Source organism: Euleptes europaea, chromosome 11 (genome assembly GCF_029931775.1).
Source record: "Euleptes europaea isolate rEulEur1 chromosome 11, rEulEur1.hap1, whole genome shotgun sequence".
Lineage (NCBI taxonomy): Eukaryota > Metazoa > Chordata > Lepidosauria > Squamata > Sphaerodactylidae > Euleptes > Euleptes europaea.
The window spans coordinates 35,814,991-35,887,079 of NC_079322.1; the positions used below are offsets into that span (position 1 = coordinate 35,814,991).

A 72,089-nucleotide genomic window follows, 5' to 3' on the forward strand; every position below is an offset into this window, starting at 1 on the left:
TAGAGCTGAGGCAGCGCAATAGACAGGATCCTATAGCCCAAAGAAGCGTCATACTTCAATATATTTCAGTACAGAGAAAACTGCCTGCCTTATTGCTCTGAAGGGTCATGCCTCAGTCACAAACATTACCAAACGGGTATTTGTGGTGTTCTCCTTTTTATCCCTATTTCATTTTGTCACAATACAGAAGGCTGTTTCAACCAGACAAAAAGAAAGGGATTTTTTTGGTACATATTTTTATTAGCACAGTAACAAATGCAGACTTAGGTAGCCCACAACATACAACCAATCCACTGAGTGACTCCTATTCCACGCCTTACAGTTAAACAGCTTAAGGTATTTCACTACAGGTTGCTCTAAGTAAGTCCCAGTTAAGACCTTTTTTTTCTTTCACAAAGGTAACCTGGCATAGAAAAATTAATACATGAACTACTTCCCCTATCCTAGGTGAGGCAACACGCCGCCGCACCTTCGTATTTCCGTATCCGTGACACAGCGGTCTTTAAAGGTTCTGTTAAATACCAAACTCTCCCAAACTCCCATGGGGGAGGCAAATATTCCCGACATCTTTATACAAAATAAAACCAAACTTAAAAAAAGAAGAAGCCCATAGCGAGTATTCTTGAAGGAACTTTTACATAAATGCCAAATATATGTACCTGTACAAAATTAAGCTGTTTTAATCTTTTACCTATCACAAGTAACCAAACACCCCCTCCCTCCCACCCCTCCAATTGTCAAAGTAGTTTACATTCTTCTTGGTGCTATAGCAGAGCTACTATTGCTGAACTAATGACAGTCTTAAAATATGCTATTCCCAATTCTAGCTGTCTACTGTAGCAAGATACCTTAAGTTACAACAACAAAATCTTAGGAAATAAAAGACTGAATAAAATCTGTTATAGAAATACCCTACTCTTTTATCAGTTTCTCCCCTTCCCTGTCCCACCCCTTCAAAATCATAAGCAGCTCTTTCCATCACAGACGATTTTTCACCCAAGGGTTTGACAAAATCCAGTTTATGTAGCGTATCTCTTGGTCCACTGTCTGGCCATTCTGTCATGCTCTGCTCTGTTAGTCATATACTGAGTCGCAATACTTCCAACCAGCGGGTCAGCTGCAAAGAAAACAAAAGAGACATCCCTGCTAGTTGTAGGGCAGGAGATGTTGAGGCAAGGGGAGGGAAACGGCCAGAGATGAAGGCTGATGTGACAGGGCCTCCAAAAGCACCCATTGTTGATTTACAAGTTGACAGAAGGGCATTAGAAGCCCAAGTTTATGCACATTTACTCAAAAGCCCAGCCCCATTATATATTAAATGGGGTGTGCTTCCAGGTGCGTAGATATGCAAGGGATTGCCACCTAAACATATCTCGGAGATATGTTTCCGGGATATGTTTAGGTGGCATTTTCCGAGATATATTTAGGTGGCAAGCCCTTGCACATTTACACACCTGGAAGCACGCCCCATTTAATATATAATAGGACTGGGCTTTTGAGTAAATGTGCATAAACTTGGGCTTCTAATGCTCTTCTGTCAACTCACTTGGAAAAAACAAAATGAAGTGAAACAGGTATTCCCTCAAAGAGAAACCAATGCTCACACTCCTGCTTATACACTGAGGCTTTTCAGGTTCTGTTTCTGCTTCTTAGGCTATAGAAAATGTAAATGTGCACAGATTCTGCTTCTTTTGAATTTCTGCTATATATTTTTATTTTCTAGTGGTACAGCTTTGCTATACCTGTTTGCCCGCTGGACTCTCTAACTTTGCCACATGTTGGGCATACACTTGTGGCATGAGCTGAGGGCGAGCGTGCCACCTACAGGGCTCCTGAGTAAGATGTGCTCAGAATCATGAGCTGGGTGAGGAGAGAGTAGCGGGGTTGGCCAATGGCTTGTAGGGTGTCGGGAGGCAAAACGGGGGCATTTGAGGGATTGCAGTGGGACGGAGACGTGATGGGAAGAACGAGAGGCGGTTGGAACAGGTGTTTTAGCCATGAAGAGGTTTTTGCATGTGGTTGTGGTCTTGGAAACTAAGGTCATTCCATTACAAATATTCCTTGAGAGATTACAGAAGAATGACCTCATTCAGAATCCCAGAAGCCCTTGCCTTTTGCATACAGCAACTTTCCTTCCACAAGATACAAACACGTCTGCCTCTGTAAGCAAAACTATGAAAACTGAGGTCTGTGCTGATCTAACACAAAGCAGTCTTGCAGGTCATTTGTACAAGGATGGGACAAGTGCAGCCTGAAGAATCATAATCACCCCTGCAACCCCTTTTTCCCGGTTTTGGAAGCCTTACCAGGGTTGCAGTCTGTGAGAAGTGAGCAGATGGAAAGAAGAACTTTAGAAATGGTTAATGCTGGACTCCAGTTGTCTTTTAAAATGTCCAAGCAGATCACTCCTTGGCTGTTAATATTACAGTGATAGATTCTTGTTCGAAAGGTAACCTACAAGAGAGAAAGAAACACACAGAAGTTGTTACCGCCTCGGTTCAACTAGAAATTGACCCTGACTTAAGCAGCTTCCATCAGAGGTTTTCCAAACAGGGCTAAAGCTTCAGCACTTCTCACTTTAACAAATGGTCTCCTTTGATTATGTCTGAGTTTGTGTGTGGATGATAAGTACTATTCTGCCCCTGAAATACTGATGTTTTCTGTAGTGCAAGAACAGAAGAAAAAAGAAGGGGAATAGGTTGATACTTGCATACAACTCATGAGGTAGACATATACAGCCCAGCATAAAAACCTAAGACTATCCTACCAGATGGTGTTGTAATTGGTAATATATACAACCTGTCACATGCCTGGTTTGTTGTATATTGCTTGTATATATAAATATATTTGTAATGTGTGTGCATGTTTTATATATGATTTAAAGACCACTGAGGAAGGCCACATAGGCCGAAAAGCATATATATGATGAAAAAAAATATATATCCCCTCATCCCAACCTTGGGTACCCAACTTCCATTTTCTGTAGTGCAAACATTATGTTTTCCTGTCCTGTTACAGATTCTAGCTTTAACATATACGCACATACTCTGCACACATAGGCCCATGTCAGGATGGAATGCGGGGGAGAGAGAGAATGAATGCGCGATCTGCTGGTAATGCTGGCACCCTTAAGTCTTTGAAAAACCTATAATCTGTACATAGCCCATCAAAAGAAATATCACTACTCCGTTAGGCATTGGTGAGGTCACAACAGTGAGATACAATGAGCCCAGTTCAGGCTGTCATGGCTAAATAAGAACACTCAAACCAGCTCAAGGAGATAAAAAGGTTTCCTAAAGCACACAAACAGCAGAAAGGAATGGGATAAGTTTAAATTTGGAATAATTTAAAAGCGATTTGTTTATCAAGCTTATCAAGGCGCAAGCAGATAGCATGCTCATGGAAAAGTCTCATCTTTGCTCCAATGCAGGTTCGTATGAGTAAGGTCTCAAATGAATGAATAAAACCTAGTGCACAAAATCCTTCACAGTACAAGGAGCTATCATCCCATCCCTCCTCTGCATGTCTAAGGCTTTTATCCCCCACTCCCTATGCCAGCATGGTGTAGTGGTTAAGAGCGGTGGTTTGGAGTGGTGTTTTCTGACCTGGGTCTGATTCCCCTCTCCTCCACATGAGCAGCAGAGGCTAATCTGGTGAACTGGATTTGTGTCCCCACTCCTCCACATTAAACAAGCTGGGTGACCTTGGCCAAGTTACAGTTCTATTAAGAGCTCTCTTAGCCCCACCTATCTCACAGGGTGCCTGTTGTGGGAAGGGAAGGGGATTGTAAGTCTGTTTGAGCCTCCTTTAAGTGGTAGAGAAAGTTGGCATATAAAAACCAACTCTTCTTCTATGCAAGAATATGTGGGCCACTGGACCACAGGGGAAAACTTGCGTGCAGACCTGGCAGTGTATGAAGACAGCCAAAAAGTCCCTGACTCTTGGAAAAAAGAAAGATGCAGCAGTAATTATGGAAGAGAGTGCTGATTTGTCTCTGTCTACTTCACAATTCACAGTAATATTTATGCACAGAGCTGGCGCTTGTCAGAAGTTCACTGACCAAAGAGAACAGGGGGCCTTGGAAAACTTTGCAGTCATTGTGGCCTATAAGAATGTCTGTTTGGAGTATCCATTAGTTCTGCTTCAGATTGTATGATACCACATGGATCTTTGGTGAACTCTTCTGACAAAAAAGGAAGTCAATCTGTACTACTTTGGTTCCGCCAAGAACTCCCTTTCAGAAAGCCACCTCAGAAGTGATCATCTCTTTACCTGAACCGGTTTCCCACATGCTTGGCCATTGGGAGCCTGTCAAAAGCAAAGCAAATGTCGCTTTCTGGTGATAAGGAAGACATGTAAGGAAGCTCACTGACCATCATAGCTGATGTGAAGCAATACCATTTAGAGTGGGGGTGTGTGGATGGCAGTCTATGCTGGGGCACTAGAAGGTATGTGATTATGTCTTGGAAGTACCTATAACTTTGGCCAGCTGGCCCTATTTATTGAATTGAGAGAGTACATGTCTAGAACACTGTCCAATGTTACAAACAATTCAGTGGGCCGATGTATAAATTTCTCCATTTTTTCAAAGAGCAGTCACCACTTTGTGTTGAGAACATAATTATCACAAGGTACAAAAGAAGTCAAAAGCTTCAAAAATACATCAGTTTTGCAAATACACTCAAAAGCAGACCAGGCTTTTCAACTGTACTGAATCTTTTACCCTTCTTTACTGAAATCTGAAATAGTACCGCTGCCTGCATGTATCTCTACTGAAGTAATTATTGAACCCTACACCAAATAGAGAAATTAAATTTCAAGTTTTAATTTCCTACTTGGTATAATTTATGGCGCTATTACTGTCCTAATAATTTTATTACTCGTGTGATAACTATTATTCTTCCTTCGCAACTAATTAGAAAAGGGAGCAGGATTCAATAAGACTGACTTTCTACATTTATGGCAAACTGCTGCCCTCCAGTGTCAACTGGTTGTATTACACCAAATTCATACGGAAGGTTTAAAATTGCAAGGGATTCGTGCAGCGGCCGTCTGCCATTATTTTTGCCAGTGCCCCGACCTAGATGGCCCAGGCTAGCCTGATTTTGTCAGATCTCAGAAGCTAAGCAGGGTCAGCCCTGGTTAGTATTTGGATGGGAGACCACCAAGGAAGTCCAGGGTTGCTGTGCAGAGGAAGGCACTGGCAAACCAGCTCTGTTAGTCTCTTGCCATGAAAACCCCAAAAAGGGGCCGCCGTAAGCTGGCTGCGACTTGACGGCACTTTACACACACACAAGGCTGCAGAAGAATTGCATAGCTTAGAATGCTCTGCACCTGCTTTTTTAATATATATATTATTGTTTTTATAAAGGGATACAAAAGGTAAAAACAAGATGCAGGGGATTGAACCTGGGACTTTCTGCATATCAAGCAGATGCTCTACCACTGAGCCACAGCCCCTCTCCATGGTTCATATCTGGGGTGTTAAAGAAATAAATATTGATGTTTACTACATTTCATGCCTTTCCCCCTGACTGGAGTGTAACATCTGCACGATTGTCTGTGTGTGTTAAGTGCTGTCAAGTCGCTTCCGATTCATGGCGACCCTATGAATCAACGTCCTCCAAAATGTCCTATCTTTGACAGACTTGTTCAGGTCTTGCAAATTGAGGGCTGTGGCTTCCTTTATTGAGTCAACCCATCTCTTGTTGGGTCTTCCTCTTTTCCTGCTGCCCTCAACTTTTCCTAGCATGACAGTCTTTTCTAGTGCCTTCTCATAATGTGACCAAAATATGATAGCCTCAGTTTACTCATTTTAGCTTCTAGGGTCAGTTCAGGCTTGATTTGATCTATAACCCACTGATTTGTTTTTTTGGCAGTCCATGGTATCCGTAACACTCTCCTCCAACTCCACATTTCAAAGGAGTCTACTTTCTTCATTGTCCAGCTTTCACACCCATACATAGTAATAGGGATTACAATGGCATGAATTAACCTAATCTTGGTGGCCAGTGACACATCCTTACCCTTCAGAATCTTTTCTAGCTCCTTCATGGCTGACCATGTCTATACAGGTGGAAATGAGAAGTCTCTGTGTCGTATCCCCTCGCCAACTGTGTCTCTATTTGTGCCTCTTCCAGAGGTAATGGTACTCCACAAATTCATACTGTCCTCATAAATATGAATCCTGCAGGAGGCAATCTGGAGTGGAATTAAGAACCCATCTCACCCTACTTCCCTGCTGCTCCCAAAACAGGTTTTTCAAAAAGGGGGGGCCACCAATGAACATCCTATTAAACATGTTTGCACATAACCTGCCGTTTGGACCCAAGAGCCTTGAGTTTGTGCTTTCACAGGACACCGCTCATGCCTACAAAGATGGCAGAACGTCTTTTGTGACAGCACGGACATATTTGTAGGTGGAAATGCAAATGTGCCAAATGCAGCCATCATGTCATGTCTGAAATGCCCTTAAGGCTACTGCATGCCATTTCACTTTTATTCCAGACAAAATAAGTACAGGGCACTGAGAACGAGAAGACTATGCTCAGACTTCTAAATGAAGCCACCTTAACACCTGTTTTACTTGAAATCTGTGCAGCAAAGAAACAGTTGGATATTTGCATTATATGTAACAGGAAAATAACTCGGATGACTTTGTCTGTGAAATGTCTCTGAAATCTGGCTGGACCTGAACAGTTAGCTGCACAAATTATTTTTATAAGATAGAAATGGGGTTGCCAGATGTTCAGGAAGTTTCTATCTTGTACAGCCTTCAAGCTAACTTTGATCCTGGATGTAGAGTGTCCAAGAATAAAACCAACACAACTTTATAGGGATTTCTGGCACTTGAGCCCTGCTTCCTCCAAGTTTTCTTTTCTCTATCAAGGATTATGTTACTGGTTTAGAGCGGCAAGACAAAAGAATCCCCCCTCCATTTTCCAGCTACGACAGGAAGAGCTCCATAAGTATAATGTCTAAAGCCTTGATATTCTCCCAGTGACTCAGGAGCCATGCGTGGCACTTTGACATGCCACCTGTGGCTCTTCTAAGCCCTGTTCCCTAAGGTGGCATCTGCCACGTTTCAGGAAAGTGGACAAGACCCTTGCCTGGTGGGTCTTGTGGTTGGAAGAGTTCCTCCTCAATTCCCACCATGAAACAGCTGCCACTAAAGGAATGGGTAATCTGCGAGCCTTTCCTAGGTGCGCGGAATATGCCAGGAGGGGAAGTAAATGGGGCTCTTTGGGTTGATGGTAATGACATCATTACTAGCATGGTGTAGTGGCTAAGAGTGGTGGTTTGGAGCGGTGGAGTCTGATCTGGAGAACCGGGTTCGATTCCCGGCAGACGCTAATCTGGTGAACTGGGTTTGTTTCCCCACTCCTACACCCGAAACCCGCTGGGTGACCTTGGGCAAGTTACAGCTCTGTTAGAGCTCTCTCAGCCCCACCTACCTCAGAGGGTGTCTGTGGTGGGGAGGGGAAGGGAAAGTGATTGTAAGCCGGTTTGAGTCTCCCTTAAGTAGTAGAGAAAGCCGGCATATAAAAACCAACTCTTCTTCTTCTGTGAGCTGCAGAGTAAGTACTACTGGTTTAAAGCAGCCTTAGGTAGAAAAACCCTACCACTAACCTCAGAGAGAATAGCAAAGGCAGGGTGGGTTTGAGGGGGGGCATTTATTTAGATATATCTCACAATTTCCTGCTTTTCAGGTTGCTATAGAAATCACAGAATTCTGTGTATATTTCAAAGTCCAGAACTCAGGGGATGCTGTACTGGCTATTTCCAGTGGTCTCCCCCTGCAGTTATTAATCAAAGGAATTGTTTTACTGGAAGGATGAGGAGGATGTCTTCATCATTATAACTGTTGTTGAAACTTTTTATTTGATGTCATGTGTTCAGCAGTAGCACAGAAAACACAAGCTTTCATAAGCGTCCTCTGCGACACAAGTGCAGCCAACCTGGCTCTTGATACATAAAGCACCAGCCCCATTAAAATGAATGGATTCTGGTGGACCCAGAAGTAACTCTGATCAGAATTCATTGGATGAAGGCGAAGCAGTATAAAGCTTGGCTCTTTTGACTTCCCATGCTGTGCACCAATTTGTGTCAACTGGAGCTGCCTTGCAAACAGGATATAAAAAACGTATCTACTCAGAGTGCTGAAGTCTTCTACATTTGGCCCATCATCAACATCACCCCAGCAGCCCAGAACCGCACAGACAATGGCTCCAGGTTACATGAGGGATACTCCAACTGTGCCAGACACATTGGCACCAAGTTGTGACTCCTATGGCTGGCTGCATACTGTAGCAAAGTCAGTGTTACTACCGAACTACAGAGAAGCCTCTGAAAGACATTTAGGACTCCCCCCCCCAAAAAAAAAACGAATGGAAAGAAGGCAGGGTTTGACTGAAACACACCAATGGGGAGGGACTAATGGCATAGGAGGTGAGGTTTAGTAGGTAGCAAAAAGTATCGTCCAGTAGATCATCATCAGATAAGGGGGGAAATCATAATAAGAAAGAATGGAGAACGCTCCCTTTTCAGATGTCAGAGGATGCCTCCACCTACAGCTTTTTAGCTGTCATGATCAGTCACGAAAAGTATCTGTCGAACTGCATGCAGAAGGGTATGATGCAAGGGTGCTGGCAATCCTGAAAACAGACGGGCATCAGCCAACTCATTCGACTGGCCCAACCTACTTCGTAGCTAGTCTGTTTCAGAGATCCTGTCATTCTCCTCAGAGTTCAGGGCAAGGGTGTGTTGCCTGTTGCGATGGGATTTCCCTGCCTTCTCTTTCATATGCGCAGCCTCTCTGCGTTTCCCCACAACTAGCAAATTGCTGTCATCTTTCCTGTGTCAGAGGTGTAAGAGCCAAATTCAGCAAAGAGGTACATTCACAGTCTTCAGTTCCAGGGACTTTACATCTCGTTGAATGGTTTCTGTCACTAATACAATGAATATCAAAATCATTTTTTAAAGCCCAGGCTTTTTCTGTGGAAATAGGAACATGAGAGGAAAGCATATTTTTGATGAGAGCAGCCGATACTCATGTCTCAAGGCATTATAATGCGGAGGACTTGTATAGCTTCTGAACTCCACATTAAGAAAAACTTGTATTTAAGTCAATGGGACTCTAGGTACAGATTCAAGATCACTTAGTGCAGATCAATTTCCCCTTAGCACACTTTAACCATACTTAAAACCGGGGTTGTTAAAACCACTCTTTCAGAACTCTTTTCTGTCTTTGTTTTTTTAAAAATGTTTATAACTCCCTGGAATTTTATTAAAGAGAAAAGTAAAATCCCACATAAGTAATTGTTTCAAAAGCCGACATTTCAAGTATGATACAGCAGAAGCCAGAACCCCTACTTACAAAATAATGAAATGATTTGATAAGTTCTGAATATAGCACACACACACACACACACACACACACACACACACACACAAATCACTCCGCTAGCTGTGGTCAGGTGTCACAAACAGGTTTGTCCGTGACCGGCATGAAGCTGACTCGTTGCCATGTTTGTGCGGCTTTCTCTCTCCTGGAGCTGGTCTCTTCCCCACAAATCTGGGATTCGAAACTCAATTTGTGGGGAAGAGATAAACTCAAAAACTAGTCCAAGTACTCACATTCAAACCTCAAGAGAAGCTGGAGTGTGACGGAAGGTTCCCTTGGTTTGTTTGTGACATCTGATGGCGGCCAATGTTTTGTTACTCATTTTACTACGAGGTGCAAATGACATAACCAGACATTCACAAATTCATACTAAGATTTTAAAAGCCTTTCTCCAAGTCAGTTTTTCTTTCTCAACTGAAAACATTCTTTGTCAAGTACATTGTTTCATTGACCGGGCAGCGGTGTTTCAGTGATGATTAAGTATATACATAGTTTTGCACAGCACCTTTTCTGAAGTTTATGAACCAGCCTGTAAAACCGCTGGGATTTGAATAAACGATGCATGTTATGGAAGTGTTCTTTGTTGCACTGGTGTAAATAACAGGTTAAAAGGGGGAGAAAACCAGCGCCTATACTCAAAAGGTTTTTTAAAAGCACACTGTATGGTAAAATAAATGACGCACATTTGCAAGGTACCCATGTGAATAAAAAGCCTGCAAGATACTAAAAAAAAAAGTCACAAGTGATTGCTAATATTTGTAAATAACGCGACAAATAGCACTTGTCTGATTCAAACTGTGAAACTGGACCTTTGCCCAGCAAAGCTGCTGGAGTTGTAGCAATTCATTTTTCCAAGAGGCAGAAAATGTTAGTGAAGAAGGTAGCGAGACTATTATTAGGCCTCAATGGGCACAAAAATAAACAGATAAATAAATATATATCTGTATACGTCAGGAATGTAGAGAAAGCCAACCATTGTGAACAGGCTACGTCCACCTTTCCCAGCCAAGCAGAGTAAGAACACCAAAAACAAAATGTAACCTCTCCACAAATAAATCCTATATCTCAAGCATATAACACAGCTGTCGTCTTCTATTGAACAGCTGGTCAAAGCTCACTGACATGTATCCAGCTACATAGTTCCTCTGATGGAAACGCACTGCCATTTGTGGGAGAAGGGTCAGCGACTTCTGCCAAAGGCAGACACAGACCCCTGTTGACCCTGAGGGTACACTGACCATCAGGAGCAGAACTGCAGATGGTTCACTGGGCTGCAGCTGAAGGGAGAAGTGGGAAAGTCATGCTCTATACCACGGGTGTGTTCTATAGCCACTAAGCTAATCATCACTCCCAATGGGAACAAGCGGGGATTAAACAGTTTATGGCATTAAACTGAAGGACAAAGGGTTATCAGAAAAGCATCCAGCGAATTCAACTCATGCAAAACTCAAAACAAAACAGTTGTACAAACATTAGCTGTGAGGAACTATTTTATAAGCCTGCTCTTGAAACCACAGCCCTTCCTTGTTGAAATTATCCCATATATCATAAAACCTGTTTTGTAATAAAGGTTGCAGGTAGTTGCACAGATAAGTTCCACACGCAAAAATTGTGCAATGCGTTTTATTAGGGTGAACTAAAATATCGCAAGAGCTTTAGAGTTCTCTCGAACTGTTCATCAGGATTTGATGTTCTGCTCCTCCAATTTTAAAAAATGGGGTCGGTGGGGGAGAAAATGTTTGAAGCCATGGTAGCAACCCCTAAAATTTGTATTCTAGTGAATACCCACCTTAACACAATATGCACTAAACCTGTACATTAGCACTGGCGCTCTCTACTCCCGTGAAGCTACCATCTTCATATGTGATGCCACCTTTGAGCTTATGGGCCAACAGCTGGCAAAAATTGGTAAATCCTGATTCAGTGGCCTGTGCATCTACTGGACGCCACTGTCGGATGTGAGGGCAAGCAATTCCAAAGCCAATAATGGAAATCCCTGGCTGCGCTTACAATAGTCACCCACTGGATTATGAATATATTCACAGAAAGAGAAAGCATTACATAACTAGTGGGACTCATGTACTTCTTTAGAAAAGTCATTAATTGTATAGTACAGAGTACATAGTCACACACATGCTTGCAGAAAAAAATTATTTGCATGGCACGTTTCTTACCTTTGGAGGCTTGAAGGGATATTCTGGTGTAAACGTGATGTCAAGGAAGAAAACTCCACCTTCATAAACAGAACCTGGAGGTCCTAAAATAGTTGACCTCCACTCATAGATATTATCACCTTTGGGGCCAGCACTGGGGATTAGAAGAGAAAAAGGAGAGATTATTGCAATGATTTCACTATGAACTTCATATAGCGCATCATACAGAATTCAGTCCGTAAGGCAGAGACTGACAATTGGCAGCTAATGGGCACAAGGAGTCCTAAGAAGGTTGCCCTTTGGGATATGTTGGAGGTCAAAGAGCTGGAGGGGGAACTGCAGATCACTCCTTACCCACATTAAAATTTAAAACCTTTTTAGTTTCCGGTCACGTTTTGATTGAATTGATCTGGAAGGGTTTCTGGAAAGAGGGAGGGTAGAAATCATCAGATATGATGTGGTTGTGAACCTAGGTAAACCCTTAAATGTCCTATATTACTTTCAGATTAACATCAAGCACTTGGGAAGGCCTCTTTGCTTGCCAAGCAACCACACACATGTGATTCCTACTACTCCCCCCCCCCACCATCTTTCCTACCCAGCCAGCATGAATGTGGCTAAACAGGTAAGTGGTTGTTCTTGTTGGACACCTGTGGGAACCGGAGAATTGCCATCTCCTCTGTCTGGTTAGCTGCTTCAACGTCGGTTTATGGCTTAGGAGAGGAAGATGTGGAAAGGTGTGTGTGTGTAAGAACTGACATAAGTGATCACTGTTCTGATTAGCACTGAACTTGCCTGCTTGTCAATTCAGGGCCAATTTACGTGTTACAAAGTCCACATGGCCACCATAAGCTCTTTTCATTAGATGTGTGCTGGGAGTTCCCCACAGGTAACTTACTTCCCAGGCCTGTACAGTCCCAATTTGGATCAGGATCATGGTGCATGGGGGAAAGGGGCTTCGGCCTCCATTCTTCCCTGACAAAGGGAGTTGCTTTTTGCCCAATTGGGGAAACAAGCGTTTACCCATCAATACATGTATGGAGAGCCATCATGGTGTAGTGGTTAAGAGTGGTGGTTTGGAGCGGTGGACTCTGATCTGGAGAACCGGCTTTGATTCCCCACTCCTCCATATGAGCAGTGGAGGCTAATCTGGTGAACTGGATTTGTTTCCCCACTCCTACACATGAAGCCAGCTGGATGACCTTGGGCTAGTCACACCTCTCACAGCCCCAGCCACCCCACAGGGTATCTTTTGAGGGGAAGGGAAGGTGATTGTAAGCCAGTTTGATTCTTCCGTAAGTGGTGGAGGAAGTCGGCCTATAAAAACCAACTCTTCTTCTTCTATGGTTTCCTAATGGGCAAACAGTTGCTTCCCAGGGCCATTTCAGGTTGAGAAAATGATGTGTGTGTGTGTACGCATGTGTGCTTGGGGGGGGAGGCTTAAGCCTCTTCTCCCCAGGAGCTGTAGTCTGGTCAGAGTAGGACCCACATGTGCCTGGGAATTAAGTTCGCAGCAGGGTTAAGTTCCCAGAACACATCATCAAAAGCCCATGTGGGGGGTATGCAGACTTTGAAACATGTGGATCGTGCTGCTCAGTCGAGTAAAAGGCAATACCTTTTCTGCACTGTTTTGCTTTGAACGTTATCCATGTATACATTAACATTACAGTATGGACCCTCAAACAGTTAAGAATGGTGGAGTGGGGAACAATTACATTTATCTTCATATTATCACTTCATGCAAACATGGTTCTTCATTTTTCTTCAACAGAGCAAAAAGGAAATAAAATTCAATAAAAATTCCTTCCAATGCAAGATGTGTCGATCCAGTGCCAAAACGTCCTAAACCTCTTCAAACTGGGCAATGCTACCACATTCCCCAAAAGGACACTTCATCTCAATGGCAAACAGAAGTCTTGGCATTTCTGGTCAAGCCATCCACAAATCATACCCAAATCATGTCTGCTTTGTGAATCTTTATAAAAAGACACTTTCTAGGAATCTGACACAGAAATTTAGCAGATGGAGCCATCTAATTATCACAGGTAGGCAGAAAACGAGTAGCAGTAGATTATTTGAACAGAGGAAATGTGACTCATGCTGGACAACAGAAGATGAATTACAGCTGTATATATATTGGGAAACAGTACAAAAAATACCTTCACTGAGCTAGGAGACATCCTCCTCCATCAAAGCTTCAGACAGGGAAATGAAGCTCGGAAAAGGAATACTCTAAGGAGCCTCCGTTCCCATCTGCCCCAAAGCCTCATAACACTCCTTGTCTCCTGACTAATTATTTCTCTGCGTCCCATACCAATCCATATATTTGAATGCCTCTCTCTCTTAAGCTACTGGAGGGGAAATGGGCTGTAACGTTACTTTATTTGCATGATCACCCCTGACAGATACCAGCCTAACTGTGCAAACTTATTGAGAAAGAGCTCTCTCGAGTACCCTTAGCCACCCGTCCAAGGAACTGTTCTAAATGGGATTACCAACCTGATAAAATACTGTCATTACCTCAAGTTGCAATTAGGTAATTCTTTTACAATGGAAATACAATGCGGAACAATTTGTTAATATCAATTTATTGCTGCAATGTGAACGGTAAAAGTTGTCAACTGGGATGCTTAACATGGAAATGACTGTCCCTAAATATGGTCTGTTTTCTCTCTGAACCAACTGCAGTTTACTTCTAGTTGTATAAGCGAAAGGCTGCCAAGTGAAAAAAGCCATTGTCAGAAGCACACTCACTCTCTTCTATCCAAATTACAGTTATCAATGCATGCTTGTTATGTACACTTTCAAGAATGAGATCGACTACTGTAGCTATTTAAAAGCTAATATTCCACATCTGTAACATATAAAAGCCAAAAGGTTGATGGGAACATATAGGTTTAAAGCTTTACCCAGCCATAAATGTAGAGGTTGTCTTCAGATATGCCTCAGCTCCACAAAAGTAAAATGGGAGTACTGATCTTTGTCTCAAGGACCTGTTAGAAGTGTTAAATAATCAGAATGGGGTGGGGTGGCAAAATTTTTCAAAAGGTAAGGGCCTATTTTTGCCTTTACTTTTCAGTTTTCCACATTATGATTGCCATATTTAAAAAAAGATTTTATGCAGAAAGAAGATAAAAGAGAAAATGTAAATAAATTTACTCCATGCAACGTTACCAAGACTGAAATTAAGAATACAGATACACAAGTAAACTACTAATTAAAAAAAGCAATAAGCTTTCAGTGGTCCTATTAGCATGGTATTAGCTTTAGTGGAAATATTAAAAAAGGACATCACAGGTAAGATATTACAGGTAAACCTTCTTAAATTTCTTCGCAATAACATTTTTCATACGAACTTCTGCAATGTATGATGCGTAAATACAAAAGGACATTTTTTGCAATTTCATTATGCGCAAGTTAGGCTGAATGTACCATACTATTACAAATCTATTAGGCTTTCAAGCACCTGGCCAATCTAAAGAAAAATGTAAACTTAATCAAGCAAAGGTTTAAAAAAACATTCATTGTGGGTTATTAGGGCTGTCAGATTTTCTCTGTACAGTAATGTGTTATGTTCTCCATCCTCCTCCCCCGCCCCCCGGTTTTAATATGTCTTTTATCTGGTATAAGATTGTTCATGTTTGTGACCCAGTGACAGTTCAATGTTACTTCTGTGAGCATGTGTGTGAAATTATCCTTCAGGAATTTAATCAGCCTCCAGTGCAGTTAATGTTCAAGAGCGTTTGGCTACCAGAAGAACAGCAAGCCCAGACTAAGGGGGTTACCGCACTTTGTATTCCCAGCGATGTATTAAGAATTTGAAAATGTTGTAAAAAACATCGCTTTAAAAGGTTTTTTGGATACCACGGCTTATAAATGGTTGGAAGACGTCTTCACAGCTAAAGGGACCAAGCAAAGTGCGAACGGTATTTTTTATAACGTTTTCAAACTCTTAATACATTGATGGGAATACAAGTGCGGTAACAGCCTACAACTTGGGTCTCAACAGTAAGCTCCTGCTCACTGCCTTCGCCGTGCCAACTGGACAGATGGGGAAGTCTGGGGGACGGAAGAAACAGGACCACATGACCCCCCCCCCTTCCCTAGTTCCTCTTCTCCTACAGCAGGTTTCACGCTGGCAAACCATGAGCCACAACCAGCTAACTTTCTAAAAGAGATTGAGGTTACCTATTTTGTGTCTGCTTCACTTCTACAAACAGGTTTTCTTTCCAAGGAGGCTATGAGTAAATAATCTAGCCAACCAAGACGGGTCAAGGCAGTGCCTTGGGTCGTTCACTTTAAAACGTCATTGCTTGAAAATAGCAATTAAACATTCAGAAGGTGTTGTTGTTATTTTTCACTGGGTCTTATTTTTAGGCTATGCTGAGAAAATCCAAGCAAATAAAGGGAAACACTACCAATAACAGAAGATCTCTAGGCGGCTTTGCTCCGGCAGCCCAAGAGTAACATACCAATCAATCATGTGACAAGCGGAACACAGAACGGAGCAATGTTTTGCCCGCTTTCATTACCTACAGCTCCATGCTGTTCTTCAGTGTCAAGATTAACAAAATTGATGAATTGGCCAGGGGTGAAATTCCCTGAAGCAGTAAGGAGGAAGGGGGCAAAGGCTGTGGAGAGGGCTGTCTGTTTTTATGCCTAAAAAAAAAAAGTCGATTCAGAAATATCATAACATCTAAGACAGCCATCCACCCACTCAACATCGAATTCCTCCAGGCTGATTTCACGACAGCAGAAAGTTCTTTACGCTGTATTGCATACAGCACAACTACTCACAGATATATTTTCCTGGACCGAAAGAGCTTTCCAAACAGCAAAATCTTTCACACGCAAATTAGCGTTAACTCCACTTTCCTCCAGCAGTGGGGACTCAAAACGGCTTACAAAATGAATTATGAACACCAGCAAAATGTAATTTGAATAATAATATACATCATACCTGAAGGACTGTCTCCTGCCATATGTTCTTGTACACCAGCTACAGAGTTTGGGCTGCCACTTGCTGGCTCTTCTCCTACTTAGTGTGGCCAACTTGGTATTGACCAGAACTTAGGCTTTTTCCATCAAGGCTCCCACTCGAAGAAGAGTTGGTTTTTATATGCCGACTCTCTCTACCACTTAAGGGAGACTCAAACCGGCTTACAATCACCTTCCCTTCCCCTCCCCACAACAGACATCCTGGGAGGTAGGTGAGGCTGAGAGAGTATGACCAACCCAAGGTCACCCTGGTGGCTTCATGTGTAGGAGTGGGGAAACAAATCCAGTTCACCAGATTAGCCTCCGCTGCTCATATGGAAAAGTGGGGAATCAAACCCGGTTCTCCAGATCAGAGTCCACCACTCCAAACCACCTCTCTTAACCACTACACCAACCTGGCTCTCCATCTAGATAATTATACCCTGCCTTTCTCACAATGGAGACCCAAAGCTCCAAACCACCACTCTTAACCACTACAAGGACGTTCTCTTGTTGGAGATCTTCAAGAGCTTTTGATGGTCAGAGCAGCCCAGATAGCCTAGCTTAACCTAGGCCCGTCAGACCTTGGGAGCTAAGCAGGGTTGGCCACAGCCAGTACTTGGATGGGACCACCAAGGAAGACTAGGGTTGCTATGTGGAGGAAGGCAATGACCAACCACCTCTGCTTGTCTCTTGAACACATGAACACACATGAAGTTGCCTTATACTGAAACAGACTCTTGTTCCATCAAAGTCAGTATTGTCTACTCAGACCGGCAGCGGCTCTCCAGAGTCTCAGGCAAGGGTCTTTCACATCACCTACCTGCCTAATCCCTTTAATTGGAGATGCTGGGGATTGAACCTGGGACCTTCTGCATGCCAAACGGATGCTCTACCACTGAGCCACAACTCCTCCCCTCTTGCCTGTAGCACCCAGTGGATGGGGTCCCCATGAGTCGGTTGTGACTTGATGGCATGCTCTTCTTCATAGCAGTCATTGGGGGAGGGTGGGAGAGGCAGGTCTTTGGGATTTGTTATTTTATTTTGGTTTCGACTCATAATGTTTTAATTATTATTGTAAGCTCCCTTGAGCCAAGAGGAAAGTTGAGGTAGGTAGGTAGGTAGGTAGGTAGGTAGGTAGGTAGGTAGGTAGGAAGAAAGAAAGAAAGAAAGAAAGAAAGAAAGAAAGAAAGAAAGAAAGAAAGAAAGAAAGAAAGAAAGAAAGAAAGAAAGCAAACCCCATGGGCTCCCAGCACAACCTGAAAGCAGGAGGTGAATCACAAGGGCATCCCAGGTTGGCGCTGGTTCCTCTGGTCCCCAGGGCTGCAGGCTGCAAGCCACAAGTTAAGAAACAAGGGACAAGAACCCTTTGGTTTATGCCTCCAATCAAACCTAGACTCCAAGTGCCTGCAAAAAGGGGAGGGCCAGATGCTCAGCCTAGGTCTCGTTCAGCTGGCTCTCATTACTGATGGGAAGCTGTAGCTCCCTTAGGCTGTGGCATCTAAAACGAGTCAGCGAGGAAGCAGAGCAGCCAAGATAGAATCTACTATTATAATTACCCCTTCTATAAAATGGGACAAGATTCCCCATAAACTGGTTTTGAAGCCACAGCTAAATGCCTGTCATGTAATACCTTTTTCTACAATTAAAAATATACATTGCAGCAAGTGTACATTACGGCTGCTTTCCAGGTTAACTGTTAATAAACAGACTTCACAGCAAAAGAAAAAAAAGAGTAACTCTTTCCAAATTTCACTTCCAGTCAACAGAAAAAATGTTTATTGTGGTCATTAAGGAGATTTTTTTAAATGCCAACTACATGGAAAACAGCAAGAGTCCAGTAGCACCCTAAAGACTAACAAAATTTCTGGCAGGGTATGAGCTGTGTCTCGCAAAAGCTCATACCCTGCCAGAAATGTTGTTAGTCTTTATGGGCTACTGGACTCTTGCTCTTTTCTACTGCTACAGACGGACTACCACGGCTACGCATCGTGATCTATCTCCATGGAAAACAGATAAGTGAAAAGTAAATCATCTTTACGGGCTTAAATCAACTGCATAACAAAAAGGACTGAAGTAAGATCTGCAATACTGAAGGTTGCTGCCATTTCTCCCTTTAAACATTACATGCTTTGTCCACTATACTGTACAGTTGCACAGTTTATAGGCTTGCTGTATTATAATAATGTGCCTTACAGTGCAGTCCTCACAGAATTACACCCTTCTAAGGCCATTTACTTCAATGGACTTAGAAGGGAGCAACTCGGCTTAGGATGGCACTGTTAAATGGTGATGCTGATAGAGTGGGACGATATCTAAATGTGGCCTTACTAGCCAGTTTTCTACTTTGCATCGAAAGGCTGCTATGACCACACACGACGGGTCATGTTACTCTTTTTCCAAGTTTCCACCAAAGATAGATGGGGAGGAAACAGAACACTATACAGGACACAGCCTAATAATTTCCCCTATTACCTCAACCAAGGTTAGATGTTTCAACTTCACTGACATTAACCATGGTTAACATGCATCTGGATGGGGATGCTCCCCTAAGCTAGCATTTGAAACCATTCTAGCCATTGGGTACATTTTTATCCCACCCTTTCTGCAAGCAGCTCAAAGTGGTACAGGTGGTTCTCCCATCCAGATCTCAACTTATCCTTACAACAACTCTCTAAGGTAGGCTATGAAAAGAAAGCGCGACTGGCCCAAGCTCACATAGGACACTCCATGACTGAACAGGGATTTGAATCCAAACCTTTATCTGTTTAGAAAATGAACATGCTGCCTCTCGAGAGACGTGGTTAAGATGGCTCGCAGAGTAAGAACAATATAATATTATGACAATAGCATAACGACCCATAAAAACAATGTAAACGTTCACTCCGCAACCTAAAACAACATTAATAAAACAGTCCTCAGGCTAGAGTAGCATAAAGATAGCTTTAAAAGATGGACCCCCTCAGTTGAAAGCCTGGGTCGAAAGCAATGTTTTGATATGGTGCCTAATGGATAGTAGGGCAGCTGCCAGGCAAGCCTCAAAGGGGAAAGATATTCCAAAGGCAAGGTGCCACCACTGCAAATGCCCTGTCTCTAACTGCCACCTGCCTCACCTCTGCAGGCAGGGGCATAGAGGGCAAAGTTTGGAAAGATGCTTTTACTATATACAGAAGAACATAAGAAAGGCCATACTGGGTCAGACCAAGGTCCATCAGTCCAGCAGTCTGTTCACACAGTGGCCAACCAGGTGCCTCTAGGAAGCCCATAAACAAGACAACTGCAGCAGCACTGCCCTGCCTGTGTTCCAAAGCAACTAATATAATAGGCATGCTCATCTAATCCTGGAGAGAATAGAAGCATTCACTGTATTGAATTGTATATAGTCAACTGGCACCATTCAGAATCTCGTCTCTTTGTTATGATTTCTGAGGTTTAAACAGATTAACAGAAATGACTTCTGTGAAAAGGCCAACACAACAGAGTTTGGATGCAGTTCTATTTCTAAGAGAGCAATCCTAAACAGAGCTACTCATGATCCTGCTCAGGTCTATTCAATGGGGATCACTTGTTAGGATTTCACTGTAAATCATACAGTGCAAACTGATTCATGTTTACTCAGAAGTAAATTGCACTTTGCTGAATGGGGCTTAATCCCGTATAAGTATGCATGGGATTGCAGCCTTAAAAGCTCAGAAAATACAACCCCTTTTGCTGGGGAGGTCAGAAGGATGCTGTATTATTCTCAAGAGTGTACTGAAGCTCTACTTAGTCCGGCAATAATCACTTCAATTTAGAAGCAAGTCCTGGTAAAACGAGTCAGGAGAAATTAATCCATTTAGTATTGGCTCTGAAATAAAAAAATAAAATCAAGCAGTGTCGTTCCCAAAGGGGCTCATAATTCCCTAGCAATGGCTTTTTTTATTTAATTCCGAAAACCTCTAATTTGCAAGAAACAGTTGTGTTTCGTTTTCTCTCTCACTCTCTCATTCGTGCATATATCTATGTTGTGAAATTCAGGAGTTAGAAGTGGATATAATAAATTACCCTCTTTACTCCTGATATATTTTGCCTTATTGTGATGCCAAAAAAACGACCACTCGCCTTCTTGACGTAATTGCTCAGTAAATGAAGGGAGTGGGTTGAGGGCTGGATTATTGGGGGGAAGGACCATGGGCTGAGCCCTTCTACTGGACAGGACTAAGCCTGATGCCGTTGCCCTTCCCCCTGGCAGCATGCTCCTGAATTCTAATTTTTTGAGGCAAACTAGCTCAGATACCAGTGGTTTGTGTCCTACAGCTTTCTTCAGCTTGTCCTCATTTGCAGAATGGTATTCCACTGCGGGGCATATTCCTATGCCACTATTTATATTTTTCTTTATTCAGCTATCTATACCCCTTTTTTCTCCCCAACAGGGACCAAAAAGTAGTGCCACGAGGTACTTTCTGCTCACTCAAGGCCAGCACCTTGCATGAGCAAAAAGCGCCTGGCACCAAACGAAGGCATTCCACAATGGAATCTCACCTCCGCAAAGGAGGACAGGGCTGCACATGCGGAAGGACAGCATAGGTTCCAAGCCATAGTCAGGCACCTCAACAAACTGAGGTTTGTTTCTTTCCCAGTAATGGAGACCATCAGACTCTGGTCACTGGGGGAAGAAATTCTCTGTGACAGATTCACTGACTTATTGCCGCATTTATCAGCTGTGATGCCCACTAAATGGTACACACATGAATACATGCAGCTGCCTTATACTGAATCAGACCCTTAGTCCATCAAAGTCAGTATTGTCTACTCAGACCGGCAGCGGCTCTCTGGGGTCTCAGGCAGAGGTCTTTCACATCACTTACTTGCCTAGTGCCTTTAACAGGAGATGCCAGGGATCGAACCTGGGACCTTCTGCATGCCAAGCAGATGTTCTACCATTGAGCCATGGCCCCTCCATACAACATAGCGAATACCTTACATCTCTATCAGAAACGGCTTGTAGCCTTGTGCTTACCTCACTGTTTTTGCCACCTGGGGCTATCTTCTTGCTCTATAGTCCCCCACTTTCTGCTTTGTAGCAAGATTGCATTGCCCCCATCAATGTCTGCCACCCCACATTGCACAGCAGCTGGACTCTGACCCTATCCTTCATTTCCTCAAGCAAAGGAATGTCCCTGTCTTCATCTCTGAAACATTGGCATATCTTAATATAAACTGTTTCCCTGTTAGCTTACAATAACAATGTACTATGTTTTAATCAATATTTGACCGTACATGCATTAGCAACTGCTAATTTATGCAGCAATGCAGGACAATACAATACAGTACAGTGCCGTATAACCCCCCATCCCCATCCCATGTTTTGAAACAATACATTTACCCTGTGAACAAGAACAAAAAAGGAAGGGGGTTGATGATGTCATTACTTACACTGCAAAAGAAGGGGTGTATGGTGTCCTTAAAATAGCCAATCCGGTTGCACTATACAAAAACACATACTGAGAAATGCACAACCACATTGTTTGCCAAAGACACTGAAGGTGCTGCAAACAAGCCCGAGAGTGACAAAACGTATTTTGCAGAGGTTAATTGTGTTGCTGCAATTCATTTAAAATAAAAGCAATTAACAGCAACAAAAACTCTTGCACAGTAGGCAGGAAAGAAGAAAAGAAACCTTGTAATAAGCACATCATTCGCAACATGTACGTAACTCTTAATAGTTTTTTATTTGTAGCAGCACATCTCTCAGAGCTGTCTTCATTTCCACACGATTTAATAGTCAGGACAAGAAAGCAAGCAAGAGAATTCTTTAACTGTAACGGCTCTCATCTTGGGGAAAAACTGATACAATGAGAGTTGGTTTAGTCATTAAAAACTGTACACATGAGTCGTCCTGTATTTAAGAATAGGAAAGAATAGAGCTTAATACTTTCACTGATAAACTTTTTCCAACACACACTATTAAAAGACCATTCTCTTTGCCAGTCTCTTTGAAGGTGGCAAACCAATGAAGAGGTTTTCTTTTGTTTGTTAAGGATGAGAAAGCAAATCATCCAATGTGTTCTTTTCCACTATAAGAAGTGGGGGAGCCCTTTTCTCATTTATGTTCTTCACACTACTACTTTATTCCTTGGTACTGGTTAAAATCTTTAGTAAGCATATTACCTCATCTGAGAAAGAAGAGCAAGAACTAATCTGAGGAGTTTTCAGACACCACTATAAGCAGCCAAGGGTGCCACTTCCCTACACAGCGGCATAAACTGGGTGCTATCTGAACTCATTGTCAGCAATTAACCGATAAGCTAGCAGAGTATTAGTGAAGTCCAGGCAAGTGATAAAGATCTCAGCAACCCTAACCCAGTTTGTTGCTGGGCACACACACGTCTCCTCCTTCCTTCCCCCCCCCCTCTCCTTGCGCTAGTGTTGCCAGGTCCCTCTTTGCCACCGGCAGGAGGTTTTGGGGGTGGAGCCTGAGAAGGGGGGGTTTGGGAAGGGGAGGGACTTCAGTGCCATAGAGTCCAATTGCCAAAGCGGCCATTTTCTCCAGGTGAACTGATTGCTATCGGCTGGAGATCAGTTGTAATAGCAGGAGATCTCCAGCTAGCACCTGGAAGTTGGCAGCACGAAGGCTCCACAAAGAACACAGTGCAAAAATTACACAAGCACTGAATTATTTACAAGCATTCAACAATGTTTGCTGAGCATTGAATTCATGCCCTATTGAAACCAAAAGAACAACCAAAGTATTACATTCATAACAATGGAGTATCAAATGGTAACAAAACTAGCAATAAAGTACTAGCGCAACTCAAGTCCATGGGCAAAAGCCTCAACAAGTTGCAGGACGTGAGACCAGTCACTTCCCGTTTCACGGTGGCTTCGTCAGCTCTTTTCAGAATGTTTTTTGAGCATTCCATGGCATATTGCACTGTATGCTGCGGCTAAATGGGCATTTTTTGTTCCCAGAGGGATATGTGTGAGCACGTAGCCTCTCTCTCCAGCGGTAGATATGCTTAGTCATTACATATGACTAGAGGGGCATGGGACAACTGGGGATAGTCCCTCCTCCCAGGTAAGGAGGGAACAGTTGGGGTACTCGCACAAGCTCGGCAACAAGTTGAAAATTGACTCACAAAATGATTCGTTTCCAGTGTTTGTTTATTTTACAGCATTTTATTGGCCACCTTCCTCAAAAAGACTCAAGGCAGATTCAGATGGAAAATGGCACATTAACATAATACAATCAATGTAAGTGCTTTTTCATCAGAACCAACCAAACTGTCACAAAACATCATGCAAGCTTTTGAGCTCAGCAGAACTCTTTGTCAGGCAGATGTTACAAAATTTTAAGATATGGATTTTTCAGGACACCCTAAAAAATCTGCCTTCAGCCCTTCTATCTTTTAAAATTTTATAACATCTGCCTGACAGTTATGCTGAGCTCAAAAGCTTGCATGATGTTTTGCATCAGTTTGGTTGGTTTTGATAAAAAAGCACTTACACAGATATTGTTCTTGGTTTTGGATTTTGCATAGACCCATATGGCCAACTGGCCAACTTTTTCTGTGTTAACAGAACAAGCACAAGGAGGCTGTTGGTTGGTCTCGGAGTTCAAAACAGAAGACCGAGGAAAAGGCAGCTAACTAATGTTACGTCAACGCAACAAATATCCTGTAATCTGTACACTGAACAGTAAAGGCAGCCAGTGTGGCTGTTTTTATTAGATGTCAATTCAATAAATATAATACGACCCAACAGAAAATATTCTTGATCTGCCACAAACCTGAGCAGTCCATCCATTACCTCCTATTTTTCTTGAACATGGATGCTATAAAATCTGACAAACAAGCAGCAGTGCTATATTGATGCCAAATAGCCCTAGTGATGCCCAAAAACAGGAAACAAAATGCCTGAATCTTCTCTCTCGTCTTCACTTAGCCTCGCCAGTCAGCCTTTAAAAAAAAATCTATCTCTTAATTTACTTAATAAGATTAGCATATTTAGAGCCGCTTTCGAGCACCAGCTAAGATTCCTTCTGAAACAGCCTGCCATTTTGCCAAGCTTCTATTAGTCACTAGAAGGAGAAGTGCTATGACAAACTTGCCGAACGAGTTGTGTAACTGAACGTTAAATCAGCAAAGTGTTGACACCAATAAAGATTATACTCACCCAAAATAAAACCAGTACAGACATCTACTTTTCTGCAGGATGTTAACATGTAATTTACATATTTTATATAAATCCTGGGGAAATCACAAGCTTGGAATTTGACCCACATCACAAGGAAGAATTAAAATACACTAATTGGAGAGGTCCATGTGAGCATGTTTCTATCCAAAGACATAACAGCTTTTAAGGTTTAAAAAGGAGAATATTTCTTTGCGATGTTAATTTAGGTAGAGTATTTAGGCAAACTGAGGATGAATTAAACTAATACTAAGTGCGGTCTTAAGGATGGTTCCCCGAGTAATGACGTTCTACAGCAATATGGTATTGGGACTGAAAATAAGATAGTGGCTTCAAACACAGTTTTAAACTGAACCAACCTAAAGTATGGCAAGGAGTTTGGCCATTTTCGTAATGTTGCTCATGAAACTGGCTCATCTCTGAAATCCATTGCTGATAATTAACTCATTATCATGCTGATGGCAATCAACAGGTAAGAGCACTTTAACATCACTAAGGGCACTTTCACACGGCCGAAATAATGCACTTTCAGTCCACTTTCAGTGCACCTTAACAATCGTTTGCAAGTGGATTTTGCCAGTTCACACAGTAAAATTCACCTTCAAAGCGCATTGAAAGTGGATCGAAAGTGCATTATTTGGGCTGTGTGAAAGTGCACTAAGACAATGCTCCAACCTGGAAGAGTACAATATTTCACAGGCTGCTCAGACAATGTGCCAGAACAAACCATAGTCTGGAACAGTTCCAACATGTAATTATAAACCCCAATGTAATTCATGCAAAGTAGTTACTTTGTACAAGTTTGCTCAGTTGACTTCTTTTATTCTGTACAGAGTTATGTGAGTATGGGAAGGTTTTGTTGAAGTCAGCGGGACTTACTTCTGAATAAATATGCCTAGGATTGGGCTACCAAATGCAGAAACTTGTATACATGATGCAAGGGTAGAGAGAAACAAGGGCAAGGAACTTTTGTGAGAGATACAGTAAAATAATCATTTTAATAATTCACTTTTGGTGCCATAAAGTTAGCTCTGCTACTATCAGGTCCAGAGTGCAGCAATCCTGGTAGATACACTTGCTAGGCCTGCTTTTTGCAAAGAAAATCACATTGGGATAACAACTTTTTATGCCACATTATATTTATATATTTGGTACCGCATAAAAACTCAAACTGATATTCCAAACGGGATTATCCATTTTTTATTGTGGCTTGAACTCAATAATCTTCTCCCAGTTAATTACTGCAGAGCTCTCCCTCCCTCATGCGCAAAACTCAAGCTAACACAGATAGTGTTAGCGTATTCCTCTTGCTTCGTGAAAAGTTTTGTTCACATCAGGGAACATTTTACTATCAAACCACTGGTAACTTCTCCCCTCTTAAAGAAACAAAATATTTTTGTCTTCAACCTGTTCCACCATCTACTTTCACATCAGGAGTCAGCTTGTTTCATGTGCAACCTTAACACCACAAAGAGAATGAAAATGCAACATGCGTGCCAGTGGAGGCTCTTGTGTTCACATCTGATATTCTAACAGTGAAGTCGGCAAATCTTTGGATACTTAAAAATCTGGTGACTGGAACTGTGAACATGCAAGACAGATCTTTCTACAAACCTAAAAAGGGCCCCAGGCTTGCAGAAAAACCTAAAAGCTAAAAAGATAATAATACATTGGGTGGTTTAAAAAAGCCAAAAATGATAAAAGGAGCGACTGTAGCTTTAAGGAACAGATCCCCTCAATGGCTGTTGCTAGGCAACCACAGACTCCAGGCTTGGTTCTGCCAGTAAAAAGAAGGGGGAGGGGCAGGGCCCTTTCCAGGCCTATTTTGGTCTTTGAGGGAGGACTCACGGGGACCAAGCCTGGCTTGCGTTGCCAGCTCCAGGATGGGAAATTCCTGGAGATTTTGTAGAGAACTCTAAGGAGGGCAGGGTTTGGGGCGCAAAGAGGCCTCAGCAGGGTATAACGCCACAGGGTCCACCCTCCAAAGCAGCCATTTTCTCCAGGGGGGGGCAGATCTCTGTTGTCCAAAGGTCAAATGTGATTCTGGGAGATTTCCAGATCCCACCTAGAAGCTGGCAACCCTAAGCCTGGCAGGAACTACTGGATGACCGGATAACACCTGATTTGCATAACTGTAACAGGCCGGGCTGCTTGCTACTGTTCAACAATACAAAATAGGCACCTCCGTGCCAATACCAATGGTTAGAAAATCTGCAACGGAGTCTCCAGTACAAAAGTAGCAAAAAATTCTTATTGGTGCTTACACATGTAACATCAACAATACAAGAGTGAAAAATACATATAAGAACAATCAAAGTTATATACAGTATGTACAATCTAAGTAAGGTGCAGTCTCAATGCACCAATTGCCATGTTCTTTCAAGTAAATGTTGTATTTTCTTCAAAAGGTCCAATAGCAGGTACTATCCCAAAAGCACACTTTTTGGGAAAAGGTGGGAGACGGCCGTTTCAAATCTTTTCTTCAGCCCCAAACAGTAAACATATCCAAATATTGACCCAATAGTCAAATCTTCCACTCTGTTCTCAGTTCCCCGAGGGATACTCTAAAGTGAAGCTTTAAGAATTTTTTGCTGCTACTGTTCAACAGCAGCCACCCGATGGAAGCCAGTGTTATACAGAGGTTACAGCTTCAGAGCAGGGTCTGCGAGGTTTAAATTCCCATCTTGCTGAGGAAGCTCACTGGGTGATTTTGGACCAGTCACGTACTTTTAGCCTAACCTACCTCTCAAGGTTGTTGTGTGGATAAAAGGAGGAAAGGGTTGAATTCCACAAAACAACATAGGTCATTATGACAGGGTTATTTGTCAATACAGTTTTGCTGCTGCAAGAATTGTAATAGCTAAAATATGGAAGCAAGTGAATAAACCTTTAATTTGGGACTGGAGAGAGAAATTATGGATTTATATGAGGATGGTCAAACTAACGGAATTCCTACATGGAAAGGATTTGGAAGAATTCAAAAAAATTTGGGGCAAGGCCGCCACATATTGGGATAAACTGGCAAAAATGGATTTTACTATTCTACTTAGAGAGTTATAGAAACTAGATTTAATAACTTTATATTTTATTGTTAATATCTTTAAAACTGTTTAGACACTTCTACGGAAGTCGGGTGATGGGTCACTTTTTTAAGGTGGGTGGAGGGTCAAAGGGGTATCTTGGTTTTTTCAATTTTATATACTCTGTAATCGTAAATGTATTGATAAGTTTATATAGATACTCTTTTGTATTTTCTTTTTTTAATGTTTGTTTTTATTTTATGTTATAAAAATAAAAAATAAAAATTTATAAAAGAAAAAGAAAAAAGAAGGAAAGGGGGCTAAAATAAGCCTGTTTGGTCCCCACTGTCGAGAAAGGCCATTGTTTTCCAAGGCAAAGGCTACGGGGGGGGGGGGGAGAGATGGTCAGAGTGGTAAATAAAGATAGGCTGGCTGTTGGGTGGGAAGGAGATAGGGTTGCCAACTCCACTGCTACTGAGTGGTGGGGGCTAGGAGGGTGATGGGGGGCCAAAAGAGAGATCTTGGGGTGGGGGACAGAAAGAGAAAGTGATGGGGTGGGGCAAAACGAGAGAGAAAATGACAGGCATGGAGGAGAGAGAGAGAGGAGAGAGAAAGAAAAGGGATGTCAGGAGAGAGAAAGAGTGAGAGACTGAGAGAAGTAGGGGGAGAGGGGGAGACGCAAAGGTGCGGGAATGGGATCGCTGCTCCCGTAAGTTTCTTGCGGGTCCCCACTTGTATTATGTGTTTGGCATAGGTTTTTAATACATTCATGAAAAACGCATGAATGGACGTCTTATCTAAATTCCAAAGATAACGAACCGTTGCTCATGTGAAATTTCTCTTGGATACTGAAAACTTCCCACAAATGAAGTAGAAATATAGAAAGATCCTCTCCGAGAAGTAGGAATTGTACATTTTAAAACTCCTCTGAGATTCTTTGACATAAATGTCAACGGCAGTAGTCAAACCTTTTAAAATGCATTTACTGCTTCACTCCTTATATTTGTGTGCTCTGGGCAATTAATTTCATAATTTTAAGTGCCATCTAATAAAACGGTAAAATGCAGCAGTTACCCACACTATAAAGTGCCTGCTTCCCTCATCACTTTCTTTCAGAGGAGAACCCATTTCTACCCAAAGAGTGTACTTTAGTTTTACTGTCATGCCCCTTCCCCCCCCCTCCATCTATTAATTCTTGAGAGGCTTTAGGATTTTGTCTGCCATTTTACAAGCCACCTCTATAAGGCTTTTGCAAGCATAGGCATTGCTTGCAATGAATGATTCTCTTCTGAAAGAAATAGTAAGATGGGCCAATGGGAACATATTGTTAAGTGAAGCACAAGGCGGGGGAAATCCAGAATATTGGCAAGCCTCAAAATGCTCATCATGTTGTTTAGCAATCCACATTTACACATTCTGATCTCCAACTGAGTGGCAGAGGAAGGCTAACCGATTCACAAGGCAGCAACCCAGGAATGTGCACTGTAAAGTCCGACACGTCACATCCACATCAAACTGTGGATTTTTCATACTGGAGGGACAGCTCAACTCTCTCAATCTAGCCTTCCTTATGGGACGGGTGCTGGTGATTTAAGCTACATCCATCCCTGTCCCATATTGCTTGGACCTTGGCTTGGATCCAAAGCTCTGTTTGCAGAAAATGGAAGCACTTCTTTTCATGCACTGGAGGAAGGGTGTTGTAAGTTCCTTACCCTCCACTACAACCTCCCTGTGCCACACTCCACAGAGGATCTTACCCTTTGGAATGGTGCTTTAGGGTGTACAACAGATCGCAATCAAGGGGAGAAAACTGCGACGCCCTCCATGCACAAACAAAAAGGAACACATGAAGCTGCCTTATACTGAATCAGACCATCAAAGTCTGTATTGTCTACTCAAGACTGGCAATGGCTCTCCAGGTCTCAGGCAGAGGTCTTTCACATCACCTACTTGCCCAGTCCCTTTTAACTGGAGACGCTGGGGATTGAACCTGGGTCCTCTGCATGCAAAGCAGATGCTCTACCACTGGGCCACAGCCTCCCCCACATCTGCTTCTGCAAAAGGATCTTGCAGCGAACCTGTGGACATTCATTTATATTTACTAATGTTTAAGTGGCTTTGCCTCCTAAATATTTTCCTGTTTGGCATTTAAGAACTCCAACTGGCTATCTTGCATAAGCATGGAGAACTTACCAACATGCCACAGCCCGATTACCAGTATTATAATACCTACTCCCCCCCTCAATCCTGGGGGCTCCTACCTTGGCAGTGATTCAGCAGCAAGGCATGCCAAGACTGGGATGCCTCCATGCAAGGGGCACAGAGCAGTTCTGTGCACGCACAATGATCCCCAGCTCAAAACAATGGAGAAGCAAGATAGTGCTAGGATATAGCCTATGAAGAATTCAAGGAGGTAATGATACACAGCCCGAGGCACTTTCGGATGTCAATGGAAATAGCCCGGCCTCTTGTTCCACATAGCAACTGCTTCAAAACACACAAAGGCAATTATTTGGGAACTTAAGGACCTATATTTCTGAGGATAACAGTTTTGTATTGCAGAACAGCCTGGCAGTGAGATACAAGAACAATCTCTTCTAATGGACTGGAAAAGTCAGCAAGCTGCCAACCTACACCTCCGTCATCAGGCAGCAGGGCAAGGTAACCAACTCCCAGTTAGAGAAAGTGAGCAAAGTTATTTACAGCTGCTGCTTCTGAAGATAATGTAGCCCACAGAAAAGAACCTCAATATCTTGCCCTTGGCACAAATGCAGCCCTTAATGTGGAATGCCTTTTCTGCCTAGGATGACCATAAATGCCCACTCCAGCAACCCCACAATAGAAGATCAGCTGGTGCAAATGTCTTGAACCACTGATTAAGTCACTGTATTTCTGTTAACACTGTGAAACTGGAAACTGCTGATTAGATCAGATTAATCTGAGTGCCAACAATCTTGTGGAAAAAAATTGTGCAGTCATTCAATGAAGCCAATTGAAGCATTTCCTGTTGTTAAATTTGAAGTACAAGGAATGGAAATGTGAAATCTACCTCTACAGCGTTTCTTTCATCACCTTCCACTAAGATAATTCACAGTGGGTAGCTGTGTTAGTCTGTCTGCAGTAGTAGAAAAGGGCAAGAGTCCAGTAGCACCTTAAAGACAAACAAAAATATTTTCTGGTATATGAAGAAGTGAGCTGTGGCTCACGACAGCTCATACCCTACCAGAAAATATTTTTGTTAGTCTTTAAGGTGCTACTGGACTCTTGCCCTTTTCTACACCTTCCACTGTTATCAACTTGGGGGATGCTGAAGATGACGGATTTTTTTGTCATTGCTCTTTATCAACAGGAGCAAAAGGACACTCTATGGCAACCATCTAGCTGAATACACATCTTGCTAAAGAAAGTGAAAGTAGCAGACAGCACGCTATAGTAATTCAACACCTGCACTGCAAAATCAGCCCAACCCAGAATCCCCATGACCAGTTTTATGACATAAAATAGTGAGTAGAAGGGGAATTAAATGGAAAAATGAAAAAGATTAACCACATGATTATCATTTTGTCCTCTGTCAAATGCTTCAACATATCACAACATTTGGAAAGAATCCTTTAGCATTCTGATCCATGAGACATGAAAATGTGATCATCTTGACATAAGAACAGGGGAGGCCACACAGATGAAGAGAAATTCAGAAAGACTAAAAAAGGATTAAGAAACATAGACAGCAGTGTTCCTTTATGGTAATGCTGAAAATGTTTCTTTCCCTTTAATCTTTCCATTTGTAATAAATTGAAGCCATTTGCTCCACTTGAAACAATCTGTTTATCAGTGCAAGATGCTGAGGTAAAGAGGTTAGAAGCTTATTATTTACTTATCACCAGAAACGAAGATGTTTCTTTTCCTGTTATTTTTTGGGCCACCAATTGCTGTTTACAAGGATGCCGCACTTATGGTCTGTCCACTTTCTTAAAGAGTGCTTGAGCAAATAGGTTAGACACGATCATAAGTGTGGGGCTGAGTTTGTAATCTATACTCCTGACTGCAGCTTAAGCAACTTATTCTTTTTGTCAAATTCTAATGTTTCCTTTCCTATTAAGATAACAGAACATGCCCATAAGTGAGCATGTAGCCTCTGCAGCTGTTGACAGGTGCTGATAGCCCTGGGAAGTAAAGGTTTCAATGGCAAATTATACCTAAGGCAGCATGAACAGTTTATATGCACAAAGTGGACAGATCATGTCACTGCAATGAATCCGCTAGAGTTTATGGTGCTACACTTGTATTTCCATTTCTAATGACACACTGTAGTTCAGATAAACGAAAGCCCTGCATTTTAAAATAATTAATATAAATTTTACCTTGTTCTTAGTTTCTGTGGAAGTTTTGTTTGATATGACCAGCCATTTCAGTTTGTATTTTATTTCTAACGCAATGATAAGATTAAAATGCTGACAAGGGAAAAAATACCAGGCTCTTTCAACACACACATGTAAGAGGTACAAGGGGGCTAGTCAGCAGAAGACTGATTCCCCCCACCACACAAACTATGGAAAAAGACTGAATGCCTACATAACTGGCATACATAAGAAGTAAGACTATTGTTTCACAAACTGAACCATAGGGTTATTTGCACACATTACATTTTCTAGTCTATGGATCGTGCCTGCAAGTCTGGATAGTTATGGAAATATAACATGTGAGTTGCCCACCTGCCACCTCATTAGGAGTTCAGAACTGGGTAAAGAATCAATTCACCTTTTAAAAATATTTTAATGTTACCCTCCTTTTTTTTTTTAACTTGCAAATAGAAACAGTGGGTGGTACCTGGCATTTTGTGTATGCAATGTGGAGTATCTCCATGTCCCCCCTGTGCTTGCAGATACTTCTGACCCCTGGAAAGTCCATTCCCACAGCTGCAGGATCCACATGGAAGGGATGGAGTGGGAAGGCACACGAATAAAATTACTCCTTCCTCTTCCACATGCGCAGCTCTGCTGAGGAAAGGGGACATCCCTCTTCACTCCAGCCCCCCCAACCCACACAGCTGCTTCATCACAATCCCATGACCCCAGAAGGATCTTTCCAGGGATCAGAAGGGGCTGGAGGAAAGGAGAGAATGTGGAAAACCTTCTGTGCATGGATGACGGGATCCATATTAATACTGACACTTTTCCAATGTTCTAAATTCACAATTAAAAACAAGGAAAGCCTCATAAATACCAGATCCAGTTTTATATCCACACGGTATTATTCCAATCAGCACTAAAATACCCAACATACCCCCAACAAATATAGTTTTAAACATCTTGACTATTTTCTGTCTGTTAAAAGACACTCTTTTGTTGTTTGTCAGATTAAAAAAGTCTTCAAGGCAAGATTTAGATATCTAGTGTTACAAATTGATCCATTTTACCAGTAAATTGATTCTGCTTGTCTCCTTGCCTTTCATGGCAGTGCCAAAATAGCATTCGGGTGTAGAATAACTAACTGGTTTATTATAAATATTCATTGTGGACAGGATCAGACTTATTCCCTCCCCAATATATGTTCTGGGTATCCCAATGGTTCTTTAACTTTAATCCACTATCAACCACCAAGCATGCAACATCATAATTGAATGCCACCCTTTCCCAAGCCGCATGTTAAAATAAAAGCAGCCCAAATAATGCACTTTCAATCCACTTTCAGCGCACCTTAACGATCGTTTGCAAGTGGATTTTGCCAGTTCACACAGTAAAATCCACCTTCAAAGTGCATTGAAAGTGGATTGAAAGTGCATTATTTGGGCTGTGTGAATGTGCCCTGTGTTTCATGTACGGCACCTAGAACACCTTGTCCTCTTAACAGGACAAGGTGCTATTACAGATAGGGATAGGGAGGGGGGGGGTCAATCTGTCTTACAGACCAATAATGAACACGCTGATAGACTGAACTAGGTGTAGCCATAAGATATTTAGTACCAGGGAGACCAGTCTCTTCAAATCGCACTTTTTTCACTGAGTTGTTGTAATAGTGTCCAGAGTTAACTTTATAGTACTTTAAAACCTCAGAAGCCAAACAACTTTTTCTTAACATGACTAATATAGTTTGTAATAATAACGATAAAAAAAATGAACCACCGTGAGCCAGCACAGCACGCTCAGCATTTTTGGCAATTTGAAATAAGGAGAATAAAATCTCATCAGTAAGGAAATGAAGTGAATCTGAGCACATCACCATTTACTATACGCAGTCAATGGGACCGAGTTTCATTAAGCTCCTGTGATGGCAAAAGTCGTAAAAATGCTACAGGGTCCGTAAAAGGAGCTCTAGAGCAGCCATGGCCAAAAATTTCAAACCCCTTGACATGGTAACCTTTGTTTCAACAGCCTCAAGGCCTAAAACTACTGGACTGCATACAGACCCATTTCAGTACCATATTTACTGTCTGAAGGTGGGAGGAATGTTGCAAAGAAGAAAGTCAGGATGCAAAGGTACAATGCAAAATGTAAACTTGATTAGAATGGGATATAAGGACTCAAGGGAGCCAGCGTGGTGTAGCTGTTAAGAGAGGCAGGACTCTAATCTGGAGAAATGGGTTCAATTCGCCACTCCTCCACATAAGCGGTGGACTCTATCTAGTGAACCGGGTTGGTTTCCCCATTCTTCCACATGAAGCCTGCTGGGTGACCTTGGGCCAGTCACAGTTCTCTCAGAACTCTCTCAACCCATGCAGAGGAAAGGCAATGGCAAACCACCTCTGAACGTCTCTTGCCTTGAAAACCCTACGGGGTCTCCATAAGTCAGCTGTGACTTGACAGCACGCAAAGAAAAAAAAAGACAAGACTAGGGCATGTTCCTTCACAGGACAAGTCTATAGGTATGTGTTATATGCTGTCCAGTAGCTTCTGACTTATAGCGATCCTATGAATAAATGACCTGTAAAACTTCCTATCTTTAACAGCCTTAACTATACTCACTTAATTTATCCAAAGTGTCTTACACCAGCTTGTAAAACAATAACTATAAACAATGCACTCAAAATCTGCTACCAAATAAATGAGCTAGCGTGGTGTAGTGGTTAAGAGCTGTGGTTTGGAACGGTGGAGTCTGATCTGGAGAACTTGATTTGTTTCCCCACTCCTACACATGAAGCTAGCTGGGTGACCTTGGGCTAGTCACACTCTCTCAGCCCCACCTACTTCACAGGGTGTCTGTGGAGGTAATTATAAGCTGGGAAGGGAAGGTGATTGTAAGCTGGTTTGATTCTTCCTTAAGTGGTAGAGAAAGTCAACATATAAAAACCAACTCTTCTTCTCCTCCTCCTCTAACGGGGGGTACCAAAGGCTTCTGTTCTTCAGAGGGGCAACAGCTGGCCTGCCTTCCCAGTCTGAGTACAGCGTACAGTGATATTGCATACCTGCATAGCACTGCCTCAAATGGTGGGCTAGGGCAGTCGGTATTTATTGCGGGGGGGGGGGGAGCTCTGGTTGATGACATCACTGTTTCAAAAAAAAGGTCAAAAAAGGTCAAAAAAAGGTCCCAAAAAAAGGTCAGGAGCTCTGCTCCAGCCCAGCCTGACTTGACTCCATCTCTGAGGTGGCACAAGGGAGCCGCTATGTCAATCAAAATGGTCTGGCATGGCACAATTGGGCATGGGTACCATGCGCTGCCTAGCCCTGCCTAGCACACAGCCTCAGAGTAATTATTTATTTAGAGAATGTATATGCTGCATCTCCAGAAAACTGCTAAAGGAGGCTCACAGGTTTAAAAAAACACCATAAAACCATATAAGTAATAATATAAATTATTAGATACAAATAATTGAAAACAAGCCAGGGACATGAAGACAGCATGATACAAACATTGAGCGGCCTAAGCAAATTCAATAAAACAGTCCTCAGGCTAGAAGCAGACCCTATAAACAGCGGAAATGATAAACCCCCAGTCAGCCACGAAACCACAGCAATAAGCAGCCCCTTACTCCCAGCCCAGCCAACCTTTCCTGAAGGAGACGATGATTAATGTTATCAGATGCTGCTGAGAGGCCAAGGATCATGAAGGTAGGCAGAGGAGGTGGCCAACTGGACGTGTGGGGCTGACACCTCTCTGAAGAATGCATCCTTCCTGTCGCTCTCTCGGAGAAAAGCAGTCATGGCAATCAAATATCAGCCATAGCACAAACCAGTCCCAAACACAGGCCTGAATATGAAATAGCTGACTAAAAGTACCTCGATAGCTACACATCAAGCCAACAACAGAGAAAACAATTCAGCTCGCTAGTGCCAAAAGCTTGGTTAAGCAGGGCAGACTTCATCTAACATCGAAAGATAACAACGGTGTCAGCCAAATGTCTCTCTGGAGGGAGATCTATAACTGAGGCACAGCCACATAAAAGGGTCTGTCTACTTGTCCCCTTACCACTTCTGATGACTTTTAATACTGAAGACCTTTTCAGACTTGTAAATGTGGAGAATGAATGCATGCAGGGAGAGAGTGGGCTTCAACCCCTTCCCCCAACCTATGCAAGTTGGTTGGGATATATGCCTATGTACATTTAAGCGTGCATTCACAGGGCACCTGGGTGAGAATCCTGAAATCTTCCCCCTTCCCTGGAGTTATTCTCCCCGCTCAGAATGTCTGAAAGGAGCTTCATCTTTAGCTTCTTGTGCAAATTTATCAAATTGTAAGGACCTTAGAGCAGTGTGTCCCATTTATTAATAAAATGCCTGTAATCAGACTATGGACTGCTGTTTCACAGACCAATGAAAGGGATAAGGGGTAGAATCATAGAATCATAAATTCTACCCTGGGTGCTGGAGATCCTATTACTCTGGCTGGTGACATCCAAGTATGCATCAGGAGAAATAAAATGGAAAAGAGGGCGGCAGCTGAAAAAGAAAATATGCATGCTGAGATGTCTAAGCTGTGGGAAGACACTGCATATCTAGTAAACTGGGAAAGATTTCACAGCAGGTTTGCTCAAAAATACAGAGTAAATCAACTGCCTGGGTTAAAAGTTTAACAGAGGAACATTATTGACAGAGGAAGCCCTCCTTAGTATACCTAGTATTCATACACAGTAAGTAATTTCCGAAGGGAAAAAAGGGCATCTGTAGCCAAGTATGAGAGTAAACCATGGATTGTTGTACCTAACTCTGTTTTTGAGGCATTTTAGGAAAGAACAGAGAGATTATGGAAAGGCTTATCTGCCAAATATATCTAAAACAATGCAAGGTGTCTGATGCCGCCCCTAACATCTCCAGCTCAAGTTCCTCAACTAATGGGTGGGAAAGATTTCTGTCCCAAGGGAACATTGCAGCAAAATAAGGAAGTAAATCAACATAAGAATAGTGGACCAGATTGGTCACTGATCTCAAGTTAATGTAAGGCATAGACTGTGACCAATCAGCGGTGGAATGCTACATCAAAGTCGAAAATTGTTTTTTAACACCTTATCAGGCTTAAGGGCCTCAAACACCAACACAAAATCTTGTTAGTCTGTGTCTTACACAGGTGCAATAACCATTCAAAGGCTGACTTGAATCAATTTCCATCTAGTCCATAGAATGTATGATCTACATAGCAAATTACATTTTACATCTACTTCGTGGAGCAGTCACCAGGCAAAAGTTGTTTCAAACTGGATTCTGTGCAGCTGGCTAATAACATGGCCTTCAAGGGGCCACATTCTTTGCAAGTGGTATACAAACCCATATATTCCTTTTCCCCCACACATTTCCTCACAAGACCATTCAGCATCTCTGTGGAATGGCAAACGATGCTGGCCTTCAATTGAGATGAGTTCAAATCCTTGCTCAAACAGGCAGATCATGGGGTGGATTTGGGCAAGTTACAGCAAAGCAAATGAAAACCCTTGTGATTTTTTTTTAAATGCACTACATAACTATCTCCTTTAAAAAAATGAAAACAAATTGCATATGTGCCACCTAACGTCTTGGAGGCAGGGCAGAAGACAAATGCCACTCCTAGATTTCTTTTCACAAAACCATGACAGTTAAAAAACCCCTTCTTTTTGGTTCATAGTTTCGGAAGTCTCTCAGGTTGTCAATGGGAATCTGTAGCATAAACTACTGTTTCTATCAGTCATCCCTTCATTAGGACAAATAGACAAGGAACCCAAAAGAGGTTTTAAATCATGATTACCACTTCGTGGGCTTTTATTTGCTTCTAAATAAGCAAAGAAAGAAAGATGTCTGCAGGCTATAAAGAGGCAAAGAGTGTGCAAATATTCCATTTATTAATTTAGACAGAGGGATAGGAAAGGAAACTTCCTTTGAAAAACTTCAAAAAGGAGTATCCTTTAAACATGCTTAGATGTGCTAAAGGAGGAAGTTTTCAAGGATGAACCTTGAATTTGTACTTCATGTTGATATGTAAAAAAGTAGATAATTATAGGGTAGGGTTTGTCAGCTTATTCATAAAGGTTCAACTGCTTTACGTCAAGATGCAATTTCTGCTTTGAGGATGCCCTCCTTATGAACTGCCATTTAAAACTGCACGCTTATGCCTACAAACAAAGGGGGATTAAAGTACAGAGCACAGATCTGACATTCACAGCGAAGTTAATGAAGCTGCATTTATATTAGCCCATAAAGGTTTAGCGCATATGTGCTTCCCGAAAGGCACAACATAGTAATTGTTTTTGTAGGTCTTATTCAAGTGTATATATGTTAAATAAAGAAAGAATAATGTGAGATAAACCGCATGGATCTCTAACGTTAGAAAATTACGATCTGTGGACCAGAATGTATCAGTTCATTGATATACAGAGACGCCTAAACCAAGAAACCCAAGCGCTTTCCTCACGCCTGTTGTGTCTTTAGCTCTGTGCCAGGAAGAAACAGTGGCTGTACTAAAAATATATAAGCGCAAAGCAGGAGGTATGATTATGAAGGGGGTAATACAGAAAGGGGTACATGAGGACCAGGGGCCATGACTATTTGCTGGCCAAAATGTTAACTAAAATCAGTTGTCAGTTTGTGAAAAATCTAACACACACTTAGCAGTTTCAGACTAGCCCATAGGCAAAACACAACTCAGCAAGCACCTAGGTGCCCCCGCTCTCTCTCACACACGCACACCTTGCCTATTTTCAAACATGCTCACATTTACACCACCTCTCTTGAACGTGCATGTACATAACAAACAATTAACTGCAGGCTGTGTTTAAGTTTATTGCACACCTTCCACTTGTGTGTTCACGGCTGCTAGTAAAAGTGCACCAAACAGGGGGAAAGTCTCTGTCCTCCTCCTGCAAGAATTGAACAGCAAATAGGGGACTAAGATCCTAATACTCCGTATACACCCTTGCTCTAAAGTAGAGCTATCTGGTAAAAGATTTCACACGGCGCACACTCCTCTCTCATTCACCCACCCAAAACTCAGTTCAAGAGAGCCATTAGAAATCATGCATACGACTGAGTGTCTGCTCTTAAGCTCTTAAATCTGAATGGCAGAATCCACATAACCATTGTGCTTTTAAACTGACATTCTTTTAATCCAACAGACCTGATTCTTCCTGTTGAATAGAGAAAGATATATCAATGATACAGAGATGAAGGGAGAAAGATTAAGCTAATGGACACCTTACTATAATCGGAACTATCCAGAAAAAAAGTAACACAGATGTCAAAACACATTATCCTATTACAGCCATGCAGTAACACTTTGATAACCCTGATGCACAAGCCTTCTGAGAGTAACTGCACACTGCATGATGTTACAGTAAAGACTGAATAAAGTCCTCCCATTATATGCTTTGAATTGATAGCAGGTGTCAAAAAATGAGCAAAGCTATAATTATATAAAAGGTTCTCGTGAATTCAAAGGCTAAACTTTTCGTTGTTATTACACAACGTTTTAATGAGCTGAATGTTTTCCTGGATTTTTTTTTTACAAATGCACACACCAAATAAAGTCCTGGCAGAGGATATGAAGCAAGGAGAAATTGCCCAAACGGCACAATACCTGTATGTCCACCCACTGAGCAGCTACCCACTGGGCATTGCTACAGAGGCTAACAGATCACGCAAAGTGATGGTATCGCTTTACTCTGCTCTGATTAGACCTCACCTAGAGTACTGTGTTCAGTTTGGGCACTGCAATCTAAGAAAGATGTAGACAAGCTGGAATGTGTCCAGAAGAGGGCAACAAAAATGGTGAGGGGTCTGGAGACCAAGTCCTATGAGGAAAGGTTGAAGGAGCTGGGTATGTTTAGCCTGAAGAGGAGAAGACTGAGAGGGGATATGATAACCGAAGATCGTGCAATAACCATTCAAACATCTTCAAGTACTTGAAGGGCTGTCATATAGAGGATGGTGCCAAGTTGTTTTCTGTTGCCCCAGAAGGTCGGACCAGAACCAACAGGTTGAAATTAAATAAAGAGTTTCCGTCTAGACATTAGGAAGAATTTCCTAACAGTTAGAGCAGTTCCTCAGTGGAACAGGCTTCCTTGGGAGGTGGTAAGTACTCGTTCCCTGGAGGTTTTCAAGCAGAGGCTAGATGGCCATCTGTCAGCAATGCTGATTCTATGACCTTAGGCAGATCATGAGAGGGAGGGCATCTTGGCCATCTTCTGGGCATGGAGTAGGGTGTGTGGGAGTGAGTGAGCTGTGAATTTCCTGCAGTGTGCAGGGGGTTGGACTAGATGACCCTGGTGGTCCCTTCCAACTCTATGCTTCTATGAAAGCTGGGGCTTACTCCTAGGAACAGGCAGGTATGCTTTTCTTCGGATGCCCTGTGCTGAGAAGCTGGAGGTTAGCTGTGAAGGCTACGCAGTCTTCACTGGGGCCCCAAATATCTCAGTCAGGAAATGTCTGTGGCGTAAGGAAGCCCCAGAACCTACGGACCGTAGAGATCCAATACACTGCATTGTAGAACCCATGTCTTGAAATCAGTACGGTGCAAAGGTGCTTGGGGGCTTAGGACTGATTGCAAACTCTTGATCTCACTAGCACTGTGTTTCATACAGTCTTAATTAAACCATAGTTCTCCAACAGTATCATCAAAAATTAATCAAAGGAGGAGGGGAAGGAAGAACAAAACCTGAGCCATCTGTTGTGAAAGAGCACATCTACTGGTGGCTATCATCAGCCCCCAGCTGTAAACCCAAGGAAAAAGAAAAAGAATGTGTCATCGAGTTGTAACCAACTCATGGCGACCCCATCCACAGGGCATTCCAGGCAAGAGAAGAACAGAAGTGGTTTGCCATTGCCTTCCTCTTCCTTGATGGTCTCCCATCCAAGTCCTAACTCCGGCTGACCCTGCTTAGCTTCCAAGCAGGCAAGCTCTTTGAGGAAGGCAGCTGCAAAAATCCTCTTTCCAGCAGCAATGCAGTGTCCCTGTAGCTTAGAAATGGGTACAAGGAATGAGTTATCCAAGGCAGCTCCACAATCAACTCACGTTGATGGGACCGGCCATTATTTGGCTTCTGTAAGATACACAAGGGGACAGAAACGGCCAGGGAGGAACAGCAGCCTCTTGCAACCACTACCTATGTGTTGCCTGTTTCTTACAACAGGAGCAATGGGGCTGGGGAGCTCCAGAGTTCTGAATGGAAATCTCTGTGGCAGAAATTGTGTCCCCAACGCTCTGCCTACTCTAGACACCAGATTCTCCCTGGTCCTATCCACAAGCGTGCCTTTCCAGTTTGCCCAGTGAGGTCCTGACTACTCCTTTACAGCTGCATCAATTCTTTTCTAAATGTATGTGGATTTTTACAAGATTATTTTTAAACTGTGAATGCATAATGCAAAGCAACAAGAAGATGAAATGTTTGAGCAGCTGGATCAAAATATACAATTTCCTAGGAAGCAGAGATTAGAGATCTGTACAAGTCCAACTTTGAATAGAGCCATTTCACTGGCAGTCTAACAATAGCAAAAAAGGGGAAGGGGGGGTGACATTCCCCTCTGCATAGCATGTTGGTAAAAGGAATTATTTTTATATTTTCTATGGTTTGAATGTTCTATCCTTTAAAAAAAGTCTGTGGCGTAAACAGCATTACTGCTGGGAAGAAAGAGGCTAAAATATGAATGTTCTTATAATTAAACATATATGTGGGATAAATAAACATGATGGCTGATTTATACCCAGACTGCAGAGAAAATAATTTATGTTCATGCATACACACATATATATTGTTCATTAGACGGATCAGAAACCTCTGATTAAATGACCTCTTGTGGTACACTATAATATTGACATAATTACTTTTATGACCACATCCATTTTACCATCCTTTCAAACCGATCTTCTATCTAAGCACTCCTTTAATTAAACATATTGCCATTTTCCCTCTGTTTATAAGGCATTTTTCAGGGCCACTTGAAATATGATGAATTTTCTATGCGACAGCTCTTCCATTTGAGAGGTCAGCATACAAAATATTTTTTTTTAAAAAAAAGTATGCGGGAATCACTGCATGTGACAAGCTACAAGTAGTCTGCATAAACATTCCTACATGGAGTAGTAAATTTAGCAGGAAATAACATGATGTTCTCAAACCAGCCAGAGTTCAATTTTTTTGCTGAAGTGTGAAACCTCAAGCTGGGACCTCAAGCACAGCCCCATCAATCACACAATAATCGTATACTAAACTGGTTTGTAAAAATCAAAAACAGAATTGGAAGAATCCTGCATAATGTAAACTCTTTTGGACTTATCATAATGACATCTTTCTAGTATACATTCCTTCTTTGAGCACAGTGAAGAATTAATCAAGAAGCATATCTTCCTGAGAAAACATTTTGGGGCTCAAAAACTTATTTCCTTGGTATCGAGAATCAGCGCAGCTTGCTGGAAGACTATTAGAAACCCTGTTTCCTACTTGCCTTTTTTATTATTAAACGAAACTATTTGTAATCTGCACCATTCAGATCGCCACGGCAGAAACTGCACAGCACTTAAAGACCACAGTTAAAGCACGGAAACCATCTACCCTGTCAGCGAAGTTGTCATTAAGAAATAACTGTTACTATGCATACAGGACCCAGAGCCACTAATATGGCATTTTTGCCATCACAGCTGCTTGTTTCTAGTTTACCTCCGCCTATGGAATCTCGGCTGAGAATTGGGCAGGTGCATTATGCGACTTACCTGCTCCCGAAGGTCAGTAGTAAGTGCCCTATTGGGCAACCAATGCATCCGATACAAATCTATCTCAGCTCTCCACACTTCACCACCGCAATGTGATTTCGTGGTGCTGCCAAACCTGCATCCCCGGCTTTGCGGACCAAGAGATTCAGTTCTGCAGAGCTCCTTCCAGCCCAGGCAAACAGCCATGGCAGGTCTAGCCCAGCTGTCTCGCCTAACTTCGGGAAGGCAGCTGCAATTGCTATTTGTAGTCTAGAGAACAGCAGCGCTTGTTCTTTCAGGGACTACAAAGAGAATCCCAGAGCTATCTCAGTTGCCTTTCCCCGCTTTAAGAAAGGAATTGGAGTAACTCAGTGCCACCCGCTCCAGCAGGGGGAAAGACTGGACAGAGCTGCTGGTTTGCAGAGAGCCAGGAACGGGGAAAGAAGGCAGTCATACGGAAGGCGATGCCGCAGGCCGTGTACAGGACTGAGACTAAGCACACAATATAATCTTGTACATTCAGTAACCCATACAGATTAAAGGGTGAAATTCTTCAGCCTTCATTCAAATGACTAATTGTGCTCTGATAAAGTTGCACACGGCTATGAAAAACAGCTTCTCCTCTGTCAAAGCTGTCAACAAGTATTTTTTGTTCTCTCTCTCTCTGCGGGACAAACAACAGCTAGGAGGTGGGCAATTTAGACAAGGTAGACAGTACATATGGAAGGGCTTAAACACCCACTCCCCACTGCCAAACAGACGGTCAGCCCCCAGTTGCTGCATTTTGAGTTTGAAAAAATTGGACAATCAATCACAGATGTCCCACTTAATATACAGTTTGGGCTCCTTATAGGAAGGGTTGGAAGCCTGGACATTACAGGTTTGTAAAAAATCATAATCTGCTCTCATTTGAAAGATTCTGTACTGTGAATTTTAAAACTGTAACAAGGAGTGAAATCCAGACTTTATGCATGATCAGAACTTATAAAAATCTCTGTGCAGTTTCCATGTGCTTGCTTCTGCAAGCTATTAAATACATATAAAAGACCGGATCCACCAAAGGCTGTTTTTCTACTAAACATACTTTTTTGTGCATCATTTCTAAGGTTTCTGCTACTCATATGAAGTACATTATATATGCTTATGTACAGTACAATTCTATTTATCCCAATGGCCCACGACACATCCCAAACTTTTAAATAAGCAGAGCTACGTAAACAAGAGCAATGTTTGCATATGATTATCTCTATATAAGGCTTGAACACATGAACCTGCCTTATACTGAATCAGACCCTTGGTCCATCAAAGTCAGTATTGTCTACTCAGACCGGCAGCAGCTCTCCAGGGTCTCAGGCAAAGGTCTTTCACATCACCTACTTGCCTAGTCCCTTTAACTGGAGATGCCGGGGATTGAATCTGGGACTCTTCTGCATGCCAAGCAGAGGCTCTACCACTGAGCCATGGCCCCTCCCCAGGTAAAGCTTTCTACTGAAGGCTATCCAGGTAAAGCTTTCTACTGTATCCAGTACTCTGTACACATGATGTAAGGGTAACATACATACACAGCAGTGCAAACATTATTAGAAAAAGAGTTGTCAATGGGCCACAAACATGAAAGTTAAATAGTAAAATTAAGTGGCATATGGAAATATGGAACCCCCAATTCATTGCCGTAACAATACACTTCTACAATTGCTCCTGAGAACTGGCATTTTCATATTTGGCAGGCAAGCCTGCACAGCACTCAATTCATTAGGGAATTACAAGGGTACACCAAACAAAAAATCACTACAGAACCTAGCTAGCTACTGTCACATGATCTAAGAGAACCCTGCCATTTGGTTGCCTGCAGTTTTTGAAAGGGAACCAACTGTTCTAAACAATTATGGTGCTCCTGAAAATATTGTGTGTGTGTGTATATGCACACTGTCAAGTCATAGCTGACTTACTGCGATCCTGTAGGGTTATCAAGGCAAGAGACGTTTGGAGGTGGTTTGCCATTGCCTGCCTCCCCGTAGGCTGAGAGAGTTCGGAGAGAACTATGACTGGCCCAAGGTCACCCAGCAGGCTTCATGTGGAGGAGTGGGGAATCAAACCCAGCTCTTCAGATTACAGTCCGGCCGCTCTTAACTACTACACCACACTGGCTCCCTTGAGACCTTATATCACTTGGCTGTTCCATTCACCTTCCTAGCTCAAATGTCGAATGATTAGAGACTATTTTGAATTGAGCCAATCAGCCTAGAATCCATTTTGCTTAACCCTGTATTACTAACAATGTTGCAATAAACTATTGTAAAGCAACAATTAATGTTTTTAATCCTATTAATTGCACATCTCATAAATATGTCAATTACTTGCATCCTCCAATGTGCTTCCAAGCATAATCTGTGCTGAACTAAAAGCCTACTCTTGTCTTATCAGCCAAAGGCTTTGCTAGGTACAGTTGGAAATTACCAAGATCTATCTGATTCCAAGACAGACTGCTCACAACTGTTTAAGTCTCACATTACTTCACACATTGTTTTCAAAAGGAAATAGGTTTTCCCCCTTGAATCATATGCCAGGACAAAATGAGACAAAAACTATTAAGAGTTTTATATGACTTAAGAGGTTTTGGTAATACCAATAAGCCCATGAAGGTTCTTCCCAACTCTTGAGGCAGAATACACAAGGGGAAATAGTAAACTTCTAGAAACTGTCATTATCTAACTCATGTAGGGTTGCCAGGTCCCTCTTCACCACCTGCGGGAGGTTTATGGGGCAGATCCTGAGGAGGGTGGGGTTTGGGGAGGGAAGGGACTTCAATGCCATAGAGTACAATTGCCAAACTGATCTCTATCAGCTGGAGATCAGTTGTAATAGTGGGAGATCTCCAGCTACTATCTGGAGGTTGGCAACCCTAATCTCATGTAACAAAATGGACACTACGTTAAACCTGAGAGTACAGAATTAATTCATTAATAGCAGATTAAAAGTGAGGATTTCAAATATCAGTCGTGATGGTACTGTAAGAAAGAAAAAGAATTCTATGTACAAACCTTCCTTCAGGAAATATAATAGTTTAATAGATTTCCCTCAACTAGATTTAAAAGGGTTTTCCTAAAACAAACATATATATATAAATTGTAAACACAGGCTAGTAAAAATGGTAAAAACAGGCTAGTTAAAGGATCAAACAACTTAGATTTAAGGTCTCATGATCAACTAGAACTAACGAAATCTCCATATGAATCCCACTTTAGGAATAGAATGTGCAGTATTTGTAGTTCCAATTATGTAAGAATTTTCAATTAATACATGTTAATACAGTATTATCACGTCAGCACTGAACTGACAAAAACAGAAAGCATACACAAGCAAAATGAACTTTGCATTCACAAACGTCTCTTTCAAGCCCGCAAACAAAGAAGAAAAACCAGAACTCATCTCGGTTTAACAGCTGCAGAGTATTCTTGCATTATGCAGGAGTTAGAAAACAGGGCCATTTACAACATTTGCTCAAGCAATAGCTGCTTAAGGAACACATGATGTCTAGCAATATAAAAAAAGGTACTATACTTTTAAACATCAGGGTTGTTGTTTTTTGTAAAAAACATTCATTTGCACATAGTGCCAGAGATTTCAAGGGGGCTATATGTGCACAAGCATTTAAAGAATAAGGGCCTAAAGGCATGTATTAATTAAAATTTGAAAGTAGAGTCCAATGTGATTGCCTGAGTCAGATGAAGGGGGGGGCGGGGGGAATACACCCAGAATTCCTTGCTGCACAACTTTGAGGGCAATTCCTGAGTTCCATCCCTACAAGTTACATTTGAAAAGATTCTATTCCTTTCCACTGTGAAGTATTATATATTACTTCACAAAGTGGATGAAGGCTAAATGTGGAAAATTTTGTAGGACTTTGGAGGGGGGGGGTAATAAAAAAAGTATCAGAAAAAGTCTGCAGAGACAGACTAGCCACATTTAGCCCCAAAAACATGCACGCTCAAAGATGGCATCAAGATATCACACTTAACCCTGGTTAAGGAAAACTGTGCATAAACCTTGCTCACTGCCAGCTTAAACACCTCGCTCTTCCTTTATCCCTTCCTGCATGGAAAATCCAAATTAAAGGCTAACCTTGGTTACCTGTGATATATGAATGCAGACATGCAAGTTAGACATGGTTTGGCTTGCAATTCCAGGTTTTGTGGGGTGGGGCAACTAGCTTCAGTTAACACACATGCCTACATTCCTACCTCACAGGTAACCAGAGTTAATTTTAAACTCTGCATAAGAAGGAAGAAGGATGAGCAGAGCAAGTGCACGAGTCCAGCGATATGCCAGGTTCAGTTCTCTTATCTGTGCTTAGGTGTGATGTCTGAACTCAGCTGGAGGCTTTGAAATCCAAACATTGCTCCTATTAGTTTTCGCTAAAAACAACAACACAGAGATGACAGATTTTGATACTGTTCCCGACAAATCTCAACCCAGCTTTAAACATCGGTGCTTAAATTAATGAGGCAAGACCTCAGATAATAGGTTTGAGGTACCAATTTCTCTTGGTCCCAGGATGCAGCCTTTTGAACTGAAGTTTTCTCCTAAGGCTTATGAAAGTCATTATTTTGTAAGCACTCAAATAGTCACATTAAAAAAATAATATTTTGCCTACTTTGGATTAATATCTTCAAACAACACACTAAATACATTTCATTATGTATTATTAAGTGCTTAAAAACAGATGGATTAGAATCCCAACAGGTCATCCCACCTATTAGCCAATATGATCCACTTATTAGCCAATATTATCCTCCTTTAAACATTAACTCCCTGCGTTCCACTTATTTAATCCAAAATGTGCACTTAACCCTCTTGTTACAATTGCCATAGCCAAAGCAATTTCCTAAACAGAAATGTAGCCCATTCTTCCATGGCAACTCTTGTGCAAGCATTGAGTTAGCAATCAAAATGTTCAAGAGACACAGAAAGCCCTCCGTAGTAGCCAGGAAAATGACCTTTGGAAGAACATAATATCGCCAATAAATTTTTTTAAAAATGCTCTCATTAACAGTAGCAGACCAAAAATTTTATCCATTGAGAAATTATTTGCTCTCTCGCTTCCCTATCTGTAGTTTCATGAAAACTTGGAGCAGAGTTGTTTCTTCCTACTCAGAAGACTGCTTTTCTTTTTCATGCACATGTGTTGCATGCTCAGTCTGCTGTGCTTTAATCGTTATGCATACAAGTCTGTGCAGTCAGGGTGATTTCTAGACTTCAGTTCCCAGTCCCAAAGTGCACCGGGTCAACAAAGAAAAGCGCTTTCTGTCAACATCTGGAGCATTTAAAGCCAAGATTCAATCGCAGACCATAAAACAAGACTGGTGAAACCTGATCCCCTGAAAAGTATTGCCATGTGAATGTAGGGGGATGCTACAATAACCATCAAGATCCTTATCATGAGCAGAGCAAAGTCTTGGGGGCAAGGAAGGTGATCACAATGTATGAACAATGTGAAAAAGCAACCAAAGGCAGATGCACTGTTTTACCACCAAGTTGCCCACTACTTCTGTAACATCAAACAGATACACAAAATCTGAAAAAGAACAACAAACAAGGAATGCGGCTTGGTTGGTCCTACTAAAGGTATTACATGGATTGTGTTTGTGGCTTTGGGTTTTTTTTCTTTTGGAACAGAATAACTGTAAGTAACATCTTGCAGCCAATAGCTACTCACAAAAGCATTAAAACATTTCTGAAAACTCCCTGCATTTGTTCAATGACATCATACTGACCTGCATTATTAGGGTTGCCAACCTCCCGGTGGTGGCTGGAGATCTCCTGCTATTACAACTGATCTCCAGCCGATAGAGATCAGTTCACCTGGAGAAAATGACCGCTTTGGCAATTGGACTCTATGGCATTGAAGTCCCTCCCCTCTCCAAACCCCGCCTTCCTCAGGCTCCACCCCAAAAATCTCCAGGTATTTCCCAACCCGGAGCTGGCAACCCTAGACATTATACTTGTTCAACTGCCTGGTAGCAGTTTTGGAGTGGATGAAGGCTAACAAACTGAAACTTAATCCTGACAAAATGAAGGCACTAATGGTGGGAGGAAGGCCCTGTTCTGGGTGGGGCTGCACTCCCTCTAAAGGAGCAGGTTCATAGCTTGGGGGTGCTCCTTTACCCAGGCCTATTAGATAAGCAGGAGGCAGCAATGGCCAGGGGTGCCTTTCACCGGCTTCAGCTGGTGAGCCAGCTGAGGCCCTTCCTAGGAGGAAAAGATCTTGCCGCTGTGGGGCATGCCCTGGTAACATCTAGATTAGATTACTGCAGTGGGCTTTACTTGGGGCTGCCCTTGAAGACTGTCCAGAAACAACAAATGGTGTGGCAGTAGTGTTGACTGGAGGGTCTCATAAGGACCATATAACTCCAGTCTTGTTCCACCTACACTGGTTTCCAATTTTCTGCACTGTACAGCTTGGGACCAACATACTTTAAGGACCTCCTTCTCCCATATGAACCTACCCACTCACTCCAGTCATCCTTAGAGGCCCTGCTTCAGCTGCACCTGCCATCTTAGGCTAGACAGGCGACAACCTGAGAAAGGGCCTTCTCCGTCATGGCAAAACTTCGGAACTAATTCCTCAAGGAGATTTGTCTGTGTCTTTTTATCGGTGTCCTTTGCCAGCAGGTGAAGATCTTTTTGTTTTTTCTAGCATATCCCCAATAATGGTATTGGCCTTCCTTCTAGTGCTGTGTGTGTATGTGTTTTAATTGAATTTCATAATTTGAAATGTATTTTTATTGTTTAAATGATTTAATGTTTGCCACCTTGTGGACCCTGAATGGGTGGAAAGGTGGCACAGAAACATTTCAAATAAATAAATAGATAACATTACCCCTTTCCCCCTTGGTTGCAGATACCTAGACACAGTTCTCCTCTCCGGTAAAGACAGTAATTGATGAAACACATTTTAAAACCTATGTCTGCTTGCAGAAACAGCAGGATAACGCACTTCAACGGAATCCTTTGTGTTGAATAGCCACAACTCTAAACAAAATGATCATTGGAACAAAAGATGGCTGTTTCGCACATTAACCGTGTTCACAGATACAGAAAAGCATTCTCCGCGTCACTTGTGAAAGCTACCTAGGACAGGATGGCTTCACAGTGAGCCTCCTTAAGTCGACACAAACAACAATCCATGTTTTTCCAAGCAGAACCAAGACAAAACACAGGCAGACGGTTCCCTGGCAGGGCTCAACCTTGGCCTGGAGGCAAAACAGATCACACGGAAAGGGAAGGAGCTGGACCATATGGGGCCACAGCACACTTGAAAGGGTCTACTGGAGAAAGCTCTTGGGGGAGTTAAAAAGCATGTGTAAAAAAATTAAGACGCGCTGGCCCTCATCACTAATAATATTTGAAGCACGCAGACTCTGTGTTGTACCAACAGTGCTGGGGTGAAATGGCACACCAGTCTGTCTTCCGAAGGACAGGCAATAGCAGTCACAAAGGAGCTTGAGCCTTCTCCCTGGAAGCGCTGATTCCACAACATAAGAGTCACTGGACAGTGACAATGGAATCCTTGCCACCAACACCAGTGAAGATCAGGCTTTACAAAACTCCGAGACAGAGGAAGGAAAAGTATGCCTCATGCTCACAAAAATCTTCCCTATCCCTGAATGAGAACAGCATGAGGCACTGCAAGCAAGAAAGAAATGTTTTCCGTAGGCCAGTGGCCCATACACGGCCGTTTTTTATAGGTACTATCTTTCACCGGGTTTCAGCTGAACAGCTTGACCCCTCCATTGAAGAAGAAGAGGAGTTGGTTTTTATATGCTGACTCTCTCTACCACTTAAGGGAGACTCAACCCGGCTTACAATCAACTTCCCTTACCCTCCCCACAACAGACACCCTGTGAGGTGGGTGAGGCTTAGAGAGTGTGACTGGCCCAAGGTCACCCAGCTGGCTTCGTGTGTAGGAGTGGGGAAACAAATCCAGTTCACCGGATTAGCCTCCGCCGCTCATGTGGAGGAGCAGGGAATCAAACCCAGTTCTCTAGATCAGAATCCACCACTCCAAACCACCGCTCTTAACCACTATACCACACTGGCTCTCATTGACTACAATGGGTGATAGCAAAACACAGACCATTTTCACAAGTGATGTTTAAATCTTTTTTAACATTTGCAGCATCTGCTGTTTTAAAGTAATATCTATACTGGTTGGAACATACATTTGATTAATCTTTTTTATTTATCACAAGCACTGTTATCCTGCCTTCTGGCTATAAATTCTCTTCTCTCTCTATTCTGCATGAAAACATGCAAAATCGCACAAAGACTCCAAAGTGCTCTTAGCGCATGTGCACGAGAAAGCACTCCCAGTACCTTGCAGCTTAGCTCTAACGAGACATCATTAACAGGTGCTCACAAAATTAAGACAGCAAAAAGAGCCATGTTTTGAAATGCCCTTTTGTAGTTCAGTCCATAAATATAAAAGTTCTGACACTGCAATTACCCTTATAATCTTTCTATCAGCAACCTCTAGATCCATTCCCTTCTCTCCCCCACATCACTGTCCACTGTCATGGATACAAATCAAAGCTAGAATACCTCTCTCAAGTTCCACAGTATTTATTGGGGGAAATACGCTTAAAAAAAAAAATCTGTTCACTTATACCCTCCAAAGTGCTAAATTCCTCTGATCACCAGTTTGTTTAAAGCACCTGTAGTGTGAACCAATTTCCACCCCTCAAAAAGCTTAAGCAAAGCAAACATCTATGCATGTGTCTTGAAGTTTATGATTCCCCAGTGGACTGAACTAGTGAAATAAGAGACCACATCTACAGTCATTATATTCTGACAAGGTTATTTGCTAGCATAGCCCTAGAAGACACCAAGTCATATACAAGCTGGTTAGAGAGAAAAAGAACTGTTGTGAGATTATTAGGATGACTTGGACGTACACTTCGATCCACATGGGGGTGGAAGTCATTAAGAACAATGCAGTGCTGGGATTTATAGCCCATACAGAGAGTTTGTAACCACTATCAATTAAAGCCGTATGAACCCTCAGCAACATGACAAAGCCATTTGTCAGGCATATTTCCAAGTATCCCTTATCAAACGCTATCTACTAAAAACCTTTTAAACCTTAATACATCCGTATCAGTTGTTTCCTCTCTTTCATCCAGGCATCAGTCACCAATAATTTGCTGATCCTTTGCTGTGGGGACTTAGAAGGGGGAAAGGTCTTTAGCTTATCCTATTAAATAAACAGAGTGACCCTTCATTAAGCTTAGACCATTCCTGTCCTCCTAGCTTCTCCCCATAAAAACTGATTTTTAAAAAAGAAAAATGTAGCTCTGAATGTGTGTGTGCTGGATTTGTTAAAAAGGAAAAGCCACACATTGGGAATAGAGGTAATGTAGTCTCCTCTAAATGTTTTTGAAGACTGACATTTCCTTTCCATTACTACTACCATTAACAGCAACTGTCTTCAAAACTGGTATTAGTAGCAGAGTCAGATAAAGGAATATAAGGAGCTCTCTGGAAACAGCAGCTCAAATGCTGATAACCTGCTAAAAACGATCCCTTCCTATTTAATTAACAGGGGCAACCACGGACCTGAGCATGCATCTATCCCATACCTAAAGGTACTAAGGGTTGCAAAAGCTAAGAGATACCCTAAGGATGAACAGCTTAGCAAGTACTTTCAAAAAGTGCTTAAATCTTTTATGACCCAGTTCAAACACCCATTTTTTAAAATGCAACAGCACCTTCCAGGATGTGCTTTTCACGAAATTCAAATCCCACTCCTTCAACATGCAATTTTGCTCCAAACAGAGACATCAACACAAATGAAACAGTTCTTTTGCTTTTCCTTCTGAACTTAGATGTAATAAATAAAAGTGATGCACACAGTTATGAAAACAAGAGAAAACATGACAGGAAGATGCAGTTTCAATGCCCTTCATAACCAGTCAGTAACAGAAATACACACAGCGGCAAGTGTGATAATGCACAATACAATCAAACCCTAATACAATTCTTTTAAAATGATAACGGATTAGCAAAACCAAGCAGAACATTCATGTCGAGAGTCGAGACACACAGAATTATTTTATATCATTCAAGCATTCACCAACTATCGTGTGCAATCATTTCTTTGCTTCACTCAAAACCAAAGGACGGTTCAAATCAATGAAGAAAATAACAACTACCTTCTTAGAGTACTATGAAGTTGTGGCCCCTGTCAACTTCTGCATCGTGCCCGTAGCATTGAGCTAAAGGTGACCCAAACTGGGGAATCACTGCACTCAGCATTCCCCCATAAGCAGCAGCCACTTGCGAGCAGTGAAGAAATACTCAGTGCTAGGACATCACATCACATGCCTTCTTTATCTAAATATCATCAGCAAGACACAGGAGATACAGAGCAGTGGAAACCACATGCTTATGCAAATACACAGTTTAGCTCTGAGAACAGATACAGCAAAACATACCTGCAGTTGGGAGGTGGATCTAAGGTGATGTCAGCCAACTCCTTTTGAATCCTACAGCAATAAATCAATAGTGAAGGTAAGGAATTTCATGAAATCTCAGGGTAAACATGGTATACTGTTTCCCTAGGTAACATCCATAGAAACTTTGTGGATTTATACATTTCTTCTTTGCCTCCGAGAGATGGCCCGGTGAACATTTTCAAAACTCACTGATCTTTACAACAACCCTTTGATAATTATTATGCCCACTTCACAGATGGGGAACAAGACGCTAAGCGCGACTGTTTAGTTCAGGGTCAACAAATAAATCCAGTCCTTGCACCTGTATCTTCCAAGTCCAACATATAATCCACAAGAATGTACTAGTTTTTCACACAGACTGATGGGGCGGGGGGAGAGATTCTGACTGATCACTTTAATGTCATCATAGGAATTAAGGCAAAATACCATGGACAGATCTCTCTCAATGAAGGAAACCCAAGCATCAATAAAATCAGTAACAGAATTCCCATTGATTTTTATCACTTAAGAGGTTATTGACAGGCTATGTTTGGAGAAGTAGCTGCGAGCCATTCCTTCTCATTGGTTTTCCTTCCTTAACAGGAGGCACAGAGTAATTAACAGCCAATACCAGAATCAGCCCCTACCCTTGCTGGATATTCCTGATTATATGTGTCCCCCCTTTCACTACTTCTGCATGATAGTAACATCAGTGGGAACAAGATGGAGAGTTCAGGACTTGTCAGCTAACTTTGTGAAAATACTGATGTGCCAGTCACACAAGAGATTTACAATAAGATACACAAGCATGAGGTTAGCATAAGTTGTGTGTGTGTGTGTGTGTGTGTGTAAAGTGCCTTCAAGTCGATGAGATCAGGCTAGCCTGGGCCATCCAGGTCAGGGCAGCATAAGTTAGTTAATAAAATAAGATACACAAGCATGAGGTTAGCATAAGTTAGTTAGTACAATAAGATGCACAAGCATGAGGTTTGTGTAGGTATTGCAAAGATTTGTGGCCTTAATTCACATGTATGACTGCAACAGAAATGCTATGTATGAAAGATTGAAAACAAATGTAAGATTTGAGAGAGAGGATGACATACCAGTTCTCCCTTAGACCTCCCCTACTCCTAAATGAACACAGTTAGATTTAAAAAAAAATGTTTTCCCAGGGAAAACCAACATTTCACTGTCTGAGTATTACCATCATCCATATCTACCAAAAGGAAAACAGAGGAAGAAATGAAGTAATTTGCCCAAGGCTATGCAGTAAGTCAGTAGCAAAGCAAGAAGTAGAGATATTTTTGGTTACAAGACACAAGCTCTGAACTTCTCTGGCTATAAATATAGGTGATATGGATTGTAGCAAGACTTGAATGGAAAAATCATGCATATGCGACGGGGGTGGCAAAGCTATTGTTGAAAAGGAGTGCACCAAAGGATGCGGTAAAGAAAAGCCATCACAAGCATTTAGTTAGCCAGAGAATGCAGTTTCTGCTTAAAGATAATCTCACCTCTTGGCACTGGTAGAGAGGAGCTTGGAGTTTTTACTCATGCTGACTTTACTTTCCTTCTTCTTAGGTGTGTTTGTCTCTTTCTCGGTCTGTTGGTTGGAGGATGAAGATGAGGAAGAGCTGGTGCTAGCCCTCGAATCGTCATCCGACATAGCTACCCCCCACTACGCACCCCAAACCTGGAGAGGAGACACCACAGGGAATGGGAAAGGATAGAGATTTTTAACAGGAGGGCAGGGAACCTAACTGCCAAAGGGGTTTTGGCTCTACCTCTTTGGAAAGGGATTCTTCTCCCTTTAGGGGCTTTGGAAGAAGAAAGAACAGCTTTGAAGAGAAGAAAGAAACAGCCCCCCATCCCAATTCCAGTAACATTTAGTGCCAGCTCCATCTCTGGACACGGGGCGGGGGGGGGGGAGAGAAGAGCAGGAGGCGGGGTGCACAGAGATCACAAAAATTAATAAAGTGGAAACATGATTAAGGAGTCTAAGGGAATTCCTTCAACGTCGTCCCCCAGCATTTACACACCAGACCGATCACCCTCCTGCCAGATCGATTCCCACGAGTGTCCAAGACACATGGAGAAAAGGGGGTCTAAAGCAGAGCAGGGATCGGTGCCCAGAGAAGAGTAAATATTGGTGGAAAAGAATAATTGCCACAAGATTAAGGGAGGAAGAGATTCCGTAAATGGGGTGGAGGGGGGGGGAGGTCGTGCTAGGGAAGGATTACCAGAAACTGGGGGGGGGGGGGATGCCAGAAGAGATTAGAGGGGAAACTGGGAACCACAGGAAGTGAAAATTTGGGAAGGGGGGTTAATACTTTTCAGAAGGCGCATTATCAGCGAGTGCCAATGTGTGTGTGTGTGTGGGGGGGGAGGTTTGCCCAGAAAGGGAAAAGAGGTAAAGCGAAGGGGAAAAGGGCTCAGGGGTGGGGGAGGCGACAGGGATCACGAGCTGTCGGGAATCATTTGTGGACATGGGGAGGCGAGGATTCCCCACTGAGATTAAAGCTTTTCCCTGGGGGGGGGGATGCGTGTGCAATTCGAGAGCAGCCAGTCCCCAAGGGACCTGCCCCCCTGCTTCTCCCCGCCCTATTTTTTTGGGGGGGGTCCGCTTGCCACCCTCTTTCCTCTCCCCTCCCCACAATCCCTACCCCCTCCATGCTATCTCTCTCCAGGAAGAAAAGATCGTGCCCATCCAGGCGCCCTCCTGCCCGGGCTGCCCTCCCCCATCTTAGCCTGGGGAGAAAGGAGAAAAGTGGGGCGGGGGAGGGGGGGCGAGAGATCTGACAGCCCCAGACAGGAGATCCTCCCCCCCCCCCCGGTCTCCTCGTTTCTCCGCTTCTCCTCTCCCACCCACCCACCCCCGGTCTCTCTTTTGCAACCCCCCCACCCCAATCTCCAGCTCTTTTTGCAAGCCGCAAAAAGCCCCCCCCCTCCGCTGCCCTTCCCCGTCTCCCCTGCTCCCCGGGCCGTGGGGGGTGGGTGGGGGAGGAAGCCGGGGCGCCCCTTCCCCATACCTCTCCCTTTGTGTCTGGCTGCTGCTGCTCCTCCTCGGTGCGGCTGGGCCTGGCCACTCGTGTCTCTCTCGCGGGGAGAGAAGCGGAAGTGCTGCAACAGCAACTATTTAACAAGCAATGGCTTCCCTGCCTGCCTCTGCCGCCCCCACCCCCACCCCCACCCCCCCCTAAGCCAGGGGAGGGGAGCCAGCCGGTGTCACGCACAGCGCACGGGTCGGGAGACGTGGGCGCGCCGCCCGGGTTGGTCTTTGGAGGGGAGACCCCCAAGGAAGACCAGGGCTGCGGTGCGGAGGAAGGCGCTGGCCAGCCGCCTCTGTTCGCCTCTTGCCATGAAAACCCCCCAAAAGGGGTCGCCATAAGTCGGCTGCGGCTTGAAGGCACCTTCACACACACACGCACGTTTGCGAGGAGGAAGCCCCCCCGGTCCCAGATCGCGCCGTCGAAGGGGGGCTTCCCTGGGGCATCCCGGAAGGATCCCCCTCCCCACCCCTCTCCACGCGCCCTTAAGGGTTTTTAGGGAGGTGGGGAGAAAGGCACAAGGGAAGTCCTCGGCGAGGTGGCCGTAGAGTTGGGAGGGGACCGCCGGGGTCATCTAGTCCAACCCCACCCACCCCCCGCCGCACACTGCACGGATTTCACGACTGCCTCCCCCAGTGACCCCCCCCTGCTCCATGCCCAGGAGATGGGCAAGACGCCCTCCCTCTCGCGAGCTGCCCCTCATGAAAGGAGCGGTGTAAATACTGCACGTTTGAGCGCTTGGCTGTTCAGAGAGATTCAAAAACAGTGTTTGTTTTTTTCCCCGCACAACGGGTCGTTAAATTGTGGAACTCCCTGCCCCAGGATGTGGCGATGGCTGCCAACTTGGAAGGCTTTGAGAGGGGAGTGGACATGTTCGTGGAGGAAAGGGGTATTCATGGCTGTTAGTTAGAATGGATACTAGTCATGCTGCATACCTATTCTCTCTAGTATCAGAGGAGCATGCCTATTATTTTGGGTGCTGTGGAACACAGGCAGGATGGTGCTGCTGCAGTCGTCTTGTTTGTGGCTTCCTAGAGGCACCTGGTTGGCCACTGTGCGAACAGACTGCTGGACTTGATGGGCCTTGGTCTGATCCAGCAGGGCCTTTCTTATGTTCTTATTTAGAGGCATCTTAAACAAACAGCCTGCCCCCCCCCCAGTCCCCCCAAAATGAGGGCAGTGTCTTTTTCGGGTGTGTGTGTGGGGGAGAGGACTGAAGGATGGCTCCTTTCCAAAGTGAGTGACTGAGACAAAACCTGAAGGGTTTGTGATGTTTCGCCTCCCACGGAACGATTTCCCAAACGCTCCCCCCCTTCTCTTCCCCATCAGTCATAGCCTCTTAAGAGCATAAAAGGTGGGAACTGAGAGATGCGTGTCACTGCCTTTGGGCGAACAGGTCTCCCCCTTTTCACGTGGTTGCCCCTTGCGGGACAGCAGCCACCTGGCCCGGCTCTAGAGGTTCCAAGCACAGCAGACTTTGGGGGTGGTTGCAGTCCTCAAACAAATGGCCTGCCCTCCCTGGCAGAAGGACCTGCCTGCATCCATTGGAGCCATGGACTTTGACTTGGCCCAGCTCCACAGGAGCTAGGGCCAGTCTTTAAATTCCTACCAGTTTTCACTCCTATGGCTTTAACTTTACTCTGCTGCCTCTCAGCCTCTCTCTCTCTCCCCCCCCCCCAAAAAAAAACAGGAATAATTTTTTTTCTCTTCTGACAGTGTCATTCTGACTAAACCAGGTCACAATCCAGCAAGTGGGGCTGGGTTGTCATAAGAACATAAGAAAGGCCCTGCTGGATCAGACCAAGGCCCATCAAGTCCAGCTGTCTGTTCACACAGTGGCCAACCAGGTGCCTCTAGGAAGCCCCCAAACAAGACAACTGCAGCAGCACCATCCTGCCTGTGTTCCACAGCACCTAAGATAATAGGCATACTCCTCTGATCCTGCCCAGTTGTGAGTGCTGGAATCTTTGCTTCAGAAGATGTAGAGAAATGTGATGGGGTTTGGGGAGGTATATTAATAATGGTTAAGAGTAGTACTGTAGGAAAAAAATTAGCTGTTATCAGCATCGTCTCTGTTTCTTTTACCTAATTTAGCTTTGCGTTCTGTCCCCATTAACTTCTGAGTTGTCCTATATAGTAGTGCAGGATTCTTTTGTTCCATATGGGTGACATCACTGGCATACAGTGGGGAAGGCCGTGATGTCACCAGTCCCATTCAGAGATCTTGCAGGAAGACTCCTGGACTTGGCAGCACACCGAAGGAAAATCTGGTTTTATTTCTAAATGTATTAGTAATCCGGGAGCTAATCAGTGAGTCAGAAAAGTTTTCTTTCCTCTCGCCTCTAAACTGCTGCAACGGACTTGCTGGTGTATAGTTGAAAAAGCAGTTACAACTAGCAGACATTCCCGTCTTTTTGATGGGCTGCAGCCTCTTAACCATGCAGTCTTCTCTCTTCTGGGAGGGTGCAAAACCAAAAGAGGAGACTTGTCGTGTACCAAAAATCCACGTTGATCTGGAAGGAGACTCTTCTCACACACACCCTTCCCCCATGGAAAAAAGCTGGGTATAAAGGGAGATGGATTCACCAGGCAAGGGGAAGGAAGCACCCTGTTTCACTTAGTAAAGCCCAGTACAGCCCTTCAAAGCCAGCTTGCTTCTGGGAAAGCAAGCTGTGTAAAAAGACAGATGATGGCCAGGTTGTGCCACAAGAAAGGGAGGTATGGAGAAAAATTATCCTCCAACTTCTGATGTGAACTGGGCTTTCTGTTCTTCTGGTAGCTTAAAGCCAGGTACAACCCAATGATATTTTTGAGGGAAAGAAGTATTCTCTCCCAGTTATCTTGCAGCTAGGGCTGTCCCTGTACAGTTGGCTTACATCCAGTGAAGGCATACTGTCACAAACAGAAAAGGGAGCACTTTCTTAAGAAATGGAGGGTGTGCTTAACCAGAAACCCACTGCAACCAAGAAAGGAACACTGAGTATTGGTGTTTATACATAAGGCCACAATTATTTGGAGCGGTGGACTCTGATCTGGAGAACTGGGTTTGATTCCCCACTCCTCCACATGAGCGGCGAAGGCTAATCTGGGGAGAAAACGCATGGTCGCTTTAGCCTCCTTTATTCCCTGTTTCAGCCAGGATTCATCCAGGATCTAATGCACGTTCGGCGAAACATATGAGTTTGATCCTGGCTGAATTCTGGCTGAAACAGGGAATACAGGAGGCTAAAGCTACCATGCATTTTCGCCCCTGGTGAACTGGATTTGAACTGGATTTGTTTCCCTGCTCCTACACACAAAACCAGCTGGGTGACCTTAAGCTAGTCACAGCTCTGATAGAGCTCTCTCAGCCCCACCTACCTCAAAGGGTGCCGGTTGTGGGGAGGGGAAGGGACGGTGATTGTAAGCCAGTTTGATTCTGCCTTAAGAGGTAGAGAAAGTCAGCATATAAAAACCAACTCTTCTTCTAATCAGAGAGGTCTCTGCATAGACAGAATCCCCAGGGGAGTGCAAGCGTGTTCATGCACTCTGCTGGTGGAGGCCTTACTTCCCAGTGTTAGGGATGGAAAGCAGGTTTGCCTTCCATTAGTTCTTATATTACATTGTCCCATAGAAGTGAATGGCAGTCATTCTCTTATGCGAGAGAAAATTAGGGCCAAACTATATGCAGCTCTGATGACATTTCCCCCTTTTACAAAATGCAGCTGTGGAGGCTGTGATCTAAAGCTGAAGATGTGTGGGGGAGGTGGGAAATGGCTTCTTAATCCAGCAGGTTTTCCACTAAAATTCTCCCCCTGCCGTTTTTCACTCCCACAGGGGAAAAGATATGAGAACATGTTCCTTTTCCGCTACGTTGGGAGAAGGCAATTGGGAGGATGTTTAGCTGCAAAATTTCCAGAGGGAAAAGGATTAAGTTCTTTCCCTCCACGCAAATCTTCAATTTCATATTGTTGCATTTTGCAGAAGAAGAAATGCTGGCAACAACCAGTTTACAACTTTCATGTTTTGCCCTATATAGCTATGTTTGACCCTATTTGAAGACAGATTTCATGTGCAGATGGATATCAGGTAGCTAAGTAGCTGCATATAAGTATCATATGCAGGTCAGGGGTGGCCAGTGGAATAATTTCCCAGGTGAATTTTTGCAGGAGCCATGCTGATCAGGCCAACAGCTGGGTGCAAGGGGCTCACATAGCATGCAGTCTGCCCCGAAAGCTTCCCTTATACATTGGGCCCAGTCATCTGTAAAGCTAGCCCACTGAAGCCAAAAGAGATGCAGCAGGTCATTTTGATCATCTGTTAATATTGTATAATATGGTCATTTATGCTGGTCTATACAAGTGTATCTGAGGCTGCCTCTTGTTTGTGTGTTTCTCCTTAAGCCAATAACAATTCAATCTTAAGGGCTGCCGGAGCTGGGGAACTGTGGTGCAGCTAGTCTGCTCCCTAAAGGGTTTGGTTAGTGAGTGGCTGGCAGGAAGAAGAGTTCATGGCTGGGTTTTCGAGTCCGCGACCATGTCAGCATCCCCAGCAACCTCGCTGTAGCATTCCATCCAGGTGTTGTGACGGCTGGAATATGATGGAACCAATCAGGGCCCAGCAGGCCCAGCCGGGGGGGGGGGGCATAGCCCAGAACTTGTCACAACCCCGGGGGTGGGAAGGGTTGCAGCCAGGGATGTTGGTGTTGTGCCTGTGACACAACCCCCACCCCTGTGACACAACCCCCACCGAGTCCTGTCACAAGTCCCTGGACAGCTGACAGAGTTGACAAGGGCCCCAGCAACCCCCCCCTCCTGCAGAGGCCCCAAGCAGGCCCTTGGCCTACACGGTGCAAAGGGTGCCCTCACCTCAGAAGGGGCGCAGGGAGATGACAAGGAGAGTACACCCAGGCAGGGGGCTCTGCAGGTCTCCTGTGGAGGCTCCTCCTGGCAGCCCAGCCATGATGCTGAGGGCACCCTGGGCCACCACCTGGCCACCCCCACCAGCAGTGGAGCAAGGGAGGGAGCCACTGGAGTGGGCTCACATGTGGGGGCATGCAGAACCAGCAACAGATCCCCCCAAAGCCTCCTCAATGCAGCAGAAGTGTTATGGGACAAGAATGACCATCCTTCCACTCCGGGCACTGTCATCACAGTCCCAGAGAAGTCTATCTGTGTCCAGAGACCATTGTTTTAGATCAATTCTTCACTCGTTGTAACTTTTGTGTGCATTAATGTATTTCAATGGCGCCCATGCAAGTCAATTGCCATTCCTGGCTCCCAGTATATTCAACAGGCATTCCAGCATCTCCCATTGTTCCCAGCAGGCAATCTTGCCTTTCACTTTAGTACTCCCCTCTAGATTCACACCTGGCTGTCCCTGTTGTCCCTTGTGACATCCAGCAGCCCCTCCAGACAACACAGATGCTACCAACCCCTCCATGCCTTGGGGGAAGGCATTCTTGCCCCATGGAAGCTCTCCAGCCATTCCCGCTTGGTTGCCGCCCAGGGCCCCAGCAAGGGCTGGAAGTCCTCTGCTGAAGCATCTATAGCATCTGAGTCAGCTGCCTACCTCCCCACCCCCCTCCAAAGACATCACGTCTGCCTGCTGCACGAGCCAGCATGGTGTAGTGGTTAAGAGCGGTGGACTCTGATCTGGAGAACTGGGTTTGATTCCCCACTCCACCACATGAGCGGCAGAGGCTAATCTGGTGAACCGGATTTGTTTCCCCGCTCCTACACATGAAGCTATCTGGGGGACCTTGGGTTAGTCACAGCTCTCTTAGAACTCTCTCAGCCCCACCTATCTCACAGGGTGTCTGTTGTGGGGAGGGGAAGGAAAGGTGATTGTAAGCTGGTTTGATTCTTCCTTAAGTGGTAGAGCAAGTTGGCATATAAAAACCAACTCTTCTTCCTCCTCCTCCTCCTCCTCCACAGCCACCCAAGAACCCTCCCTCTTGGATGCGTCATCAGGCAGTCTTCAGGGGGAGTCACAGATGGGGTGGGGAGGGAGTGGGGGAGAGAGGAGCGCGGAGCTTCTGTCATGCAGTCGGAACCAAACAGAGACACAGTTGTGACACAAGCTAGACTTTATTGAACTGCAAATCATGGTGAAGTCTGATGACTCAAGTTACCACCTCCCTGGGGCCACAGGAAAATGGACTGAGCCTTCCCTGGCATGACATGCATCTAACTGGGGTGGAGTCACAGGTGGAACTTGGAAAAGCTGGCTAGGTGCAGTGCCTCATTCCAGGAGGCAGCCTGGGACAGCAGACTGAGCAGAGTGTGTGTGTGTGTGTGTTGGGGGTTGGGGAAACGGCACTAGCCATGCCCTGAGGTCTCCCTGTTGAATCCTCATCTTCAAGAAAGCAAAACAGAAACACATACAGCGAGATCTAGCTGCCAGGAGTGCCTTGTTGGGTGTTACAGCCTGCCAGGTACACCACTCCCTGGCCCATGGGGCAGAAGTCCATTGCAACCCTCCCCCCAGCACAGGCTGGTGCTGGCCGAACTATGCTCACCTGTCCTGCATCGAAGTGCTCAGTGACTGCTAATGATTCATTCGCCATGGCAGCTGCTGCTCAGGGCTGTTCCTGCAACAGACGGGTCATGTGGCAACCTACGCCGTTTAGAATGGAGGGGCTCCACCACACCCACACCCCTGACAAAGCACCCTGTCCAGAGGGGAGCCCTCCAAAGGAACGAGCTTACAGCCCAGTGCAGAGCTGAAAACTTGGGCCCCCTCCCCTGGCATCTTTCCTGGAGCACTTATGGTGCATCGATCCCCCGTGTGTATGAGGGGCCATGGTGCCAGGAGTCCACAGCTCATAGGCCCCCTGTACGACTGCAATGCAGCTAGGCTTGGGTGTGGGAGGCGGCATGGCTGCCGTGGCTCCTGGCTACAAGCAAAGGGAACAGGGAAGGTTTGGAACCCAGGCCCACGCTCACCTGTTTGTGTGTGGGCACCACTTTGGATCGATTCTCTAAAGATTGGGTACCAGTTAGGTTTTCTTTTTTTCCTCCCCCCCTTTAGGGTGGTGATGGGAATTTGCAGGGCCTGGAGCAGGTGCTCCCTGTTGCCCGTTGGCGAAGACCACCCTGCAAATAGACACTCTACAGTTTGAGGCTGTAGAGCCCAGTGGTTAAAGTTTCTGGGACGCTATGACCCTCTAGTTGCCTGGAGGCATTTGGACACAATAGTCAGTCAGTGAGGTTACCACCTATTTGTCTGCAGTAGCTCCTGTGCTTTTAGCAGCTACATGACAGAAAGTCAACAGACAGACCCTTCCCTAGCATGAAAATTGCCCTATTTGAGCCTGTAATGAAGATGGAAGTCTTGCTAGAGAACAAAGATACTTGAAGGGGCCTGCTCTTAGATCAGGGGTGTCAAACATAAGGCCTGGGGGCCGGATCCTGCCCCTTGAATGCTCTTATCCGGCCCGTGAGCCAGCCAAGGCAGCCACACACACCCCACTCTCAATCTGGGCTGGGGAGGCATGGCTCGGCCCCCACCAAGTGATATTTATGTCATATCCGGCCCTCGTAACAAATGAGTTTGACACTCCTATCTTAGATAGTCACAGCCATCCTAAGCAGAGCCCATTGACTTTAATGGACTCAGGGGTTACTTTGCGTAAATTTGAATACATGAAGCTGCCTTATACTGAATCAGACCCTTGGTCCATCAAAGTCAGTATTGCCTACTCAGACCAGGAGCTCTCCAGGGTCTCAGAAAGAGGTCTTTCACATAACCTACTTGCCTAAGTCCCTTTAACTGGAGATGCCGGGGATTGAACCTGGGACCTTCTGCAGATGCTCTACCACTGAGCCACAGCCCCTCCCAACAATTGTTCAACGCAGCATTAAATACACAATGGGAGACCACAAGGGTCGAGCCAGAGCTGGAGTCTTATTTAGCTCAATTATCCCCCACCTCTTACTCTCCCTGTTCACTTGCTTGCCCTTTAAAACTACAATTTTCTTATTGTACCCCAGATACATCCGCTTTGCTTTACTTCCATTTGCTCTTTGCAACTGAATGGTCTGGCAATGGCCCAAGATAGGCTTTAACTTGCTTTGGTGATGTAGGATACCAGGAAAACTGGGTTTGCCTTTACAGCTCTAGGTGACAGGGATGCATGCATTTGTTGAGTTATTGGCAATGCACCATTAAAAAAAAACATATTGTGGGTAGGGTTGCCAACCCCCAGGTACTAGCTGGAGATCTCCTGCTATTATAATTGATCTCCAGCTGATAGAGCTCAGTTCACCTGGAGAAAATGGCCAGTTTAGAAATTGGTCTTTATGGCATTGAAGTCCCTCTCCTCCCCAAACCCTGCCCTCCTCAGGCTCCACCCAAAAACCTCCCGCTGGTGGCGAAGAGGGATTTGGCAACCCTAATTGTGGGTAATACTGCTTTCATGGCAAGAACATTTTCAGGCAGATATAACTGGGCTCTTTGAAATTTGTTGTTAATTTCTTTCTCGGGGTAATGTAATTCTTCACTTAATGTTTCATACTGTTATATAAACAATGGTTTGTGCTACAGATTAGCTTCTGGGATTTATTTTATTCCAGGGTGCCCATGTTGTAATATATAATACACTTTTGGATAACAAATTTGTTAGATTGAAAGCATAATCTGAGATGTTAATTTATGAAAGCAACACTAAAACACTACATAGATGTTTTATTTTAATGGCAAAACTCTGCTTGAAAAGGAGTCAGAGATCTGTGAGATGTACACGTACCTGTACATTTCATACTGTCACATTTATTAATTTAAAATGTTTCCCCTGTGAAATATATCACAGAACTAGCATATTAGCAACCCAATGAGCATTTTCACTGTTGTACAATGTCATTCAGGGAATTAATGGAAGGTAATATTTTATAAAGCTAAATTTATATCAAGACTTGATCTGGATTTAGCCTACAAACTGGTTTCCAGGCTTGGGACTCAGCTAGAAAATACATAAGAAAGAGTGTTTCAGAGAATGTGTAGAGCAATATTGTCTCACCATTAGTAAGCATAGCCAGTCATTCTCCCAACCAACTAAAATATGAGATTTAGATAAGACCCAACAATGTTCGTTCTCTCTCTCTCTCTCCCCCCACCCCCCTCTACCTCTCTCTCCCCATGTTCCAGTCATAGAGTTAGAGTCACACACCAATGCTGTATAGTGGTTAGAGGATCAGGCTAGGATCTGGGAGACCCAGCTTAGAATCCCCAGTCTGTCATGGACCCTTGGACCAGTCGTGCAAACTCACCCTAACCTACTTCACAGGATGTTGTGAGGATAAAATGAGGGAGGAGAGAATAATGTTCCCCACTTTGGTTCCCCACTGGGAAGAAAGACAAGATATAAATGAAGCAAATAAATCAACAAATCTCTGCTTTGTTGACACTTCTGGTCCAAAACTGAACAGTATTTCTATTCCAGCATCCAGTGCAAAATATATAATGTTTTTAACAGACAAATTCCAAGGATCAGAAGTTATACACACCACACAAAATAATGGCAAATAGATACCTTTTTACCAGAAGCTCAGTCTGTATGTCACTGTAGTCTTTTAAAATCTCTCTGAAGTCAACCCTGAATATTTAGGTTCCTTAAGCAGGGGAAGGCTATAGTCAGTGATCAACGTTACAGATGGGTTGCTACCCGGTGGCTGACTACTTGCAGGAGTCTGTGGGAGTGGGGACATGGGGGTGCTGTTGGCACGATGACATTACTTCAGTTCAATGGAATACCCGGAAGTGACATCTAGGAATCACTGGAAACTCTATTCCTAGAGAAGCATGATGTCACCTCTGAGTTTTTTCTGGCACTGATGTAACACAGTCGCACTAACAGTGATTTCTACTTTGTTTTTCTCCTGCTGACTGCCAAAGCAATGGCAAGCAACAACAGCTGTGGGCAGGAGATATCCCCTTTAGGTACCTGGCAACTAGGGTTGCCAACCTCCAGATACACAAGCTCAAGTCAGCACAAAAATATATTTTTCTAAACCTCCAGGTACTAGCTGGAGATCTCCTGCTATTACAACTGATCTCCAGCCGATAGAGATCAGTTCACCTGGAGAAAATGGCCACTTTGGCAACTGGACTCTACGGCATTGAAGTCCCTCCCCTCCCCAAACCCTGCCCTCCTCAGGCTCCACCCTGAAAACCTCCCACCGGTGGTGGAGAGGGACCTGGCAACCCTACTGGCAACCCTAATTATACCTCTTCCAGATGTCCTAGCATTACTACGACTCATTATTACTTATTGTTTTATTTCTCATATTCTGGCTTTCATCCATGTGTCTGATGCTGGCATTTTATATCCATACACAACACATTGCATTTTAGCACCTTGGTGTTCAGTGAAGTTGTATGATACTCTTTGTTAACATGCAGTGCTGTTTTCCTAGTTCACTTAATATCGAAAGCTCTTCTTTTCTGCTTATCAGCATAACAAGTGGGTGACACTGTATTTGATTGGCTTTTTATATAGCAGGGATATTTTAGTTTTCACACTGAGATCAGACCATCCAGCGTGTTGGGAATATGGATTTGTTGTGTGTTTCTGAATGAACAAAGAAATAAATTAATTATGTAATGGAGACATGCCTACATTAGGCATTGTAATCTGCCTGACTGTTATTGCAAAACTATGGTCATCATGGCCTTATGCTTCTATACTGCCTGCTACATTTGAATTAGGCCTGGTGGCTGTGGAGATCAGTCAGCTCTTCTTATTTGATGGTGAGCCAAAGTACTTAGAATTCATTATATGACTATTCTTTGACCAATCCATCCCAGCTAATCTGGAATTATTTCCACTGCAAATATTTCCTGGATGCTTGATTGCCCACACCAAGTTTCCTTTTTTCTCCTTTATCATCTACAAAAGCTGTGATTTCAAAAACAGACCTTCTACCCAGAGACATTCTGGCTCCTCCTCCTGCAGACACTGGCTCTGCCCAACATAGGGTTGCCAGGTCCCCCCAGCCACCAGCGGGGATGGGGGGGAGTAGGGTTGTCAGATCCAGAATGGGAAACTCCTGGAGATTTGGGGATGGAGCCTGGGGAGGACAGTGACTTCAGTGGGATACCATGCCATAGAGACCACCCTCCAAAACATCCATTTTATCCAGGGGAACTGATCTCTGTAGTCTAGAGATGAGCTGTATTTCCAGAGGATCCCCCGGTCCCATCTGGAGGCTGGCATCCCTAGCCCAACAACGAAGTTAAAGAATCAAAAGGTCACATCTTGGGAGAAGGAGAGGATAGGGATGTAATTTCCGCACACAGTCTGTTGACACTGTTCAACCCAACCTCAAAAGCACTGCTGGAAGGAAACTTAGGTTACGCAAAACCCCATTTAACAATAGTATTCTTTTTTCATTCTGAAACCTCAGGTTGAACTCTACAATCCTCAGTCTCCCCAAAGAGCTCTGTTCTTCTAAATATGTCTGCTTTTCAAAATATTCACGCACAAATGATAGCAGCGATGCATGCTTTGCTATTTAAACTCAGGGCAACCCAACTAAAGTTAGTTGTGCTTTGGACCCATGGGGTTTATGTGAGCTGTTATTACTTTCTCCCGTTGCTTTCAAGGGGATTTACATGCAGCTGCCTTCAGGAATGGCTTTGTCATGAAGGGAACTGAGGTGGTTGCCTCAGGAGGCAAATTTGGGCCCTCCGCCAACCTCCAGGTACTAGCTGGAGATCTCCTGCTATTACAACTGATCTCCAGCCAATAGAAATCAGTTCCCCTGGAGAAAATGGCCGCTTTGGCAATTGGACTCTATGGCATTGAAGTTAGGCCTGTAGCTCCACCGGCGGGAGCTTTGTGGGGCTGCAGCCAAGGTGCGCGATGCAGAAGTAGAGAAAGTGGTGAAAGAGAGTCATTGGGAGGTTAAATGCATTGAGCCGTTACTGACTATCTTTAGTTGGGCTGGGCCCCAGCAGTGCTTACAAGCAAGGAACATGTGAATCGGCTCTGTGAGGCACAGGTTCCTGCTATTCAGCACTGCCTCTCTCATTGAAATAGTCTCTAACACACACACCCCATCAAAGGAAAAAAAGAGAAGGGAAAATGTCTACCTTTCTACCAGGTCAAGTGGAAGCATCCCTGACAAGGAACATCTGGATTCTTCACGTGTCCTTGGGCATCATTACTATTTACCTCTAGACACAGTTTATGAATGTCAACAAACCAGGGTTACTGAATTCACAGGAGGGGCAAAAGTTCACCGGCTCACACAAAGGTTCATTTCCTAAGTCGATCTTAAATTGTAGGAAGAAAATGTTGAAACAATCAAAGAACAGCTGCCAAAAATGTGAACGTTAAAACGATAGCACTCTGGCAAAACAATTTCCAACCCATTCTGAGAATGGAAAGTGGGTTTTTTTTTTTTAAAAGGAAAGGATTTACACAGTTTATAATAGTATGGGGGGGAAAAACCCAGGATTTATTAGAACAACTTTCCCCTCTACCTTCTTAATCATTTTTATTTAACCCTTGACAGAGGAGTGGGAAACACACCGAGGAATAGGGATATCTCTTGCTGTATTTGTTTTACCTGAAGAAACTATAAGATAAGTAGGAGGAGATTTCTGAGGCCAGCAGGTCGGCTTTCAAGGAGAGATTCCTAACAGAAAGGATCTTTTATTCCTCCCAAAGCCATATTCACACAAAACACTGTTTTAGATTTAAAAAGCATATCACATTACCCTTGCAACCAAGCGGAGCACAAAGATGAAAGTAAACCCCAAGAGACCTAATTCTAGAAGAAAAAACTCAGAACTCCCTCGTTTAAATACCCCTTTCCATCAAATTCTCCTGAGCAAGACCCATTTACCCCAGATTTTTTTTTAACCTTACTCTCTGCTCATTGCAGACTTTTTGAGAGGGTAAATCACTGTTAATACACATCGGGGTTTCACGTCCACCTCAAATTGTAGCTTCAAGTTCTGTTTGGCTGCCCTTCCTTAACTATGGTTTAAGTGGTGATGGAAAGCGCCCTCAAGTCACAGCTGATTTATGGGATTTTCAGGCAAGAGATGATGGTGGCTTGCCATTGCCTGCCTCTGCATAGCAACCCTGGTCTCCTATCCAAGAACTAACCTGGGCTGACCCTTCCTAGCTTCTGAGATCTGACAAGATTAGGCTACCCTGGGCCCAGGGCTGTCTTAACAGCATTACAGGCCTCCGGGAAAGCAGTGAACTAGGGCCCCTACCTACACAGCCACTCACGGCAATAAAAATGTAAATGGTCGATAAAATTAAAGATATATTTATTGGTACTTCCAACAAAATCAGTGATTAAACATTAAAACCCATGCTGTACAGCAAAAGTTTGAACAATATAACATGAGCCTTGAAAAACACAATAATTTCAACATATAAATGATAATTGGTAACCATACAGATGGAAATAGCACAGTATGAAATTACTATCAATTATTTATTATTAATCAAATGTTGTACACAAACATTTGCAAAAAATTCTTTAGTATTTATTTAGCGACAGCATACATAGATTAGCATGGGGCCTCTGTGTTTGTGGCAACTGCCCAGCGTGCCCACCCATGCGTTAAGACGGCCCTCCCTGGCCCCTCCAGGTCAGGGACATGGTTTAGAGAGTCTGAATCTGCACCAGGTCACTGGGAGACTGGCTGACCAGAGGCCACAGAAGACAGGGATTCTGCTGTTGTCAAAACTGTGCAGAAGAGTACTTTTCAGCAGTAGGTACAGCAGCAAGAGTAGGGTTGCCTGGTCCCTCTTCACCACCGGTGGGAGGTTTTTGGGGAGGAGCCTGAGGAGGGCAGGGTTTGGGGAGGGGAGGGACTTGAATGCCAGAGAGTCCAATTACCAAAGCGGCCATTTTCTCCAAGTGAACTGATCTCTATCGGCTGGAGATCAGTTGTAATAGCAGGAGATCTCCAGCTAGTACCTGGAGGCTGGCGACCCTATGGATAACAACTTTTATCTAATTATAAGGAGCACCCTAAGAACTTCTTTAAGTGACCCCCTAACCCCATAAATTGTTCCCACAGCCACCAGAGCTAAAAGATTCCCCCCACCCAGGGTCATTAAATACCATAAGGATAATGTGGTTTTGAAATATAGCATCCTCAGCCTGGGAAAATACCATCATTTGGCAGAGCATTATCAGTGTTTGTGTTCTAAAATCATGTTCATTTTAAAAGCAAGACCTCCTATTTCCATTGATGCTGTCATTCTCTCTCTCTCTTATACACATCTATTTTTCAAAAAGGTGAGCCAAAGCAGTGTGTCAGGTGGGGTGGTGCAGTCAATGGCCCCTTCCTTCCTTCCTTCCTTCCTTCCTTCCTTCCTTCCTTCCTTCCTTCCTTCCTTCCCCTTCCTTCCTTCCTTCCTTCCTTAAACTCAATTGTTGTTTCTGCAACAGTGGCCTATTTTATAGGGACATGGTGTAGCTTACTGAGATAACAGGAGCTGCTGTAAACACTTGAAAAGGGCAATATAAATGCTAAATATTGTGTTGAAAGGCTTGGATAATTACATACTAGGTTAAAAACGTGGAGGAGATTCCCTACTTGTTATAATTCAGAAAAATCCTAAAACAGCGCCACCTGCTGACACCTCTGTAGGTTGCACGTTGTTGAGAGAGGTGTCAGCAGGTGATCCTAGCTTGTCCGGGCAGGGAAAACCAGAGTCAGTTGACACACGCTTATTAAGCCTTTATCTTAAACTGCTTAGCTTTCCATAGTTTCCATTTTGTTTGCCTTGTTAGTTAAAATAATAGGATTCGCTATATTGCTAAGCAGTGGAAGTTACAGCCATATAAAACTGGAGATGCATACCAGAATATGGAGATCAAAGCCTGCTAACATTTGGGCTCGACACACCTACAACTGAGACCTGTCTCCCCACAGCCGAGCTGTGTACGTAAAAGCAATCCTCAACAGACTTAATCCTTCTCTATCTGTTGGAGTCAACAGAACTTAGGATGTAAATTGTTTAGAAGGCATTGTAAATCTCTCCTATTAAAACCAATATGCACAAAAGGGCTTAACTTTGGCAGCCTCGTGCCCGTGAGGATCTTCAATTTATAAAGTGTAAATAAATTGGGGAGGGGAAAAATACAACTACCCAGTTGAAATTATTTTTAGAAAAATGGTGGGAGGGGCAAGTCTTTCATTAGCTTTTGAAGCTCAAAGGATAGGGTTGCCAGGTCCCTCTTTGCCACTGGTGGGAGGTTTTGTGGGCGGTGCGGAGGAGGGCGAGGTTTGGGGAGGGGAGGGACTTCGATGCCATAGAGTCCAATGGCCAAAGTGGCCATTTTCTCCAGGTGAACTGATCTCTATTGGCTGAAGGTCAGTTGTAATAGGGGGAGATCTCCAGCTAGCACCTGGAGGTTGGCAACCCTTTCAAAGGACCATTTTTTCATACCTAAAACTAACCAAAATAATGGTAGAAACACCAGCATACCTAGTGAATTATTAACCAGATTCAATGCATTAAGATACATTTCTTTCCCCACTCCCCCTTATGTTATTTTCCATCTGTTTGTCTCTAGAAAGAAAGAAAGAATGGAGAGGCTGTGAACAGGATTTTAATTGTTGGAACAGAAGAGCTTGACAAACCTTGCAGCTCTCTTCTTGAGGCTTCCTTCCAAACTTACTGTCTGTTCTCTGGCTTAACCTTGTGGCTGTTTTTTCAACATGCTGCCACAACCATTGCAAAACTTGACTAGTTAGCACATGAAATCAAATTAATGTTTAAAGCC

General features: G+C 43.6%; 1 protein-coding gene across 1 annotated transcript; it reads right to left on the reverse strand.

Annotated features, from left to right (window-relative positions):
- Window positions 1–507: 507 nt before the first annotated feature.
- UBE2E1 (ubiquitin conjugating enzyme E2 E1) lies at window positions 508–56,468 on the reverse strand. The gene is made up of 6 exons (XM_056857724.1): window positions 56,329–56,468; window positions 54,814–54,992; window positions 53,300–53,350; window positions 11,578–11,710; window positions 2,307–2,454; window positions 508–1,117 (listed from the first exon to the last, which is right to left on the reverse strand). Exons 2-6 carry the CDS (start codon window positions 54,963–54,965, stop codon window positions 1,020–1,022), a joined length of 582 nt encoding a protein of 193 aa, XP_056713702.1. The 5' UTR covers window positions 54,966–54,992; window positions 56,329–56,468; the 3' UTR covers window positions 508–1,019.
- Window positions 56,469–72,089: the final 15,621 nt, after the last annotated feature.

Excerpts from the sequence above, each read along its gene's own strand:
- UBE2E1 (XM_056857724.1), bottom strand. The coding sequence starts at position 54,965 with ATGTCGGATGACGATTCGAGGGCTAGCACCAGCTCTTCCTCATCTTCA. Across the intron at positions 53,351-54,813 it reads CTCTCTACCAGTGCCAAGAG|GATTCAAAAGGAGTTGGCTG; the intron begins GTGAGATTATCT and ends TTATTGCTGTAG. Across the intron at positions 11,711-53,299 it reads GATCCACCTCCCAACTGCAG|TGCTGGCCCCAAAGGTGATA; the intron begins GTATGTTTTGCT and ends TCTAATCCCCAG.